Source organism: Balaenoptera ricei, chromosome 11 (genome assembly GCF_028023285.1).
Source record: "Balaenoptera ricei isolate mBalRic1 chromosome 11, mBalRic1.hap2, whole genome shotgun sequence".
NCBI lineage: Eukaryota > Metazoa > Chordata > Mammalia > Artiodactyla > Balaenopteridae > Balaenoptera > Balaenoptera ricei.
Window position 1 is genome coordinate 38,061,187 of NC_082649.1, and position 60,948 is coordinate 38,122,134.

The 60,948-nt window shown below is 48.6% G+C and overlaps 1 protein-coding gene across 1 annotated transcript; it reads right to left on the reverse strand.

Annotated features, from left to right (window-relative positions):
• Positions 1 to 19,210: 19,210 nt before the first annotated feature.
• Positions 19,211 to 60,693, reverse strand: FGD2 (FYVE, RhoGEF and PH domain containing 2). The gene is made up of 17 exons (XM_059940568.1): positions 60,641 to 60,693; positions 60,150 to 60,311; positions 46,077 to 46,308; positions 44,423 to 44,503; positions 43,581 to 43,729; positions 42,207 to 42,363; positions 41,880 to 42,018; positions 41,315 to 41,373; positions 40,925 to 41,071; positions 40,107 to 40,199; positions 32,100 to 32,179; positions 31,984 to 32,014; positions 31,454 to 31,546; positions 24,489 to 24,620; positions 21,499 to 21,645; positions 20,161 to 20,307; positions 19,211 to 19,813 (listed from the first exon to the last, which is right to left on the reverse strand). Exons 1-17 carry the CDS (start codon positions 60,691 to 60,693, stop codon positions 19,598 to 19,600), a joined length of 2,118 nt encoding a protein of 705 aa, XP_059796551.1. The 3' UTR covers positions 19,211 to 19,597.
• Between the last annotated feature and the right edge of the window lie 255 nt (positions 60,694 to 60,948).

Genomic DNA, 60,948 nt, shown 5'->3' on the forward strand with positions numbered 1-60,948 from the left:
CCCAGTTTCCCAATCTCCGTGCAGCAGACTCCCATGCCCTGCCTCAAGTTCCTTCTTCCCCTCACGTGTTCGTTTTTATGACAAACACTACACGGGTGCTTGGCATGTGCTGGGCGCTGTCCATAAGCTGGCGACTTAGAGGTGGCAAGGTAGGGTCTAGAGGAGAAACCACACACATACCCAGATGCTGAAATCTTTCATTCAGTTCTCCATTCAACAGGTCCACTGAACACCTACTGTGCATCAGGTGCTGGGGATACAGCAGTGAACAAAATAGGCAAAGAGGACTGCCCTCGTGGAGGTTTTCTTCCAGTAGGAAAGCAGACAATCAAGTAAGTGGGCAGTGCCCTGAAGGAGCATCACACAGGGTAAAGGAACGAACACAGTGGTCAGGGAGGGAGGGCTTTTCCAGAATAAGTCATATTAGCTTGTGGTTGTTTCTGAGATGACATTTGAGTGGAGGAGGCCTGTGGATAGCCGACGAAGTGTGCTAGGCAGAGGGAACAGCAGTGCAAAGGCCCTGAGGCAGGAGTGTGCTTGGGTGTTTTGAGGAGCATCAGGGAGCTGAGTAGGTAAGGGGGGGAGTGGTAGGAAGTGAGGTCAGGGAGGTAATGGGAGTGGGGGAGGCAAAGATCCTAAAGGCTTATAGGTCATACTGAGGTCTTTGCTTTTAACCCTGAGTGAGGTGGGAGCCATTGGAGGGTTTTGAGCTGAAGGGTGACCTGGTTAGACTTAGGTTTTAAAAGGATCTTTCTGGCTGCTATGGAGACAGCCTGTAATGGGACAAGGGATGGAAGAGGACAGGGAGACAATGGGGGGCTGCTGAGACCATCCAGGCAGAGATGGGCTAGGTTGGTGGTGGTGGAGTGGGAAGAAGTGGTCACCTTCGGGATGTTCTGAAACTAGTCCCAACAGCATTTGCAGACTGGACAGGAGGTATGCAAGAAAGTGACAAGGTCAAGAGCGACCCTGGCTCCAGGAGCAGGAGGGCAGCTCTGCCCAGGCTAGGTCCAACCAAAGATGGCACATCCTTCGCCTGGAGCATGGCATGGGGTGTGGCACTGCCCGGTAGGACGTTGAGGCTGGACAGTGCTGGGCCCTTCTTCCCTCCCACCTTGCGGCTGCATGGCCTCCTCATTTCATTTCAAACGTTGTGAATTGGGCCCAGCAGCTGCCACTCCCCTCCTACCCTGGATGGGACCACCAACCTGCACAATGTTTCTGGAAAGCATTTTGTCCATATGTATCAAGAGTCTTAAAACTTGTCATGCCCTTGGACCCAGTGAGTCCCTTTCTAGGAGGTTCCCCTGGAGAAGTCACCTGAAACGCTGGCAGCAGTTAATGCATCAAGAGCTTCACTTAGGCTCTCGTGCTGCCCTTAAATTCATGTTTCCTAAGGGTTTTAATGTCAAAGGACAACATTTATGCTACAATGTCAAGTGGATACAATATTGTGCATGAGACACATATACAAGGAAGGATATAGACAGTGATTACCTCTGAGTGACTGGAACTTCGATCGCTATTTTCATTTCCTTCTTTACACTTTTCTGCTTTGTACTGATGTTCTAAAATGGACATGCTTTGCCTTCATGATAATTTGATTAAAAAGCACTATTCAAAAAAGAAAGGGAAAGGAAGTGTGAGTTCCCAGAAGCTGAGGAAGCACAGCAGAGGCCAAGCCAGGAGAGAAAACCAACTGACCCATCCCTTTCAGGGAAAGGCAGCAGCCACGTGGAGCAAGGCAGGCCTGGTGCCCCGCCAGCCGGACAGCCGGCCCCTGGGCTCACTTCCTCCAGCATAACTGCCCAGAGGCTGAGCTGAGAATAGTGGCGGGAGAGAGCAGAGCCAGGTCCAGAGGCCACTCTTCCTCCTCTTCCTACTGCTCAGGCCACAGGGGTACGTCCCTTTTCCTTGGGCCCCTATAGCCCTTGAAGTTTGCCCCTCCATCTCCTCTGCTTCCATTATATCTCACCAGAAACCTGCTGCTTTTGTGTTGTGTTTATAACCTTGTGTCTCGACTGACTATGAGTATCCTGTATCCAGGGGCTCTCAAAATGTGGTCCTCAGACTAGCAGCGTCAGCACCACCCAGGAACTCGTTAGATGTGCAAATTCACAGGTCCCACCCCAGACCCACTGAATCTGAAACTCTGGTGGTAGAGCCCAGCAATCTGTGTTTTAACAAGCCCTTCAGGGCTACAGTTTGAGAGTCACTGCCTTATGATACAGCCCCACTGTGGTCCTTGTTTTACATCGATTATTTCATTTTACACATTGCCATGATTTCCACTTAACAAAAAAAACAAGCTCAGAGAGGTTAAGGGACTTGGCCAAGGTCACACAGCCAGTCAGAGGCAGAGCTGGGACTCTGAGCCCATACTTTTATTTTAACCTTTGTGCTCTGCAGCTTCCTGGACTTCAGGCTCCCTTGTGGGGCTTGGCTCTGGGCATACAGAGTGCCACGGACATGGGTTGAAAGGGAGTTTGCACACTGCGGCATCAGAGCCCTGGCTGCTCAGTCGGAAGACCAGAGTGATTCCGCATGAGACCCAGTCAGCCCGGCCCCCTGTGGTCTGAGGGAGGCAGGCTCTGTGTGCCTGCTGAGGCCCCTCCAGTGAGGACAGCCAGTGGCAGTCAGGATGGACAGACACCTCAGTAGAGAGGCGCAGTGCCACCTGCTGGCCCGTAGCACATCATCAGCGATGCTGGCTGATAAACGCAGGGACCCACACACACTCAGGGACACTGTGACAAGCAAACACGTGTCTCCTCCCACTGCACTTGGATGGACACATCCACACATGATGTCTGGACCTGTGGGCACGTGGGGCTCTCAGCCACACGGCCTGGCAGATAGCATTAAATTCACTCATTTATTCATTTCTTCCCTCACCAAATGTTCGTTGAGATATGCCAAGCCCACAGCTCTGGCTGGTTGATGATCAAGAGACTAGGCAATCACTAGGTGATGTGGATAAAGGTCCTGGGAGGGATGTGCCCGATGAGGTCACAGAGGCAGCCCCTAACCCATCTAGACTGGAGTTAGGGGCAGGGACAACTTCCCCAGGAAATCCACGCCCTGCTAGGTTTGAGCATGTGAGCAGGAGATGGCTGGGTGGGTGAAGAAAACAGAGGCTCAACAGAGCAAAGCCCAGGGGAGGAGCTGGAGAGGAGAGTTGGGAGCCCCGGCAAAGGGCCTTACACACGGGCCACAGAGTCTGGACTCTGTCCCCGCAGGCAGTGAGGAGCCATGGAAAGTTTTCAGCAGGGGAACGGCATGGCCAGATTCTGGTGCCAAACCTACTGACACATTTGTACTAACACTTAGGCCCTGAGGGTCTCTTAACCCCTTTTGTGGCTGGGCCTTGCATGTGATTTGTCCCTGTGTACTGTTTCCTCCTGCTGCAGCAGCTGCCCTTGGATGAATCTGGGAAGGGGAGAGGCGCCCCCCCAGCCCCCAGAGGGAAGCTTGTGTCCAGTCTAGAAATGAATGAAGCAAACGACAGCCACCGTTAAGGCAGGCATCCCTGTGTGCCCAGTATATGCCCTTTTTTCAACTCACCAGGCCATCCGAGACAGCTCAGAGGGTGTGACCTATTCCAAAACTAGCTCCCTGTGCCCACTAGGTCCCCCAGTTCCTCCTACTAGAGGGTCGGTGCCTGTCTGCGGGATGGATGAGTCATGATGGGTGGTGAATACAGTAGGGGAGGCTGGACCACTGACACAAGCACAGTCCGGGTTAGAGCCCTGCAGGACAGCGGGGAGGGGACCCTGGGTGGCTGAGAGAGAGGGGAGCAGCATGAGGACTCCCCAAAGAGGAGGTGGCAGGTGGAGCTGAAGAGAAAACCTTGGCAGCTTCCCAGTTCAACTTGGCCGTGACTTTGTCAATGGCCAGCTCTCCACCAGCCTGGCCCCTGGCCTGGCCCGCGGCCTGCGGTTTTCCTCAGTAGAGCAGCGGTGGCAGCTTCCGAGAAGCCCCACCAAGACTTTCCTGTCAGGGCAACTCCAAGTTCCTCTTAAGGAAGGGGAAGTGGTGGAGTTTCTCCTAAGGGCTTTCAGTTTCTTTCTAAGAAGCCGGAGTGTCCCAACCCCAGGGCCCTGTGCAGAGCCAGGTGTTAAAAGGAGAGAGGTTCCACGTCGGGGGCTTTCCCACCTCAGTTCCAAGAGAAGCTCATTTGTTGGGGCCCCGGGGTGGACATTGCAGAAGAGGAAACAAGACCTGTGTTTTGCAGGTCCTTTCCCACGCCCCTTCCTTTCTTCCTCCTCCAGGGACACACCCCCTGCACTCCCTCCCTGCCCCCACCAACAGGGCACGTGCACAAAATGCGGCCTGCCCTCCCTCAGGGACATCCCAGGTGGAAACTTATTTCCTCAACCCTCAAAGCCAACCTCTTCTGAGTCCTGCTTCCTCCGGGCTCTGCTGGGCCACTGAACATCTAACCTAAACCAAGAGCCAACAGGTGACATCAGCTTCTCGCTGACTCTGGGCCAGGAAATGTGCCCATTTTGGATACCCAAAGCTTCTTGAGGACACATTGTGGGAACCCCAAGAACTGAGAGCCCACCTTTTTAAGAAGACCTGGCTTGGCGGTAAAGCAAAAGTCCTGATGTGATTATAACAATAGCCGTCATTGAGGTTAAGCACTTACCGTGTGCCAGCATTTTACATTAATTTCCTCCTATAACCCAATCCCCCCGGCGATCCCATGACGAGGACACAATCATTATCCCTGAAGTCAAGCAACCTGCCCAACTCACACAGCCCACAAACCCATTCTTCCCAGTAGACCTCTTCTCAGAAAGGCGGGGAAGAAAGGCTATCAGGCCTTCAAAGTAGCTGGCTGGGAAGGTGTGATCTCCAATATCACCAAGATTCTCAAAGTAAGCTCTGAGAGGTGAAGAGCAAGCCATCTAGTTAAAGCCTGCTTGCAGCACTGCCATGGCTGGGGTTCTCCCCAGTGCCTTACACACTCCTGTTGACTCTTCTATTTTCCTCCCATTAGCACTGTTTTAGGGTTTCTGCATTATGTCCACATGCGTTATGGGACAATGGGGGGATTCCCCCAAACCGTGATGCTGTTCCGTTCAAAAACATTTGCCTAGAGGTCCACAGCTGTGTGACTCATGCTGCTGAGGTGGCAAGAAAACTCACAGCTGCAGGGTGTAGGGTGGGCTGTTTAGTTAATAAAAATACAGGACACCCAGTTAAATCTGAATTTCAGATCAACAGCAATATTTGGGATGCCCTGATACTAAAAAAAAAAAAAAAAAAAACAACAGTGTTGTTTATCTGAAATTCAAATGTAACTGGGCATCCTGTTTTGTACTTGGCAACCCAAGACACTCAGCACCTGGGGCAAAGCTCCAGCCTTCCCCAAGGTTCGGCAGGGAGCTGTCAAGAGTAACAGGCAAGCAAAACTGGGAGAAAACCACTCACCTGGGATGAAAACAAACTTAGGAGTTTGGTCAGAGAAAGATGGAAACACTGCTTCAAGGGTTCCTCCTGAGCAATCTCAAAATCTCACTCTCAACCCAGGGCAGAGTTCCGAGTGCAAATTCTGAAAAAATGCATGGTGTTCCTGAAGAAGACCTTCCTGGTCCTGGGTCTCAGTTTTCTCATCTCTGTCATGCGTAGGAGGTTTGGACTCTATGATGGCTAAGGACCTCCTAGCCCTTGGCTTTTCTGGCCTCACTGAAAATCTGCTAGAAGCAAGAGAAGGCGGGAGGTAGCCAAGGAGCAGAGAAGGAAGAGACAGCTCTGCTTGAAAAAGTGCCATCCCTCCTACCCTACAGCACCCAAAGGGGATTGGGGCACTGCGACTGGACCCTGGTTACTTGGAGGACTCCTCTGGGGTCAAGCCATCCAGCTTTTCAAACATCCATGGAAACACCTGAGCCACAGCTGGGATCATTGCTAGCTCCAAAATTAGAAAAGTATATTGTAAGGACGAAATGGCTTAAATGGCTACAAAATGTTAACTAGACGATTGTAACTCAGCTCCTGTAGTTTACGTAACTTATATGTGCTGTGGCACATGGGTCCATCTGAATACCTTTGAGGGATGTGGCCTCTGAGAGTAAGATGCCCAGGGCTTTGAAGCCCCACAAAGAGCGGTCCCATAGATGTGCAGACAGTGAATTCCTCCAGACCACCAACCGTATTCCACAGTCTGATGGCGGTGTGGAGGTGAATCTCTGGAGATAGAGATGAGGGAAGGGCGGGTCTGGGAGTCAGGAAAGGCCCCTCTGAGAGGGTCCCAAGTGGTCCCTGGAGGGGGACTGGTGAAACCCAGCAGGGGCCTCAGGGCCAGGCTCCACATAGGGCTGCAGTCTTGACAGAGAACTAGAGCCACATCGCAAGGCAAACCCCGGGTTCTTCTCAGGCTGGATGGGTGCTGGGATTACTTCCCAAGCTTCGCCTGCTACAAAGGCCAGGGACGTTCACATGTAGGCTGCAGTGGTGGCACCTAAAGCACTGGGGGTGCCCAGGGCCCCCATGGTCACCATCAGCTCCATACCTCAGAGTCACCACCAGAAGGTAACAGTCTTTGCTGTGGACAGTGCACATTTTCTCAATCTTGCGTAAAACTGCATCTTTAGGAAACTTGGTGAATTAGTTTGCTCAGGGGTGTTGGCAGAGTTGATTTCTTCTGAGGCCCCTCTTCTCCTCTTTGTCTTCATGTGGCCTTCCCCTGTGCCTAGGTCCTAATCTCCTCTTTTTATAAGGACACCAGTCATATCAGATTAGGGCTCACCTGTTGACCTCATTTTACCTTAATTACCTCTTTAAAGACCCTATCTCCAAATACAGTCATATTCTGAGGTACTAGGGGATTAGAACTTCAACATATAAAATTAGGGGAGGACACAAGTCAGCCAATAACACTTGGTGATTTTTAACCTAAAATTGGAGATGAAAACAGCATGCTGGCTTTGGAAATGCAGGTTGAAGACTGGTCTCAAGACCACTCCTCAGAGATGACCACCTTTCTTTAGACATTGTAGAGCCTCCCCTGCCTACCAGTTTTGATCAGGGGTAGTTTGGGGATGCAGCCTCTGTACGTGGCCCCCACTGGCCAGTGGGCTGGGAGGGGGTCAATATTGTGACCAAAATGCTGGGACGTAGAATAGGGTGGGCAGCTCTCTCTACCCAGTGATAAAGTCTGGTAATCTTTGTGCTTGAAAAAATGTGGTCTTTAAAAACAAAGTGTCAAATTATCTACTGGGAGCTGCTATTTATAGGATCATTTATGAGTCTCTAAAAAAAGAGAGACAAACTTTCAGCATTTGTGTTTTTACAAAAGTAGTACATGTTTATCATTGAAAACACAGATGAAAAAGAAGAAAAATTAACGATAATCAGTAATTAGACCTCCCAGAGATAATCACCATTAACATTTGGGTTTCTATATCTATTTGTATCTATCGATGTGTCTTAATCTCTATCGTCATCTACATTTATATAGTTGAATTTACTTTAAAGATAAGATTAATCTTACCATTTCATAACTTCATATCCATTACTATATCATGATCACTTCACTGGGCATTGAATTGTTTTCTATGATGCCACTTTCGATGGTGGCAGATATGCACCATAAGCTACTCAACAAATTTCCTACTGTTGAATAATTGGGTTGTTTTACCATTTTTATGATACTAAATGGAGCTGTGACAGCATCTTCATAGTTAAATCTTTGCCATGATTATTTACTAAGGGTAAATTACTAGAGGTGAAATTTCTGAGCTAAAGAGAAAGCACTATTTAAAATTTTTAAACTTTATTTTTGAATAGATAGTATATTCACGAGGTTCAAAATTTAAAAGGCATCTCCCCACCTCTGTTCTGAAGTCAGCTAGTTCCCCTCCCCAGAGGCAATTGCTGTTACCAATGTCTTATTTTCTTCACAGAGATATTTTATGTACGTATATAATATATAAATGTACATAGTATGTGTGTATGTATATATACACACATATAAAATATATGCATATGTACATACATATCTCTCTATATATGTATATACATAATTTTTTTCACAAATGATAGTATCCTCTATATACTATTTTCTTTTTTTTAATAAATTTATGTATTTATTTGTTTATTTTTGGCTGTGTTGGGTCTTCGTTGCTGTGTGCGGGCTTTCTCTAGTTGCAATGAGCGGGGGCTACTCTTCGTTGCGGTGCGTGGGCTTCTCATTGTCGTGGCTTCTCTTGTTGCGGAGCACGGGCTCTAGGCACACAGGCTTCAGTAGTTGTGGCATGTGGGCTCAGTAGTTGTGGCTTGCGGGCTCTAGAGCTCAGGCTCAGTAGTTGTGGCGCACGGGCTTAGTTGCTCCACGGCATGTGGGAACTTCCCGGGCCAGGGCTCGAACCTGTGTCCCTTGCGTTGGCAGGCAGATTCTTAACCACTGTGCCACCAGGGAAGCCCAAATTTTTTTATTTTTAATTTATTTTTAGACTGCATCACGCAGCTTGCGGGATCTTAGTTCCCTGACCAGGGATCGAACCTGTACCCCCTGCAGTGGAAGCACAGAGTCCTATCCACTGCACCGCCAGGGAATTCCCCTCTATATACTATTTTTGCACTTTGCATTTTTCACTTAAATCATCTTGGAGGGCTGTCCATGTCAGTACATAAAGAACTTCCTCATTTTTCTTTAAGCAGCTGCATGGTATTTCATTATATGTATGTACTGTAATATACTTGAATAGTTCTCTGTTGATGGACATAGAGGTTGTTTACTAATTATATATGACTATATAACAAATTACCCCAAAATATAGTGACAAAAACCACAATAATTTATTTTCTCTTATGATTTCTCTTGGTCAGAAATTTGAGAAGGAGACTTCCCTGTTGGTGCAGTGATTAAGAATCTGCCTGCCAATGCAGGGGACATGGGTTTGAGCCCTAGTCCTGGAATATCCCACATGCCGCGGAGCAACTAAGCCCGTGCACCACGACTGAGCCTGTGCTCTAGAGCCCGCGAGCCACAACTACTGAGCCCTTGCACCTAGAGCCTGTGCTCCGCAACAAGAGAAGCCACCGCAATGAGAAGCCCACGTATCGCAGCGAAGAGTAGCCCCTGCTGGCCACAACTAGAGAAAGCCTGTGCACAGCAACAAAGACCCAACACAACCAAAAAATAAAAATAAAAAAAAAAGAAATTTGAGAAGGACCCAGCTGGGCAGTTCTCACTTGGGTCTGTCCTGAGGCTACAGTCAGATGTTGGCTGAGGCCGCAGTCATCTGAAGGCTCAACTGGGGCTGGAGGATCATTTCTAAGGTTACTCACTCACATAGCTGGCGAGTTGGTGCTGTCTGTAGGCTGAGTGCCCCAGTCCTTTCCACATGGAGCTCTCCACAGAGCTGCCAGAACATCACCTCTGCCATATTTTATGGGTCGAAGCAAGTCACCAGGTCAACCCAGATTCAAGAGGAGGTGAAATTGGGAATTCCCTGGTGGGCCAGTGGTTAAGACTCAAGCTTCCACAGCAGGGGGCATGGGTTCAATCCCTGGTTGGGGAACTAAGATCCTGCAAGCCAAAAAAAAAAAAAAAGGAGGTGAAATAATTCCACCTTGTGGTAGTAGAAGCAGCAAAATCACGTTGCAAAGAGGCATGAACACAGGGGTGGGGGTAATTCTCTCCAGGGCCATTATTGTAACAATACTCCATAGGGATGGTGCACAAAGTTCCTACACTGGGCCAGCATGCACCCAGAGACCGATGAACTTTAGCCTCACTCTTGACAACAACCTGGCGCCTCCCAGCTTGTTCCTAACTCCCTTCTCAGCCAGTCCGGCTCAGAAGATCTGCCCATTGGCTGTGCCTCCAGTTTGGGGCCCTGTTTATGCCCTTTGGCCTTGCTGATGCGTGTGAGGACTTTGATTCAGATTACCTGCCGGTCTTCCCGCTCTTGGGTGGCCCCTACTCTGCTTCCTGGAACTCACAGCCCCACCCCCTCAGCTGCCCTCTGGCAGGGCCTGGTCTGCCCTCCCCCTGGGAGAGTTCATACAACACCAGTGGATTCTTCTTGACCAATTTCTCAGGAAAACTTCCTAATACATCTGAAAGTACAATATATGTCTTTCCCCTTTTATTCACCCCAAACTAATAAGCTCCAGTAATTCAGACCTTTGAGAAATTCTACAATTTATGCTCCAAATTTTAGTCCTCTCCCTTTTTTCTTGGTCTGTCATACATGTCCTTTAGAACTCATGAGTTATTGAGAATATAAACCAATGACATTGTTATTTGATAAGAGCTATAAAAGGAAAAGATAATACCAATAAGATAGAATCTCATACAATGGTTTATTGGGTGGGCCAAAAAGTTAACATGAATCACATTTTCCTAACTGAATCGTATTTTTTGATGTAGTAGCTTGCTGCCTAAGGACCCTCAGAAGGCCATAAGGCAGAGCACAGAATTATTTAGTAATAAAATTTTAGATTTTTTTATAAACCAAATTTTTTGTAAGGGGAAGCCTTTTGGTAAAGATATTAATTTGCTAATTATTAAAATAATTCTAGTGTTTTAAGATGTATTGTTAAGTAAAAAACAATAACAAAAAAACCAAGGTGTACAACAATTGCACAGTCAAGTACCTTTAGGGTGAAAATGGGAGAATCTATACAACATAACAAAACATAAAACATAACACAATATAATATGTGTGTGTGTCTATGTATCTCCTTTCTTTGGAAATATCTATAAGAAACCAGTAATATTGAGACTTCCCTGGCAGTCCAGTGGTTAAGGCTCCACGCTTCCACTGCAGGGGGTACGAGTTTGATCCCTGGTCGGGGAACTAAGATCCCACATGCCGCTAGGCCAAAAAGGAAAAAAAAAAAGAAACCAGTAATATTGACTCCTAGGAGAAAAAAATCAGTGTCTGACAACAGGGTGGGAGGAAGATTTGTCAGTTTATCCTTTGTTCCTTTTGAATTTTGTACCAAAATAAATCAAAATTGTGGGAACAGGTATCACCTGGGAGGGGCATGAGGGAGTTCTCCAGGGTGCTGGAAATGTTCTGGGCCTTGGTCTGAGTGATGGTTAAGTGGGTGAATACATGTGAAAAGTTATCATTCCACACACTTAAAATCTATGCACTTTATTATAAGTTATACTTCCAAGAAAGTGGTGACTTTCAATGAAAAAATTAAATATATTAAAAATAATTTTTTATTTTGTTGGTTTTTGTTGTTTTTAGGGGGGCGGAGGGGTGCCGTATGGCATGTGGGATCTTAGTTCCCTGACCAGGGATCAAACCTGTGCCCCCTACAGTGGAAACATGGAGTCTTAACCACTGGACTGCCAGGGAAGTCCCAAAAATAATATTTTAAGAAGAAAAATAACGTCAGACTAGGCAGGCTGCCAAAAAATAAAGTCAGACCTTGCCTTGCTCCACAAAAGTAGATGTGTTTCTGAAAAGTTTACTTAAGCCCATTTCTATAAAGCGAAGCATAGTTTCCAGTTGGCTTCCATGATAATGTCTAAGAAGTGGTTGTGGACTTCATCCAGTGCTGGTCTTGATCTGAGCATTGGAACCCTGCTGGGGTGAACCCTCCCACCCTCTGAGTCTGGGCTTGATGATAGTGAGAGAGGGGAAAGGTGATGAGTCTCCCTGAAAGGCCTGAGAAGTAGGAGCCCAGCAGAGAACAGAGGAAAATAAGTTATTTACTGAGCGCCTCTGTGTCTGGGCCCTGCACACACTGGCACAACCAAGGCAGACAAAGAACCCTTCTGAGAGGCAAGAGAGAAAATAAAAATTGGAAAACAGAACCATATGCGATTAATCCACTCATATGCTCAACATTTTAACATTTTCAAAGCCCTTTTACACCCATTAGTTCATTTGACCCCAAAACAATCCCATGAATGGACAGGGCACGTGTTGTTCATCCCATTTCATGAATGAGGAAGGAAGCTGAGGCACAGAGAGCGAAGTCACACGGAGGTAACAGAGTCAGAACTCAAACCCGTGTTTTAAAATTCTAAGTCCGATGTGATTATTGCTGCTTCCCAGAAAGGTCACAGAGCATCCGGAGTCAGTTCTGGCTTCCCCATTTACCAGCAGTGTGATTTGTGGTGAGTTGCTGAATCTCTCTCTGCCTCCCTATTCCCATCTGTACAATGGAGCTGGTTTGTAGATTAAATGCACCGATACACTGAAAGCACACAGTAAGTATTCATTAAAAGTTAGCTCTTGGGACTTCCCTGGCGGTCCAGTGGTTAAGACTCTGCACTTCCAATGCAGGGGCCACAGGTTTGATCCCCGGTCGGGGAACTAAGATCCCACATGCTGTGGTGCGTGGCCAAAAAAAAAAAAAAAGTTATCTCTTGTTTTTATTCCCAGAGGTAAAGGGAGACACAGTTAGAATGCCAAAGATGAGAAATGAGAGAATCATGGAGAGAAGAGGGTAAGGAGAAGAAATCAGACGCAGAAATGGCTCCAGCATGTCAGTGGCTCAGGGAGTTTGAACAAGAAGGATGTGACCAGGTAGAGGCCAGGGTCAGGTCAGGAGCACCAGTAGGAAGGTGCCCTCACCTCCACCTTGGCCTTTGACTTGCAGAAGCTCACTGTGTATAGGCCGAAGGCCAGCTAACAACTGGCCCAGGACAGAGCCTGAAGCCAGGCAGAGGAGAGAAGAGATGGAAAAGGCACCTGGGTCACCTTGAGGGTTGCAAGCTCAAGACGTGGACAGGTGAGCAAGGTGGCTTTACTCAGTTACCTCAGGATGCCAGACTTCGTGGACGGTGTCGTGCTGGCAAAAAGTAACAACCAGACCTCTGTTGGGGGATGAGGGATAAGAGGGGGGCTGATTTGCCAATTTCCATGGTAGGAACACTCCCACCATGGCCAATTTCAAGAAGAAGCAGGGCCCTGGGGTCCAGTCATGGGGCAGAGACAGGCAGCCAGAAGGAAAAGGCAAAGGTATGAGGCCGCAGTCATTGTCAGGAGACCCTTGTCCTGGTCCCTGAGAGAGTCCACAGAAGTGCCATATGACCCTGCACACATCATTCGCATCTCTCTGACCTCCAGTCACCTCAGTGGAAGAGAAATAATGCCTGCCATGTTGGTGGCCTGACAGCGCTAGTGTGAATCCAGGCCAGAAGGTGTTTTTCGAGCACTTACTATGTGCTAAGTTCTGGGATACAGAGATGAATAAACGAGCTCTGAGAGGCAGCCAGGGGCCAGATCACAGAAAGCCTGGTGGACTGTAGGAGGAAGGCATCAGATGGACTTCTTACCGCGATGCCACAGGAGGGTTGGGACCAGGACCCTGGATGGGAGTTTCAGATGGAAAAGAACTCCTGTGTCTGATGTTTGGAGTACGACCACCAGGGGGCGAGTGTATGAGTGCAGGAGTTGGGGAGCAGCTCTTGCAATCAATCACCTGAGAGAGGGCATGGGGGCCTGGACCAGAGAGGTGGCTGTGTGAGAGGTGTGGGGTGTGAGAAGGCTCCATTTGGAATATATCCTGAAGGCAGAAGCAACTAGACTTGCGGCTGGAACAAATTATCCCAGGAATGTTGCTACATAAAGAGCGTAGCTAATAACAACTCCCAGCTGTTGAGCCCCTCCTGTGGGCCAGGAGCTTTCCTTGCATTATTTCCTTTGGTTTTCACACCAAGCATGCAAGGGGGCATTGCTCAATCTATTTACAATAAATAAATGGAGGCTCAGAGACACTGAGTGATGTGCCCAATGTCCCACAGCAAGCCCACCACAGAGTTGGGATTTGAGCCTTTTAGACTGTCATGGGTGCCCTTCCCATCATACCAGCTGCCCCTAGGATTTTGGAAGGATTAGGATACTGTCTGGCACATAATAGGGCCTTAAATGATTATGTTTGCAAAATATTTACTATTACAGGCCCTTATTTCATTACATTCATAAACTTGCGCCAGCTTTTTTGAGGTATAATTGACAATTAAAAATTGTATAGATTAAAGATGTACAACATGGTGTTTTTGATACATTCATAAACTTAAAAAGTTGTAAGCACTACACACCCACCAGAATGGCTAAAATTTAAAGCAAACAGGGACTTCCCTGTTGGTCCAGTGGCTAAGACTCCATGCTCCCAATGCAGGGGGCCCGGGTTCGATCCCTGGACAGGGAACTAGATCCTACACGCTGCAACTAAGAGTGCACATGCCTCAACTAAAGATCCCGTGTGCCGCAGCTAAGACCTGGGGCAGCCAATTAAATAAATAAATAAATAAATATTTAAACAAACAAACAAAAACCCCTGCCTGTGCCAAATGCTGGCAAAGATGCGAGCAATGGGAAATTCTCATCGCTGATGATGGGAATGCAAAATGGTACAGTCACCCTGGAAGACAGCTTGGCAGTTTCTGAGAGAGGTAATCATACACTTACCATATGACCCAGTGATCCAATTTTAGGTATTTACCTTAGAGAAATGAAAATGTATGACCACAAAAAAAACCTGAACATGAATGTTTATAGTTCATAGCAGCACTATTCATAATAGCCCCAAACCACAAATAACCCAAAGGTCCTTCAGCTGGTAAAGGGTAAACAAACCACGATATACCCACCTAGGGGATACTACTCAGCAATGGAAAGGAACGAAGTACTGGTCCATGAACAACGTGGACGAGTCTCAAATACATGAGGCTGAGTAAAAGAAGCCAGACCCAAAAGTCTCCGTACTGTATGATCCCAAATATATGACATTCTGGAAGAGACAAAACTATAGGTCAGAGAACAGAGCAGTGGTTGCCAAGGACCAGAGGGTGAGGGGAGAGGGTGACTACAAAGGGGCAGCACAGGGAAACTTCTTGGGGGTGATAGAGCTGTTCTATGTCTTGATTGTGGTAGTGGTTGCGTGACTGTACCTTTTGCCAAAACTCATAGAACTATTTTATAAAGGGTGGATTTTATTGTATGTAAATTATACATCAATAAATCCTAACTCATTTAGTGCCATAGTAAGGCCACTTCCCCCATTCCCCACTCAGACTAACCATTGGTAGGGAACCCTTGGGGACCAGAGCCAGGGCTCCCAAGCTCAAGAACTGGTCCTGCCCTTTCTGAAGGGACTGTTCATCAGAACCACTGGTGAGCTTTAAAATGCTGATGTCACAGCCCAGCCAAATGAGGGGTTCTGATTTAATGGCCTTGGGGTGCAGCCTGAGCATTGGGAGTCTTTCAAAAGCTTCCCAGGTGATTTAAATGACCTAGACACTGAGCTCCCTAAGAGCAGGGACTATAATTTACTCCACTTTGTATCCCAGATACTCCATAAATAGGTGCATTGCGGTGCATTGCATTGCATAGAGGCAGACAGGACAGAGTGAAACGGTGAACACCTGTAATAATCACGTGTGGCCACCACTGCTCTGAGTGCTGGACCCCCCTCCCCCGCAGTCCTCAGGGAGGTAGGACCATGGTTAACCCCCTTTACCAGGTGAGGAAACCCCAGCCCAAAGTAATGAAGTCTCACCCAAGACAATATAGCCAGTAAGTGGCAGAGCTGTGTGGAGGCCTGGACCCACTAACCACTGGGGATACTGCCCCCCAGTGCTGGCTACGGGCGGACTTTGGAATAAGACGAGCCAGGGTTTGAGTCTGGGTTCATTACTTACAGCCTGGTTGACCATGGACGAGTTATTTAGCCTTGACTGGTTTTACCTTCCTCATCTGTATGTAAAACGTGGGCAGTCGAACCGATGCCAAAAGGCTGTTACTGAATGAATGAGATGACGTGTGCCGAGTGCTGACTGCATAGTAAATACTCAATAATTCTAGCAATAATGAATGCGGGAAGAAATGAGTGAATGAATGAGTGAATGCCATTCCCAGAGCCCCAGGACCAGGAGGGAAGGCAGGGAGAGGCAAGGTCTTAGGCTGACTCGGGGTCCACGAGGCCCTCCAGAGATGCCCCCACCCTGGCAAATGCCAGCCTTCCCTCCCCCCTCCCCAAGCTCCCCTTCCAGGGTCAGGGCACGTGGGCACCAGAGCCACCAGACTGCTAGGGGGAGCCTCCAGCCTTTTTGAAGTAAGGAGCTTCAGGAGTGAAAATTTGAACCCCTTAGAGTCTTCCCTTCCTGATGTAGACCACGAGCCTGGGACAAATAGGGTCATTGTGTGAGCGAAGCCAGGGTGAGATGCAGCCAGGGAAGGTCAGGGACTCCCCCAGGTCACACAGGCCTCTTTGAGCTCCCAGGAGAGGAGCCTTGAGTATGGCACCCTCTTGTGTCCGTGGCTTTCTGGTGGGACCCTGAGTTCTGCCAGGTCCAGGCTCTGCTCTACCCTCTGGTCACTGCACGTTTCCACATCTTCACACTCATTCGTGGAATAAGCACTCCATTCCGGCCGGTGCTTCCAGGTTGCGTTTCCCAGCGGCCGCTGGGGTACCTAGCCTCTTGGTTCTGGCACTGATGCCTAATGATCCCACGTGGTGGCAGGTCAGGTCCCCGGGAAGGAGGGCAGGGCGGGTGAGTTTTCCTTTGGTCCTTCTTTTATTGTTCCCTTAACACAGGAAAGGCACTTTTGTTCTTGTGATTATAGAATAATACCTCATATTGAAAAGAAATTCAAATACCACAAGCACATAAAGAAGAAAGCAAAACAACCACTTGTAAAATGCGTTGTGTACCCCTTTAGTTGGTGCAGATGTAAAATATCTTCATCCACAGCCCAGTGGTTTGGAATGCTACCTCTTCTACCCCATGTTATGTGACCACAAGCAAGTTTTACTCAACCATCGTTGCTTCGGTTTCCTCATCTGTAAAATGAGGATTTGGTATAGTGTCTACTTCTAATGTTATTATGAATTAAGTGCAATAATCTCCACCAAGGCCTTAATTCAGTGCTTGACACACAGTGAGTGTTTTAAAATGTTAGCTCCTTCTGTAGTTATTGCCCACTTAACACCTCACAGGCGTCTTCCTAGGTGAGTTCATTAAGATTGAAGCCTTCTCATTGAACAGCAGCAGGGTTCTCCACTGTGTGTACGCAGCAGTTTGCCACAAGTTCCCTCTCCATGGGCATAAGTTTATTTGATGAGTCTCCTTTGGATGGATATTTACGTAGTTTCCAGTTTGGGGGACTATTGTAAATAATGTGCGTGAGTCTTGTCACACTGATTTGTCTCCTTGGGGTAAATTCTCAGAATTGTAACTGCAGGTCAAAGTGTTAGACTGTTGGAGTGTGTGCAGTTAGAATGTCAGGGTGCTAACGCCTAGAATTTGGGCATGTGCACAGTTCAAATGTTGGGGTGCACAGGGCTCGGTCCTTGGACCCCTTCCTTCTGTTTCACACACATGCTTTAAACCCCATCTCTGGATGACAGCTCTCATGTTTACAGCCCCAGCCTAGACCTGGTGACTGAGCTCAGATACCTGACTACTGGCCAAGGCCGTGAGTGGGCACCTCAGCTATAACTTGTCCACGTGAGAGCTCCTGGTGTGTTGCTATCCCCCAAACTGCCCCTTCCACGGTCTCCTCATTTCAGTTAGTGGCAGCTGCACCCCACCACCTTGTTCTCAGGTCAGAGGTCTTAGAGTCACCTTTGGCTCCCTCCTTCTCTCCCACCATATTCACTGTAGAGGGGAGTCTCCTCCACTCTATCTTCAAAATACACCCAGAATCCTAGACCTTCTCACCACCTTTACTGCTCCAACCCTGATATAAGCCCCCTCCTCTCTCACTTGATGGTAGTGGCAGCCTCTCAACTGCTTCTACCTTCATTCCTTTCAGTCCATTTCAACAAGCGGCAGGAGGGAGTCTGTTAAAACAAATCAGATTCCCCCCAAGACTCCCCATCTCATTCAGCCCTGCCTCCACTGACCCCCACCCTTAGTTTAGTGATGATCTGATGTCTTCTCCTCTGATCTCCGTCCTGCCCACTCCATTTCAGCTACACTGACCTCCTCACTGTTCTTTGCATGTACCAGGCAGGCTCCCACCTCAGGACATTTGCACATGCTGTTCCCTCCACCTGGAATGCTCTTCCCCCAGATATCTGTGTGTTTCCCTCCCTTTCTTCTTTCCTTGAGGTTGTTTTTCAAACATGTGTGTTTTTCACACACACATCCTATTCTCACTCTGCTCCCTTTCTTGCTTTTTTTTCTTCCACTAGAGTGATGAACCATCCTGGTTTGCCTGGAACTGAGGGGTTTCTTGAGACTTAAGACTTTTACTTTGAAAACTAGGAAAGTCTGGATGGTTTGTCACTCTATTTGAGCACTCATCACATCTGATATGTTCTATCTTTTATGCATTTATTTTGTTGGATGAGAATATAAACTCCATGAAGGCAGAAATGTTGTCTGTCTCCTTCACTGCTGTACCCCCAGTATAGGTATTGCATTTGGCTCAAAGAAGATGCTCAACAAATATTTGTTGAATGAAGGAATGAACTTATGGCCAGGCCAGCCTCGTCCCCAGAGAGATCGTGCCAATTAGGTTTTCTTGGGCTTTAAAAAATACCCTACAGAAGGGAGGTGGCCTCAGGTTAGGGGGTGGGGGTAGGCAAACTGCTGGGCCTAGAAGGGGACAAAGATCTATGACTGGTCTGCCTCACCTTCTTCAGGGGCAGAGCCCAGTGGCAGCTGGGCCTAATGGAAGTGGCTTCGGGTGTCAGGGCCCCAGCTGGGGTCCCTGGATGTGGCCTGCTGGTCATTGCCACCCCCTGGTGGTCTCTTATGAAAAAGCAGCCTCACCCACCAGCCAGGGGGCCAGAGATGCTCCTGCCCTCTCCTCCTGCTCCTACCTTCCCCCTCCTGCCTTTCCCCATTTTCTTCCCTCTTTCCTCTCCTTTTCTGCTCAGCCAATTGCTCTGCTACCTGATGGACAGAGCCTTCACCTTAGTGCACTAGGTTAAAACCTGGCTCTGGCATCCACCAGCTGTGTGACCTTGAGCCAATGACTAAACCTCTCTAAGACTCAGTGTCCTCATCTGGAAAATGGGGATTATAAGTCCTGAAGGTAAAATGAGATAATCCATGTAAAACACTTAGAACAGTGCCTGCCTCAGTAGATGTTTGATATTTGTTATTATTATTAATCTCATGCCTAGCAAGCACTTGGTAGTTTGCTTGCTTTGTTCTTCATCCGGATAACCTAGGCTGCACATCAGACTCATGTGGGTACTCCTAAAGCATACCCATGCCTCCCCATCCCAGACCAGTCAAATCAGAAATCTTTGGTGATGGATCCAGGCATTGTATTTTTTTGAATTTTTAGTTTATTTTTCTATTTATTTGTTGGTATCTTTTAAAGCTTCCCAGGTGATACATATGTGCAGCCAGGCTGTGAACCACATTGGTGACCAACAGTCCTGGGTTACCAGGGACTTTCCTCGTTTTAGCACTGAAAGTCCCATGTTCCAGGAACCCCCTCGGCCCTGGGCAAACTGGGATGCTTCGTCATCCCCTCCCCAAAGGAATGAACCCATGTTTTCTGAATCTCAAATCAGGACACACGGTCTGAACACAGACGACTGGAAATCGATTCTTTGAAAGCTCAGCTTGGGGTGGTGGGTCAGCTGAAGTGTCAGCCTGTGTGTGCGTGGCAGGAGCAGGGCTCTGAGGGGGAGGGGCGGCTGTGGCTCAGTCCGACAGGTCCCTGTCGTTGGGCTCCCCGGGAATCCAGCCGCTGGCCGCCCGCTCCATGGCCTTCACCCAGCGGTCCTTCAGCTCCTCGGTTTCGGCCTTGAAGGTGTAGAGCTGGCCTGACTGTTGCAGCTGGAAGACCCGGGGGTCCGCCTGGGGCCCAGTGGTCACCTGGTATCCCAGCAGGGGGATGGAGGTGTGGGCCCGCATGTCCTGGGAGGGGAGGGGAGAGCTGTGGGCCGCTGTCCTCCCATTCGGCGCCACTGCCTCAGACGGCTGTTTGGAAGGTACCAGGCACACACCTGCCTCTTGCCCCGCAAAAACCCATGAAGTGGGGTGGGGTGGCAGGAGGGCGTTGAGGAAGAGGACTGGTCGCCCCCTGATGGCAAAGCAGTCGCGACCTGGAGTCTGGGCCCAGCTCTGAAAGCCACTAACCCTGTGACTTGAGGGAACCAGGTCCTCATTGAGCCTCATCTGACTTATGGGGCCAACAGTACTCACCCCCACCGCCACCCCTGACACGCACACACACTGTGAGGAGGGGCGGGGTGTGGCATTACCTGAGGGGCAGCGTAGACGTAGAGCACGAGGGGGTCATCCCGGGGGATCACGCACCAGCCCCGGGACCCGCTCTTGCCCCACTTGTCCCCGAGGAGCTGTAGGAAGCTGCACATTAGGCTCTGCTCGGACCCCGCTGCAGCTCCTTTCTGAAACCAGAGAGAGGAACTGTCAGGGAACAGAGCACCCACTACCTGACAGATGTTGGTCATTAGAAATCACCCTTTCCAAACCTTACGGCAACCCTGCAAGGAGGTGTTATTTGCCCCTGAGGCTCAGAGAGGTCCCATCAAGGACTTGCAGTCACAGAGCTGGCCAGTGGCAGAGCTGCAGTCAAACCTCAGCCAGCCTGACCTCTGCACAGGTGCTGGGAGGGCTTATCCCCTGAGAGTTGCCCCAGGGGACAGAATTGGAGCCTGAAAAGGGGCAGACCATTCCCTCTCTCCAGGAGCAAAAGCTGTATGGTGTGGCCTAGTGATTGGGGAGGGCGTGGGCAGGGCCGGGGCCTAAAAGAATGAGGGAGGATTGGAAAGTGGGCAGATGTCAGTGGAAAGGAATCAACTTGAACCTGGGAGCTGAGTTCAGCTGGAATAGGCTGGAGTCTTCTCCCACCTCCCAAGGACAGTGGGATGTCAACCTGGCTTTAATGAGGGAGTGGCAGAGGGATGCGGTAACCAGTGTCTGGGCTGGGTGCTAGTGCCCCAGAGGTGCTGACCAGCAGTGGGAGCAGCCTGGGAGCGCCTGGGGGGGTGGGGAGTGGCTCAGCCCTAAGGACAGCAGAGAATATCTGTGGTAGAGACCAGAGAGCTGGTTCCTAACTCGCTGTGTGACCTTGGATGAGTCACTTCTCTGGGCCTGGGTCTCCAACCAGCTGGTCCCTGAAGTCCCTTCCAATTACAATGGAGCCTCCAGGCTGCCTCTTCCCTGCAGTGGGACCCTGACCTGCAGCCTCAGTATCCCCATCTGTAAAATGGAATCAGCCGCACCAGCTCTCTTCACCTCCTGGGACTGCTGGGGCAGGGCATGGGGATGTGAACAGGAGTGGTCCAGAGTGGCCGTGCGATTATCGGATGAGGATGCAGAAGAAAGGTGGAGAGCCTGGGCCACAGCCTGGAGCCAAAAGTTGCTTCCATTTGGTGACAGGCCCAGCTCTGTTTTATTTGGCCAGGGCCGGGCCAGGGGTGGGGGTGTTCCGTGGGGGGCCGGGGGCGCTGTCTGTGGGCAGAGAGAGAAGGACGGGGAGTGTGACCACGGCAGGCTTGTTCCTCAGCACCGAGGACAGTGCCAGCACTTGGTGAGGCCGTGCACACATTTGCCTAGTAGAGGAAACCGGCCCTCACCTCCAGGATGCCGCGCCTCTTGTCCTCCTTGTCCTCGGGGAGCATGTTTCCGGTGAGGAACGCGTAGCAGTCTAAGCAGACTCGGTTGGGCCTGTTGTCATCGTATTTGAGCTCAGCCCGGTAGTCGGAGCACCTGGCACACACCACCTGGGGGAGGACAGGCAGGAGGGGCTTGGGGGCTGAGGTGAGGCATGGAGATCCCCGTTCGTGCCTTGGCCCAGGAGGTGGGGACGTGAGAGCAGCCGGAGACCGGAGGAAGAAAAAGAAAGCTTCAGGAGAGGGATGGAGGCAGAGCCGGGCATCCCCTGCGCTGGCAGAGGCCCAGCCGCCTGGAGACTGCAGTGCGGGGGGAGAGTGCCCTCAGCTGGGGGCTTGAGGCCTGGCCCCCACTGCAGGAGCTCAACCTCTCTCCCTTCACGTTCCCCGTTGTGAGGGCAGCTACCGATCCCGGGGGCTTGACCTGCGCACACCCCTTGCATCTGATCACTTCTCTGAGTGCTCTCTCTCCCCTCTGCCATCTCACCTGACTCCCAGCAACCCCACCAGGTGACCAGCCCTGGGACTTTTACTCTCACCTGCAACGAGGGGACAGTGACTTGACGAAGGCCACAGAGCTCTCTGGCAGCAACCGGCCCTCCTCAAACAGAAGGTGTCTTTACAGTTCTACAGTTTAGCATTAAGAGTCATGCAGATTTTGCAGTCCACCCAATCCTAGAGTCAAACGTGTTTGATACAAAAATCACGGGCTGGCTGTTTTTGCCAGGAAGACCCGCCACGTGGAGGCTGTGGAGTGGCGCCCGTCCCCCAGCCCACCACGGAGACGTCCCCAGGAAGGCCGTCACAGATCAGGCTGGGGAGATCGGGTGAAAGAGGCATGAGAAAACCTGGGGAGAAACACAGGCACTGCAGGATGTGACTTCCAGGAAGACTGGGGTGTCACAGTGAGTCCAGGATGTGGGATTGGAAATGGGGGCAAGAGGTAGAGACTTGGACGAAGGGTTACTCATCAGGGAGCCGGTCTGTGTGCCCAGCACAGCACGTGGCCTGGGAGGGAGCCACCGGGGAAGGCCTGGGCTTGTCCCACCGTCACCAGGATTCCCGTCTGGCAGGCGGGGAGGCAGAAACTGGGCACCCAACCACAGAAAGGATGACTCACAGAGTACAAAGGTTCACACGGGCAGGAGAAACCCCAGAATCGGGTGCCTCACACAGCCCCACACACAGGGCTTCAGCTACCTTGGGAATATTTTATTTTGTTTTTTATTGAGATTCAAATTTTTAAAATACAATTAGCACGTATTTATTTTCTCCTCTCTCCTCTACCAACTTTTTATTTTGAAAAATTTCAAACCTGAAGATAAGTTGAAAGAATAGTACAGTGATACCCCCACCACCAAATTCACGAATTGTGAACATTTTTGCCACTTACGATTTCTCCCTCTCTCTTTCTCTCTCTCTCTATATATACATATATACACACGCACACATACATATATATATTTTTTCTGAACCATTTGAGTTTAAATTACACTCATCATGTCACACCACCCTTAAATATGTAGCTGGTGTCTCCTAAGAGCAACGGCATTCTCCTCCCTACCCACGATGTCATGATCACACACAGGAAATTTAACATCGATACAATATTGTTACCTATACATGCTTCATAATCAAATTTCCCCCAATAGTCCCAGTAATGACTTCTGTTTCTGGTTCTATTTTTCCCATCCAGGATTCGATCAAGGATCATACATTTCATTTAGTTCTCAGAATATTTTATTTCTTTTTTGTACCTGGAAGGCAGGTACACGGGTGTTGTTATGTTGTTCTTTGTGCCTCTTTGTGTTTCTTAACTATTTAAAATAATTTTTTAGAAACTACTTACAAAGTTACAAGTGTGAGTAGACTCAACTCTTATTTACTGATGTGACTCACCGAAAATGGGAGCTAATCCCCAGATCCTTTCTATTTGGCTCTGGTATGAAACTCACTTACACCTGAACATAGGTGTGTCCCAGTCCTAGAAATTTACTTTGTGTCCTGATTGCAGTTTAACACATTTGGGGACGCCTTGCTGACTGGCCCCAACCTGCCCAGCTGGTCTCCTCCTGTCCCCCGAGGTCATTAAAGACAGAGGTCATTAAAGGGCTTCTCTGTTTGCAGAGTAAATGGAGAGGGTTGTAATGTCAACAGAGAACAGCTCAAGTACAGCAAGTGCTTAAAAAGCAAAGCAAGATCTGCCTCTGATAACTGGGCCCGAGCTGACAAGAGGGAGGAGTGGCTCCTTCCTCAATCAGCTGGTGGCTGTTGCTCTGAGTGAGGCTGCCCAAGTGATTGAGGAGGGGGAAGGAAAGGGGGACAAGGAGAGGGAAGGGGGTGAACCTTCTTTTGTTGAGTCCTCACTACCACCCTGGAGGCAGGTGTTACTAATCCCCATTGTACAGGTGAGGAAGCTGAGGCTTGAACCTGGCGGGCAGAGTTAGTTAGCAGCAGAACCGAGCAGGTGCTGGAGTGCCGAGGATTTGCCAAGAAGAGGAGGGGACAGTTAGCTGAGGTCGGTCAAGAAAAGAGGACGGTGAGGGGTGGGTGAGTAACAGGCGTGGGGCTGATGAGGTGGTGGATGAAAGGTCCGACAGGGGCTGAAGGATTCGGGTGCCCCCACCCTGGAACTGGAGACCATTTCCTGGTGCTGGGCCCTGGGGGTCTTGGGAAATGGTGGTAAGGAAGCAGATGAATGAATAGGGTCAGCTTTCAGGAGTGTCTTGAGCAGGTCGCTTAACCTGTCTGAGCCTCGCGTCCTACCTGCAGAATGGGGCGAACAGCAGACCTGCTTCACACGTGGGCACCATGATGTCCAAACCAGGTAACTCACACACCTGGCACAGCTAGCGCCCAGCACTTCTGGCTGTACCGGTTGAAGCGGGCAGGGTTGGCAGGGATGGGAGGGCAGGGCCTGAGCTGGGAAGGCAGAGGCCGAGGTGGGTACTCACATAGCCGCAGGCCCGGCAGTGGTGGCGGCGGCGCATCAGGGCGTTGAAGGGCTCCTGGCAGCGCATACACATGGTCACCATCTTGTCACGGACCCACTGTGGTGCCCGGAGGCCCAGCTCCTCGGACTGCAGCTGTGGGGCGGCAGGGTGGGCACTTCAGGACCCCCTGTACCCACCTGCTTGTGGCAGAGATTATGTGTGCTATGCTTCCCAGTGGCTTCCACATGAAGCAGACTGGACGGATGAAGACCACGTATAGGGGAGGTCAGTTACTATGAGTCTTATTTTACAGTGAGGAAACTGAGGCCCAGAGAGGTCAAGGGACTCAGCAAAGACACCCAGCAGGCCAGAGTTCAGAGCTCAGATCTGAAATCAAGTCACAGACACTCTCCATAACTACCACCCCACCTGCCTTCCACCTTCCCTTGGTCTCACATTTTTCAGGGACTTTCAAAACCCAAATCTAGACGTGCGCTCACTCCCTCTTGGGAGAACACTGGAATCACGACTAACTGCTGAACAATCATCGACAGGAAGACAATGGAACTCACCAAAAAAGATACCCCACATCCAAAGACAAAGGAGAAGCACAATGAGATGGTAGGAGGGGTGCAATCACAATAAAATCAAATCCCATAACTGCTGGGTGGTGACTCACAAACTGGAGAACACTTATACCACAGAAGCCCACCCACTGGAGTGAAGGTTCTGAGCCCCATGTGAGGCTTCCCAACCTGGGGGTCCGGCAACAGGAGGAGGAATTCCTAGAGAATCAGACTTTGAAGGCTAGCGGGATTTGATTGCAGGACTTCAACAGGACTGGGGGAAACAGAGACTCCACTCTTGGAGAGCACACACAAAGTAGTGTACTCATCAGGATCCAGGAGAAGGAGCAGTGACCCCATAGGAGACCGAACCAGACCTAACTGGTAGTGTTGGAGGGTCTCCTGCAGAGGCGGGGGGTGGCTGTAGCTCACTGTGAGGACAAGGACACTGGCAGCAGAAGTTCTGGGAAGCACTCCTTGGCATGAGCCCTCCCAGGGTCCGCCATTAGCCCCACCAAAGAGCCAGGTAGGCTCCAGTGTTGGGTCGCCTCAGGCCAAACATCCAACAGGGAGGGAACACAGCCCCACCCATCAGTAGACAAGTGAATTAAAGTTTTACTGAGCTCTGCCCACCAGAGCAATACCTAGTTCTACCCACCACCCGTCCTTCCCATCAGGAAGCTTGCACAAGCCTCTTAGAAAGCTTCATCCACCAGAGGGCAGACAGCAAAAGCAAGAAGAACTACAATTCTGCAGCCTGTGGAAGGAAAACCACATTCACAGAAAGATAGACAAAATGAAAAGGCAGAGGACTTTGTACCAGATGAAGAAACAAAATAAAACCCCAGACAAACAACTAAATGAAGTGCAGATAGGCAACCTTCCAGAAAAAGAATTCAGAATAATGATAGTGAAGATAATCCAGGACCTTGGAAAAAGAACGGAGGCAAAGATCGAGAAGATGCAAGAAATGTTTAACAAAGACCTAGAAGATTTAAAGAACAAACACCTAGAAGAATTAAAGAACAAACAAACAGAGATGAACAATACAATAACTGAAATGAACACTACACTAGAAGGAATCAATAGCAGAATAACTGAGGCAGAAGAACGGATAAGTGACCTGGAAGACAGAATGGTTGAATTCACTGCCATGCAACAGAATAAAGAAAAAAGAATGAAAAGAAATGAAGACAGCCTAAGAGACCTCTGGGACAACATTAAATGGAACAACATTTGCATTATAGAGGTCCCAGAAGGAGAAGAGAGAGAGAAAGGTCCTGAGAAAATATTTGAAGAGATTATAGTCAAAAACTTCCCTAACATGGGAAAGGAAATAGCCACCCAAGTCCAGGAAGCACAGAGAGTCCCAGGCAGGAAAAACCCAAGCAGAAACACGCCAAGACACCTAGTAATCAAACTGACAAAAATTAAAGACAAAGAAAAATTATTGAAAGCAACAAGGGAAAAATGACAAATAACATACAAGGGAACTCCCATAATGTTAATAGCTGATTTCTCAGCAGAAACTCTACAAGCCAGAAGGGAGTGGCACGATACATTTAAAGTGATGAAAGGGAAGAACCTACAACCAAGATTACTCTACCTGGCAAGGATCTCATTCAGATTCAGCAGAGAAATCAAAAGCTTTACAGACAAGCAAAAGCTAAGAGAATTCAGCACCACCAAACCAGCTCTACAACAAATGCTAAAGGAACTTCTCTAAGTGGGAAACACAAGAGAAGAAAAGGGCCTACAAAAACAAACCCAAAACAATTAAGAAAATGGTAATAGGAACATACATATCAATAATTACCTTAAACGTGAATGGATTAAATGCTCCAACCAAAAGACACAGGCTCGCTGAATGGATACAAAAACAAGACCCATATATATCTTGTCTACAAGAGACCCACTTCAGACCTAGGGACACATACAAACTGAAAGTGAGGGGATGGAAAAAGATATTCCATGCAAATGGAAATCAAAAGAAAGCTGGAGTAGCAATACTCATATCAGATAAAATAGACTTTAAAATAAAGAATGTTACAAGAGACATGGAAGGATACTACATAATGATCAAGGGATCAATCCAAGAAGAAGCTATAGCAATTATAAATATATATGCACCCAACATAGGAGCACCTCAATACATAAAGCAACTGCTAACAGCTATAAAAGAGGAAATCAACAGTAACACAATAATAGTGGGGGACTTTAACACCTCACTTATACCAGTGGACAGATCATCCAGACAGAAAATTAATAAGGAAACACAAGCTTTAAATGACACAATAGACCAGATAGATTTAATTGATATTTATAGGACATTCCATCCAAAAACAGCAGATTACACTTTCTTCTCAAGTGCACATGGAACATTCTCCAGGATAGATCACATCTTGGGTCACAAATCAAGCCTCAGTAAATTTAAGAAAATTGAAATCATATCAAGCATCTTTTCTGACCACAATGCTATGAGACTAGAAAGCAATTACAGGGAAAAAACCATAAAAAAACACAAACACATGGAGGCTAAACAATACGTTACTAAATAACCAAGAGATCACTGAAGAAATCAAAGAGGAAATCAAAAAATACCTAGAGACATATTACAACGAAAACACGACAATCCAAAACCTATGGGATGCAGCAAAAGCAGTTCTAAGAGGGAAGTTTATAGCAATACAAGTCTACCTCAAGAAACAAGAAAAATCTCAAATAAACAATCTAACCTTACATCTAAAGGAACTAGAGAAATAAGAACAAACAAAACCCAAAGTTAGCAGAAGGAAAGAAATCATAAAGATCAGAGCAGAAATAAATGAAATAGAAACAAAGAAAACAATAGCAAAGATCAATAAAACTAAAAGCTGGTTCTTTGAGGAGATGAAAAAAATCGATAAACCTTTATCCAGACTCATCAAGAAAAAGAGGGAGAGGACTCAAATCAATAAAATTAGAAATGAAAAAGGAGAAGTTACAACGGACACCACAGAAATACAAAAGCATCATAAGAGACCACTACAAGCAACTCTATGCCAATAAAATGGGCAACCTGGAAGAAATGGACAAATTCTTAGAAAGGTATAACCTTCCAAGACCGAACCAGGAAGAAATAGAAAATATGAACAGACCAATCACAAGTAATGAAATTGAAACTGTGATTAAAAATCTTCCAACACACAAAAGTCCAGGACCAGATGGCTTCACAGGTGAATTCTATCAAACATTTAGAGAAGAGCTAACACACATCCTTCTCAAACTCTTCCAAAATATTGCAGAGGAAGGAACACTCCCAAACTCATTCTATGAGGCCACTGTCACGCTGATACCAAAACCAGACAAAGATACTACAAAAAAAGAAAATTACAGACCAATATCACTGATGAATATAGATGCAAAAATCCTCAACAAAATACTAGCAAATAGAATCCAACAACACATTAAAAGGATCATATACCATGATAAAGTGGGATTTATCCCAGGGATGCAAGGATTCTTCAGTATATGCAAATCAAACAATGTGATACACCATATTAACAAACTGAAGAAGAAAAAACATATGATCATCTCAATAGGTGCAGAAAAAGCTTTTGACAAAATTCAACACCCATTTATGATAAAAACTCCAAAAAGTGGTCATAGAGGGAAACTACCTCAACATAATAAAGGCCATATATGACAAACCCAGAGCAAACATCATTCTCAATGGTGAAAAACTGAAAGCATTTCCTCTAATATCAGGAACAAGACAAGGATGTCTACTCTCGCTACTGTTATTCAACATAGTTTTGGAAGTCCTAGCCATGGCAATCAGAGAAGAAAAAGAAAGAAAAGGAATATAAATTGGAAAAGAAGAAGTAAATCTGTCACTGTTTGCAGATGACATGATACTATACATAGAGAATCCTAAAGATGCCAACAGAAAACTACTAGAGCTAATCAATGAATCTAGTAAAATTGCAGGATACAAAATTAATGCACAGAAATCTCTTGCATTCCTATATACTAACAACGAGAGATCAGAAAGAGAAATTAAGGAAACAATCCCATTCACCACTGCAACAAAAGTAATAAAATACCTAGGAATAAACCTACTTAAGGAGGTAAAAGACCTGTACTCAGAAAACTATAAGACACTGATGAAAGAAATCAAAGATGACACAAACAGATGGAGAGATATACCATGTTCTTGGATTGGAAGAATCAACATTGTGAAAGTGACTACACTACCCAAAGCAATCTACAGATTCAATGCAATTCCTATCAAATTACCAGTGGCATTTTTTACAGAACTAGAACAAAATTAAAATTTGTATGGAGACATAGAAGACCCCGAATAGCCAAAGCAGTCTTGAGGGAAAAAAATGGAGCTGGAGAAATCAGACTCCCTGACTTCAGACTATACTACAAAGCTACAGTAATCAAGACAATATGGCACTGGCACAAAAACAGAAATACAGATCAATGGAACAGGATAGAAAGCCCAGAGATAGACCCACACACCTATGGTCAACTAATCTATGACAAAGGAGGCAAGGATATACAGTGGAGAAAAGACAGTCTCTTCAATAAGTGGTGCTGGGAAAACTGGACAGCTACATGTAAAAGAATGAAATTAGAACACTCCCTAACACCATACACAAAAATAAACTCAAAATGGATTAGAGACCTAAATGTAAGACTGGACACTATAAAACTCTTAGAGGAAAACATAGGAAGAACACTCTTTGACATAAATCACAGCAAGATCTTTTTGATCCATCTCCTAGAGTAATGGAAATAAAAACAAAAATAAACAAATGGGACCTAATGAAACTTAAAAGCTTTTGCAAAGCAAAGGAAACTACAAGCAAGACGAAAAGACAACCCTCAGAATGGGAGAAAATATTTGCAAACGAATCAATGGACAAAGGATTAATCTCCAAAATACATAAACAGCTCATGCCGTTCAATATTAAAAAAACAAACAACCCAATCAAAAAATGGGCAGAAGACCTAAATAGACATTTCTCCAAAGAAGACATACAGATGGCCAAGGAGCACATGAAAAGCTGCTCAACATCACTAATTATTAGAGAAATGCAAATCAAAACTACAATGAGGTATCACCTCACTCCTGTTAGAATGGGTATCATCAGAAAATCTGCAAACAGCAAATTCTGGAGAGGGTGTGGAGAAAAGGGAACCCTCTTGCACTGTTGGTGGGAATGTAAATTGATACAGCCACTATGGAGAACGTATGAAGGCTCCTTAAAAAACTAAAAATAGACCTATCATATGACCCAGCAATCCCACTACTGGGCATATACCCAGAGAAAACCATAATTCAAAAAGACACATGCACCCCAATGTTCATTGCAGCATTATTTACAATAGCCAGGTCATGGAAGCAACCTAAATGCCCACTGACGGACGAATGGATAAAGAAGATGTGGTACATATATACAATGGAATAGTACTCAGCCGTAAAAAGGAACGAAATTGGGTCATTTGTAGAGACGTGGATGGATCTAGAGACTGTCATACAGAGTGAAGTAAGTCAGAAAGAGAAAAACAAGTATCGTATATTAATGCATATCTGTGGAACCTAGAAAAATGGTACAGATGAACCAGTTTGCAGGGCAGAAATAGAGACACAGATGTAGAGAACAAACGTATGGATACCAAGGGGGGAAAGTGGTGGGGGTGGGGGGGTGGTGGTGGGATGAACTGGGAGATTGGGATTGAAGTGTATACACTAATATGTATAAAATAGATTAATAAGAACCTGCTGTCTAAAAAATAAATATAATTAAATTTTAAAATTCAAAAACAAAATGATAAATGTTGGGAGACAGTTCTCCTAGGGTCTCTTGTGTTTCCTTTTTTCTGGACTGTCTTTTCAAGAATCTTCCTATAGCAATCAGCCTTGAAAATAGATGTTGTCTCTCTAGAGCATAGGGCAGACATGCTCACTGCACATTATAAAAGATTCAGAGACTGATTTGCTTTTATTTGCTGACATAGTCAATTCTGATTCTTTCAAACCGAGGACCAGTCCCTGCCCTTGGAGCATGAATTAATAGAGATAAATAAAGAACTCTTGGAAGATAGCAAAAAAAAAAAAAGAAAAACCCAAACCTGCACACACACACCACCCCCACAGACCGAGTTATACATATAGATGTAAAATCCTTCCTAGGGGTAGTTGCATATAAAGCCTCCCAAAGGAATTTTTTGCTAATGGGGGAATCTTTGGCATTGAGTTTCTGAGTAGGGTGATGTTGGCGTGTGTGAGCTTCCCCTGATCCCTTCAAATCATTCATGGTGGGTGACACTCTCCAGCCCTCCAAACTGGCCTAGGTAGAACAAAGAGAGGGGATCATTCCTGTGTAAGGCTGGCGGCTCCAGGAGGGATACAGAGCCTTCATTTACCTCCTGCTCCTGGGTGTCTCCCTCAGGGCTCTGGACCGCAGCTTTGAAGGTTTCATTCCGCTTCTCGATTTGGTCAATGGCGGCTTGGCAGGCCTGGGGCAGGGGGAGGGGCACAGGGAGGTGGTTAGTGGGGGCGGCAGGAAGGGCTCGCTCATCTGTGAATCCATCTACACATTCCACAAACATTGCTAAAAGCCTACTGGGTGCTAGGCGCTATATTCTAAGTGTACATTGCCTGATTTAAGGGAGGAGAAAATATTAGCCCCAGATTACAGATGTGAAAACGGAGGCTCAGAGACATTAAGTGACTTGCCCCAGGCCACCCAGCTAAGCAGTGAGAGGCAGCAAGATTTGAACCCAGGTCTGACTCCAACTACTACAGAGCAACTTTGAGGAAGAACAGGGAGCAAGCAGGCGGGTGTGCACTCACACACACACACACACACACACACACACACACAGCATCCCTCCCTCCCCCACAGCCTGGGTAGGGAGGTCAGAATCCTAGGGGCCCTGGAACATTCTGATACCTGCAACCAGGAGATCATTTCCTCCTGGGACCTGCTTGGAAAGTGAACACAGGTGTTGAGGAGAGCAGCCCCTCCCAGTTTTCCCATCTTGCCCGGCCCTCAGCCTGCCTGCCTACCGGGCCCGCAGCTCCAGGGTGCGCTGCTTCCCGGACACCAGGAAGGAGTGGGGGAACTCGGCGTCAGTCAGCTCCCGCACCTGCTCGGAATGGGAGGGAGAGACTGTTCAGACTTGCCCACCCGCCCCCCAGGCACTGTGGCAGGGAGGTAGGTGAACTGTGCCCCAAGGACAATTCAAATTAGAGACAAGAATAGGGAGCTTGTTCAATTGCTCCCTAACCCCATCAAGCCAAGCAAATACGCCTGCAACCTGGCCTCGCTCTGTACAGCAAATGGGACTTAGGGCTCCTGGAACTTTAGCAGATAAGTTGGCCCAGTGTGAGGTAGGGATGACAGTTCCTGACAAAGGAGTCACCCAAAATGGAAACTGGGTCACAAATTGGGTTTGGGGACACAGCTTTTTCAAGACCAGACGTATGGCCTAGAACAAGACCCTTTTACCCCAGAGTGAATGAAGGAATTGACCACCCAATTCACAGATCCAACAGACCCCCCCACTTCCTGTCTTTTACCATCCTTGTCCCAGAACTCCACAGGTCCCGAATCCGTTATGAAAGCCACCCGTCACAGAGCACCTACTATGTGACAGCCACTGAGCACCCCACACATGCTCTCATTTAATCAGCACAACTGCTGAACCCACTAATCAACTCTAATGCTTAATGGCCATCATGTGCCCCTGAGGGCAATGCCTGTCAACAGCTACAGTCCCTTGGCACAGCTGAGTCTATGGTTACCTAGCAGTTTACAAGAAATATGGGGGACCGAGGGACATGCTGAATGACACTACAGGGGTGCGGTCAGCAAAATCCAGACTGTGAGAAACTCTACCAGAGCAATGATCTGATTTCTTCAACTAATAAATGAGAGAAAAACTAGGAGAGGGAGGTATAATGGATAAAAAGGGATGTAAGAAGCATATTACAAATGATTCAAACAGATCAGCTGTGAGAAGACAATTATGAGACAGTCAAGGAAAACCAAGGGATCTTAATGTTATTAAATAATTACCATTAATTTGTTAGATGTAATAATGGTACTGTTGGCAACTTTTTTTTTTTTTTATTAGGCATCAATTTTATACACATCAGTGTATACATGTCAATCCCAATCACCCAATTCAGCACACCACCATCCCCACCCCACAGCAGTTTTCCCCCCTTGGTGTCCATATGTCCATTCTCTACATCTGTGTCTCAACTTCTGCCCTGCAAACCGGCTCATCTGTACCATTTTTCTAGGTTCCACATACATGCATTAATATACGATATTTGTTTTTCTCCTTCTGACTTACTTCACTCTGTATGACAGTCTCTAGATCCATCCACGTCTCAACAAATGACTCAATTTCGTTCCTTTTTATGGCTGAGTAATATTCCATTGTATATATGTACCACATCTTCTTTATCCATTCGTCTGTTGATGGGCATTTAGGTTGCTTCCATGACCTGGCTATTGTAAATAGTGCTGCAATGAACATTCGGGTACATGTGTCTTTTTGAATTACGGTTTTCTCTGGGTATATGCCCAGTAGTGGGATTGCTGGGTCATATGGTAATTCTATTTTTAGTTTTTTAAGGAACCTCCATATTGTTCTCCATAGTGGCTGTATCAATTTACATTCCCACCAACAGTGCAAGAGGGTTCCCTTTTCTCCACACCCTCTCCAGCATTTGTTGTTTGTAGATTTTCTGATGATGCCCATTCTAACAGGAGTGAGGTGATACCTCATTGTAGTTTTGATTTGCATTTCTCTAATAATTAGTGATGTTGAGCATCTTTCCATGTGCTTCGTGGCCGTCTGTATGTCTTCTTTGGAGAAATGTCTATTTAGGTCTTCTGCCCATTTTTGGATTGGGGTGTTTGTTTCTTTAATATTGAGCTGAATGAGCTGTTTATATATTTTGGAGATTAATCCTTTGTCCGTTGATTCGTTTGCAAATATTTTCTCCCATTCTGAGGGTTGTCTTTTCGTCTTGTTTATGGTTTCCTTTGCTGTGCAAAAGCTTTGAAGTTTCATTAGGTCCCATTTGTTTATTTTTGTTTTTATTTCCATTACTCTAGGAGGTGGATCAAAAAAGATCTTGCTGTGATTTATGTCAAAGAGTGTTCTTCCTATGTTTTCCCCTAAGAGTTTTATAGTGTCCAGTCTTATATTTAGGTCTCTAATCCATTTTGAGTTTATTTTTGTGTATGGTGTTAGGGAGTATTCTAATTTCATTCTTTTACATGTAGCTGTCCAGTTTTCCCAGCACCACTTATTGAAGAGACTGTCTTTTCTCCATTGTATATCTTTGCCTCCTTTGTCATAGATTAGTTGACCATAGGTGCGTGAGTTAATCTCTGGGCTTTCTATCTTGTTCCATTGATCTATCTTTCTGTTTTTGTGCCAGTACCATATTGTCTTGATTACTGTAGCTTTGTAGTATAGTCTGAAGTCAGGGAGTCTGATTCCTCCAGCTCCATTTTTTTCCCTCAAGACGGCTTTGGCTATTCGGGGTGTTTTGTGACTCCATACAAATTTTAAGATGATTTGTTCTAGCTCCGTAAAAAATGCCATTGGTAATTTGATAGGGATTGCATTGAATCTGTATATTGCTTTGGGTAGTATACTCATTTTCACAATGTTGATTCTTCCAATCCAAGAACATGGTATATCTCTCCATCTGTTGGTATCATCTTTAATTTCTTTCATCAGCGTCTTATACTTTTCTGCATACAGGTCTTTTGTCTCCCTAGGTAGGTTTATTCCTAGGTATTTTATTCTTTTTGTTGCAATGGTAAATGGGAGTGTTTCCATAATTTCTCTTTCAGATTTTTCATCATTAGTGTATAGGAATGCAAGAGATTTCTGTGCATTAATTTTGTATCCTGCAACTTTACCATATTCATTAATTAGCTCTAGCAGTTTTCTGGTGGCAGTTTTAGGATTCTCTATGTATAGTATCATGTCATCCGCAAACAGTGACAGTTTTACTTCTTCTTTTCCAATTTGTATTCCTTTTATTTCTTTTTCTTCTCTGACTGCCGTGGCTAGGACTTCCAGAACTATGTTGAATAATAGTGGTAAGAGTGGACATCCTTGTCTCGTTCCTGATCTTAGAGGAAATGCTTTCAGTTTTTCACCATTGAGAATGATGTTTGCTCTGGGTTTGTCATATATGGCCTTTATTATGTTGAGGTAGTTTCCCTCTATGCCCACTTTTTGGAGTTTTTATCATAAATGGGTGTTGAATTTTGTCAAAAGCTTTTTCTGCATCTATTGAGATGATCATATGTTTTTTCTTCTTCAGTTTGTTAATATGGTGTATCACATTGTTTGATTTGCATATACTGAAGAATCCTTGCATCCCTGGGATAAATCCCACTTTATCATGGTGTATGATCCTTTTAATGTGTTGTTGGATTCTGTTTGCTAGTATTTTGTTGAGGATTTTTGCATCTATATTCATGAGTGATATTGGTCTGTAATTTTCTTTTTTTGTAGTATCTTTGTCTGGTTTTGGTATTACCATTAATTTGTTAGATGAAATAATGGTACTGTTGGCAACTTTTAGGGCAAAAAAAAGAGTTCTTATTTCTTAAAGAGACATACTGAAGTATTTATAGGTGAAATGATTATGTGTCTGAGATTTGCTCTTATATAATCCATTGGAAAAGGGGATTAAGAGGGGGACTGCTGAGGAAACCAGTTTTAGCCAGGTGATGAGTATATGGGGGTTCATTGTACCATTTTCTCAGCTTAAAAGTGTCCAGAATAAAAAGTTAAAGAAAATCTTCACAGCAGTCTGGACAGGTAGATATTATCACCCTCATTTGGGAGATGAGAAAATGAAGATCAGAGAGGGCAAGAGACCTGCTTGAGGTCACACAGCACCTAAAGAGCATAATGAAGATTCAAATTCAGGTTTTTGGTCCCCAAGGGTAAAGCAGACCCCACTCCCAGAGCCTAGTAAGCACAGACCTCTCCCAGGCAATGTGGAGACAGTCACAAAGAGAAGCTAAGATACAGACCTAGAGCCCAAGGGCCTAGCATGGAGGAACTTTGTTGTCACTGAATCCACCTGACGTTTGGGCCCCTCTGCTGGCTCCCTGCCACGAGGTGACCAGGCCTTGGCACACTTTCAGGCGGCCCACCACACCCCAGAGAGCATGACTCTGGGCACATCCTTCCTCGTGTTAGGCCTAGTCTACCTCTCGGGCCCACAGAACCAGTCCGTTCCCTCTAGAAGGGGCCTGATGTGATTTGCACTTGATACCCTTGACGATGGGGAGGCTCTAAGGGTTTATAAATGGAGAAGCTCATGTGGAGAGAGGTGTCTGGGAAAGCCACTCCAGCAGCTATGTATAAGGGTCGAAGGGCTGGGGAAAATGGGACAAACCAGCAGCCCAGAGGCCAGTTAGGGAGGGATACCCTGAATTGTCCATGCCTGCCTGGAGAGAGAAAAGGTTTCTACCTGGGGAACAGTATCAGGAATCTGGCAAGACTCCATGCCTGATTGGGTGAAGGAGAGGGGAGAGAGGTAAGAAGGGAGAAATCTAAGGTCTGGAGGCCACGGCCAGGAAGAAACATGATGCTTTTAATAGAAAAAGGGGAACTGGGAAGAGCCCCTGACCTGAGGGACCACCTCTGAAGAGGGGCAGGATGAAGGTTTCTAGAGGACAATTCCCCGAGCCCCGCCATACCCAGGCTCAACCACCAGACTTGGCCGGTTCAGGACCCTGCCAGCCCACACAGTGCCTTTGTGCTAATTAGAGAAAGACACCCCTTCCTTAAAACACTTTACTGACATCTGTTGGCAAACTGGCGTAATATTCAGTCAAGTGTCTGGTTTGTTGAACCAGACACTTGACTGCCATCTGCCGGACAGTGAGAACTGTAAATATGCAATCTATGCTGTCGTCTGTGGATGAGGTGTGCTCATCTTAATTGACGTGTGCTCGCACAGTGCACAACCTGCACAGGTGTCCATGGAGACGCTGAGTACATATGTACCCTCACCCTCTCCTTCTTCCTAGGCTGGCCCTGTACAGGATGGTACAACGATAGGACCAAGTCAGGCCCTGGGGGGCGAATCAGCTGCTGAGAACTAGGCCTCCTTGACACTCAGGAAGGAGGAGGCCAGGGGGTCGTGGCCAGTGGGAGCCATCATGTTGGTCAAAGTTCAGACCCGCCTCCAAACCTTAGACTCAGGAAATGATTGCTGCACAAACGCGGGTAGGTGGACAGCTCTGCTCCTGCCAGGCTCGTGCCATCCAGGAGTGGGCGCTGTGCGGCCACCAGAGCACCAGACACACCCTGTAGGGAATATGTTCACTGGGACTGGAGACGCCGGGAACTCAGCACACACTGGGCCCGGGAGCCCTCGGCACATACCCTGAGCATCTGACACTGTCAGGCCCATTTCTATGTATTTTCTCTTTACAATAGTCTGTTGTGGTCTCCATATTTCTTGGCTTTTCTATCTGTCAATCTCTGCCTCTCTTTTTCTATGCCTGGGTCTCTGCCAGTCCTAAGACAGGGCTGCCTGTCTCCATTTCTCTGTCTGTAACTCTCCATAACCTGCCTTTCCCAGTCTCACTCACCAAGGCTCCCAGACGTACAAGCTTGCACACACCCTGGCCTCTGGGACATTCTGGCCACTTCAGTTAGGAAAGCTGGACGACGCAGGGTGGGGGGGCTGCATTCCTAGAGGACCTCAGTCAGCTGAGGTATGGGGGATGGGCTGTGAAGCCCCAGAAGGTGCCCAAGTCCCTCCATCAGCCCTCATCACCTGCAGGCTACACCCCAACCCCAAGCCCTTGATTCAGCCCCAAATGCCAGGCAAGCCCAGTCAGCAGCAGGGGCAAGGCCCTCCTGCTGGGGGCTCTCAGAGGCTCAGGGGTTCTCCAGAGGCGGAAGTGTCCTGGTTCGAGTTCTGCCTGCAGCAGATCCTGGGAGATGGGTGGGGGGAGGGGGAGTCAATAGGGATAGGGAAGGGGGAGATGGAAGGGTACCAAGATAGGCCAGATCTGACCTCTGCTTCTTCCAGCCCCAGCCACCAGGACTCAGGAGCGATCAGAGAGGGGCTGTCAAGAAGTTTCCCCTCCCATTTCCTCCACTATGCCTGCAATTCCGCCCTATGCTTTATCTTTCCAGGTTGAAGCCTTAGTAGGAGATTGTATAGTATGCTGGTTAGGTACAGAGGCTCTGGACTCTGTTATACCTGAGTTTGATCATGCAAACCAGGATTTGCTGTGTGACCCCCAAGCAAGTTACTTAACCTTTCTGGGCCTTGGTTTTTTTTAATTTTTAAAAAGACTTTTTTTTAAAGATCAGTTTTAGGTTCACAGCATAATTGAGAGGAAGGTACAGAGATTTCCCATATACTCCCTGAGCCCACATATGCACAGCCTCCTCCATGAATAACATTCCCCCAGAATGTTACAGAATGGTACATTTGTTAGAATCAATGAATCTACACTGACACATCATTATTAGCCAAGGTTCATAGTTTACATCAGGGTTCACTCTTGGTGTTGTACATTCTGTGGGTTTGGATAAATGTGTAATGCCTGTTATCTACCATTATAGTACCATACAAAATAGTTTTACTGCCCTTAAAATCCTCCAGGTTCATCCCTCTCTTCCCCCAACCACTGATAACCACTGATCCTCTTGCTGTCTCCATAGTTTTGTCTTTTCCAGAATGTCGTATCATTGGAATCACATAGTATTGTACATAGTATGTATGTATATATGTAGCCTTTTCAGATAGGCGTCTTTCACTTAGTGATATGCATTTAAGTTTCCTCCATGTTTCTTCATGGCTTAATAGCTCATTTCTTTTTATCACTGAATAATATTCCATTGTCTGGATGTACCGCTTTATTTCCTTATTTTTAAAAGTGGGATTAACTACAGATATACTTAGACACAGGCATACTGTACACAGTTATTCACTGCAGTCTCATTTGCAGACACTGACAACTGAGAACAATCTAAATGTCTGTCAGTAGAGGATTGGCTGAACAAATTACGGTACATCCACATGCCGGGATGCTGTGCAGCTACGCAAAAGGATGAGGAAGCTCCTAACGAACTGACTTCCAAGCATCTCCAGAATTAGTAGTTAGTTAAAAAAGTCAAGCGCAGAATAGTGAATGTGAAAAACAGTCTCACTGTTTATGTGAAACAAAAGTAAGGAAGCCATAATGAATATGTTATTAGTTTGTGTATGCAAAGACTACCTCTGGAAGGCCTCACAAGAAGCAAAGGCTGCCTCCAGGAAGGGGAACTAGGGGATGGGGTGCATATATATGCAACATATATTGCATATATTTTTGATATAGTTTGATTTTGGAATGTGTATTATCTATATTTTTAGGTAATAAAGTTATTATTTTTAAAAGATTTTTAAAAACCAAAAAAATGCAGGGGATAATAACAGCCCCTATATCACGGGGCTGTGAAGAGGATCCAGTGGGATGATTTAGGGCCCAACCCAACCCGCAGTGACCGCCCAGTCGATGGGCACTACTATGGACTGCTGTGCTCTCTCCGCTCATTTGTGGCCATCTCTGGATGGGGACACACTCAAGTCAGCAGCTGAGCTGAAAGTGGAGACCCTTCCTACTCAAAGTGTGGCCTGGGGAGCTGCAGTACTGGCATCACCCGGGAGCTGGTTAGAAATGCAGAATCTCCAGCCCCTCTCCAGACCTCCTGAATCAGAACCCACATTTTAACAAGACTCCCAGGGGATTCATGCACGTATTAAAGTTTTCAAAATACTGATGTAGATGGTAGGGAAAGCAGAGCAAAGCTGGGAGCTGGGAAGGGCCCTGGACAGGAAGGCTGGGAGGCCAGGTGGGAGAGATCTAACCCCAAAACTTTTCCACCTTCATGTTGCCCCGGACCTGACACACCTGGGTTCCTGGACTGAGACCCAGGTTGGTCCCTCCTGCTACTCCCCATACTCGGCCCCACCCTTGGGGTAAAGCCCGAAGGTGGTTGGAGTGCCTCTTACCTTCATGCTGGCCACGTCGATACGGGTCCTGACATGGAATTGGGCGCCCACCTGGATGACCCTGGGCATACAGTAGAGCAGCATGTTGTTGAACTGCAGGAGACACAAGCATGAGTGTGTGCACAGTGGCAAGGGCAGGAAGGACAATCAGGCAGGCTTCCCTGGGCGTGGGCTGAGCCCCACTGGGTCTCCCTCCCCTCTCGCCACCCGCTGGGCCAGCTCACAGGACCTCACAGGTGTGATGAGGAAGTGGTTGTCTAGCCCCAATCCAACAGGTAGGTCACTGAAGGGCTGCCCTACCTGTGAGCATCAAGGGACCTCATCAGACCTCAGAAACCTATGAGGCCTTTCTCACAGGGGCCAAGGGTGGCAGGGGCTTATGAGAGATTGTAGCTCCCTCCCCAAAACCTTCAGGTGGGACCAGTTTCCAGATCTCCAGGAGATACCCTGGCTTCTTCAGTGCAAACCAGGGCAATTCTTCCTAGCAGCCAAGCTAATTCCCTCCTGCTGTACACTCTGTAGAGCACAGATTGATACCACAGGCTTTGGAGCCAAACAGACTGGGTTCAAATTCTGACTCTGTTGCTTCCCAGGGCATGTCTGGGAACCCCCTCACTTAGAAATTTCTGAGGCCTGGAGGTAGCACGTGACTTGTCCCAAGTCACCTGGGTGCCAAAGCAGAGAAGGATAGAGAAGCAGGCTCGTCCCTGTTCGTCCTGCAGTGCCAGCTGGGTAGATGCCAGGCAGACAGAACCTGGGGCAGAGGGCCCGTGGACTTCCCTCCCCAGTGTGGGGCAGGCCCCCCAGCATTCCCCTACCAAGAAAAGGTAGCGCTCCATGGGGCCGATGCGGCGGAAGGAGATCTTGAGGACAGGGCCCTCGCGCAGCAGGGTGTTGGAGGGGTCTACTATGTCGTCCTCCAGGCCCAGACGCTGGTACACTTCCCACAGTTCCTGCAGCCGCTCCTGGGGACAGGAGGTGCACCTTCAGCCGAGGCCAGGCAGGGCCTGCCTGCTTCTGGAAGGTTTGCCTTGTGTGGACAGGGACAGGGTGTGAGGGGGAGGTGGGCCAGGTGTCGTGAGGAAGGATCAGGGGATGAGGAGATACAGAGACCTGGGTGGGTTGGGGGAGGCTGAGAGCTGCAGGGAGGAGGTGACAGGGCCCCTGGGGATGCCCACTGCTCCTACTCCGAGGCCTGGGATGCTCACCATCTCAGTGATGGCTGCGTTGGAGTGCTGAGCGGCTGAGAAGATCATGTCAAGGGCTTCTGAAATGGGGGCAGGGCCAGAGTTACCCCTTGAAAATATGGGGCTTGTGGCTGAGGCAGGAGGTCCTTGAGGCTTAACCAAGTGGCCTCAGGGCCTGCCATGAGCACCCCCAGGAGCAGCCTTCCCCTGTAGCCTGGCACATGAGGTATTTGGATGATGAGGGCCATTTCCCACCCAGAGTGGAGAGACTAGAAGCCACCAAAAGACAGGGCTTAGGCCGTTGGCTTCTGTGACTTTCAATGCCCCCCAGATCCAGAGGGTGAAGGCATGGTTTCAAATCCCAGCTCTGTTCCTTTTTGGCTGTGTGACCTTGAGCAAGTCACTTAACCTCTCTGGGCCTTAATGTCTATAAAAAAGTGGCTGATGCTATAGACAATGTCTACGAAGTACCAGCGGTCAATGTTGATGGCTGATGGTCATAATAACCATTTTAGTAGGTGCTCCATAAATTATGGAAGCGGCTCGAACCTCCCCAACCCCCTGGATTCCCTGGGGGTGTCCTCACTCTGGGCATCAGCCAGGTCTGGGGCCTGGGCTGGCAGCTTCTGGACATACTCCTTGAGCAGCAGCTCATAGCGTGGTATTCTCTGCACAGGTTCCAGCATGTGGTGCTGCAGGGTCAGGCTGCCCGAGGCCTCGCTGCTCTTGGGGAGGGAGGGGGGAGGGAGAGCGTGGGGGTGAGAGGGGGAAGGGGTGGGTCAGACTGCCCCTGAGGGTCGGGGGAGTGCGCAGCAACTGAGCCAGGGAGGTACCCAAAATCACTGGGGAACCTGAGCCACTGCACACTGGGGGTGGCAGTGCAGGCTCTGCCCCGCCCCCGCCCCAACCTCACCTGAATGCGGGTGATAACCTCCTGGAAGGGTGGAGATTTGTCAGTCCAGGTGGCCAGCAGCTCGGCAGCTCGCTCAAAGTTCTTGACATACTCACTGTACATCTTCAGGAAGGGGGCCAGCTTCTGGATCACGTCGCCAATGCGGGGGGTGGTCGTCCTGCAGGAGGGGCACAAGGTACTGCCCTCAGTCTGGGGACCTCTTCTCTTGACTCCAGACAGGGTCAGGTTAGGTGAGGTTCCCCTCACCCCCACAACACAGCCTTTATGCGGCACTTCTGGGTGCAGGTATAGGGGGGCGTGTCATCCTCACACATGTGTGTGGTTCACTCCCCCTTAGACTGTGAGACCCCCTGAGGGCAGATGCTGTTCTCTCCCACGGATTGGATTCCTCCAAAAGCCCAGTACAGTGTCAGGCCCACAACAGGTGTTCAATAACCACCGGATGCTTGTTCATGTAACAATAACAAGGGCCACATGCCAAGCACTGCCCAAGATTCGGTGCATGTCTCATCTCATTTAATTCTCACAACCCTGCGTGGGGGAGGAGGGACAGTCAGTGGCCCATCTTAGAGAGGAGGAAATCCAGGCTCAGAGAGGTAAGAAAAGGTCATTCGACCCAGGAACTGTTACAGCAGAGCGGTAAGGACTGACCATCTGGACCTGGCCTGCCTGAGTTTGATTTCCAACTGCACCACTTACTCTAGCTGTGTGTTCTTGGGCCAGTCACCTAGCCTCTCTATTCCTTAATTTTCCCATCTGAAAAAACTGGGCATGATGGTAGGCAACCTCACAGGGTTGTCTTTTTTAAAAAAAATTATTGCAAAAAATTTTAAGCAATCATAAAATAAAAAGAATAACGAACCCCTATATATGCGTCCCTGGACTTTACAATTACTAAGATTCTTTTTTAACAAAGAATTTTAAAGGACATCCCAGACATCATGGCATTTCTTTGGCAAGATACTAATTTCAGCACTAAATACTTTAGTGGTCATCTCTGAAAACAGAGAGGGGTTCCTGCATAACCACAATGCCATCATCACACAGCAGGCTGATGTGAAGATTAAGCGAGTTAATAGGTGTAAAGCCCAAGGCAAGGCAAGTAGGAAACCCTCAGTTAGTGCCGGTTATTTCCACTGCCTCCTAAGTCATTCAGCCTAGTGAGGACCTGATCCATCCCCTTCTCCAGGACACACACACACATGCCTCGTCCAAGCCCCTCACTGTGCAGACAGAGCAAGCCCAGAGGAGGAGAGTCATGGCCACACAGCAAGGGCAGGGGCATAATAGGCCAAATCCAGTTCCCTGGGGGCTGCAACCGGACCTGACCAGGGCTGTGGTCAGGGGGCCTCAGGGGCTCCTGCTGGACCTCACCAGTCGTCCAGCCGCCGCTGCAGCTCTGGGAGGAAGAATTGCGCATGGAACTGGTAGATGGAGGAGGTGTTAGAGAAGATGAGCCTGACCACATCCTCGGGGAAGGCCTTGCTGCTGCGGGCCTCCTTCAGCAGCTCCTGGAAGAACACCTACAGCCGCCGCTGGGTTACTGGGCCTGTGGCAGAGAAGGACCTCCACCCCCAACACCAGCCCAGGGGGAGACAAGCACAGTCCCAGGGGCTTTGGGGTCCCTCCCCAGCTTGCTGAATGCTTCCACCTCCTTAATCTCCCATCAACCTCACAAAAACCCTGGGAAGAGAGAGAAGCAGGGAAGATTGTATTCTGGCCACTTCACAGATGGGCAAACCAAGGCCTAGAGACACAGGGACTTGGCCAAAGGCTGGCAGCTGATGAATGTCAGAAATGGGCCTATCTCGTGTCTGTCAAGTCTTGGACTTTGCCAGGCTCAAGATCCCACTGCTGATGTTCAGTGATTTAACCCTCTCGCCTTAGGGCTCCTTAAGAAAGTGTGAAGGGCTAACAATGGTGAGGATGTTGGGACTTGGAATGACAGATGAGGATGCTCTGTGGGGCCTGGAAGTGTTCTCTGCTCCTGTGAGACCAGCCCAGGCACCAACGGTGGAACCAGGAGTGGCGCTAATGAGCTAAATCCCGATTTCTGCCTGAACTCCGGCCAATGGAGTTAAAAGACTAAGGCTTCCCAGAAATAAACCCCGAGGTCCTAACTCTCAGCTCTTGTGAGGTGGGTCAGAAGGGAGAGCAGGGGTGGGGTGAGGACACCCAGGTGCTGGGGCTCAGGAGGGGGCGTCCTGGCCACTGGCCTGGTCTAGCAGGTGGAGGCGTGCCACATAGGCCTGCTCTGTCTCCAGCAGCTCCTGGACGATCCTCTTCTCCTCAGGCTCCTGCAGGGGAGTTGGGAGGAGAAGGAGAAGCAGAGCTTTGGTCTCCTCTGATGGGAGCAGTATCCAAAGATGCCCCAGTGAAACATACCTCCCGGGATTCATGCACTCCTGCAACTCATCTGGGCTGGCGCTGGGATCGATTTAACTGAGAGAATGGGGCAGAGTGAGGCTGAGCCAGTTCTGGGCTTAAGCCTTAAGAGGCCTGGAAGCTTCCACTTGTGCCCCCTTGGGAGCCATGAACTACCACATCTGGAGGTCTAGCTGCCCTGATGGAGAGGCCACATGGAGAGGAGAGGCCCTGGGACTACAGTGAGAGGGAGCCAGGGGTCCAGCCGTGCCAGCATCCCAGCTGAGCACAGGTTTCCAGCTGTCCCTGCCCAGGCACCAGGCTTGGGAGATGAGCTATCTCGGGCATTCCCACCCCAGCCAACATCTGACTGCAGCCACGTGAGAGACCCTGTTATGGACTGAATTGTGTCCCCAAATCAATACATTGAAGCCCTAACCTCCAATGTGACTATATTTTGGAAATAGGGCCTTTAGTAATTAAGTTAATTGAGATAGAAGGGTAGAGCCTAATCCATTAAGACTGGTGTCCTTATAAGAGGGAGGGACTCCAGGAGAGCATGTGAACAGAGAAAAGGTCGTGTGAGGACATAGTGAGAAGATGGCCATCTACAAGCCAGGAAGGGAGCCTCACCAGAAACCAACCCTGCCAGCACCTTGATCTTGGATGTCCAGTCTGCAGAGCTGTGAGAAAATGCATTTCTGCTGCTTAAGTCACCTAGTCTGTGGTATTTTGCTATGGCATCCCGAGATGACTAAGACAAACTCCAAGTGAGACCAACAGAAAAACCATCCAATAGCATTCCAATCAACCCACAAAACTGTCAGAAATAATAAACTATTTGGCCTCTACATTTTGGCGTAGTTTGTTATGCAGCAACTGATAACCAGTGTACATAGTATGTACTACTATGATCACCATCCCCATCTTATAAATGAGGAAACAAGCACAAAGGGGTTAAAGAGACTTGCCCAAGGTCACATAGTAAGCAGAAGAGCTGGGACGTGTACCCTGGTAGTCCGGCTCCAGGGTGCAGCGCCTCGTGCAGCCGAGCCCTTAAATTCCACAGACAAGAAAACTGACACCCAGAGAAGGGAGGTGACCTGCCCAGGATGAGTCTAAGGGCAGGAATTAGCGCTGACCTCTATGTCTAGTTGGCACTGTTGCCCCCTTCAGTGGGTGAACAGAGGCCGCCCCTGGGAAAGGTACTAGGTTCCAAGCTGTGTGGCCTTGGACAAGTTCCTTAAGCTGTCTGAGTTTCAATTTCCATGCCTAAAAGACTCCTATAGTGAGGGGTATGAGAAATAATGCCAGCAGCAGGGTGCATAGTAGACACTTAATCAAAGGCCGTTAAGGGTGGGGTGAGTGTGAATCTAGCTTTCAGCTGATCTCTGGTCACACAAGACCCCACCTGGGGAAGTGCTGGCTCTGGCTGGGAGAGAATGTGTGGGAAGGAGGTCAGTGGAGGGGCCCCCACCCAGCTCCTCACTTCTACCCCTTGGGCACCTGTGTCGCTGGGCCGGGGCAGGTCCTAGCCTGGCAAGATTTCCTCCAGTCCCTGCTGGACAGCTTGTTCTTCAGGGAGCTCAGATACCTCCTGCTGACCGTCCTGGGCCCGGACTCCACGGCCTCCTCCACGGTGGGCTTATCCCATGGCCCTGTGGGCGAAGGAGGCCTGCACCCAGGGTGGTGATGCCCGGCCTCCAGGCCGTGGACTCTGGATACTGCTCCCGGGGTCCTGAGGAGAAGACAGCAGACCTGAGGGTTTCCAGCCTGTAGAGTAGGGAGAAGAATAGCACCTCTCTGGTGGGGATTTTGAGGCAATTAATGCAAATCACAGATGTTCACTGGCCTCTGAGTACCTCGTGCACAGGAGAACTGACTGAGACTTCTACTTCCCTCCCCAACACCTTTCTTGGAGGGAACTCCAGTCTTCAAAATGAGTCAGCGTAGACTGTGTCTTGTTTTCTGGGGAACAACACACTTCCCTGTTTAAAATGCAGCTAGGAACCCTTCTTTTTGCACATAGAGGGTTTTAAGTGCCCTCCCAGATCACCTCGCCTGTGGACCTCATCCCTGGTTTTAAGTCTCTGTAAGCAGGAAATCCCCTAAAACCCCAGTAACTGATATATCGAGGGAAGGTGGGAGCCATGGAACACTCTAAAGGGAGGGCAGAGCTGATAAAGCTGGGGCTTTTCAGTGTGAGCTACGCCCTCCACACCTCTAGTGGTGGGAAAAGCCAGCCTGGGATCAGTTTCCCTCTCCCTCCAGGGATGAGCTTTCGTAGTGTGGCTTTGTTATCGTACCTATTGGATTTGTAGGCCAGTTAAATTCTTTAGATAACAGAGGCCACCCTCAAGGAATATATCCAACGACTTGGGTTGGGACCCATTCCCTTTGGTGTGGAAAGGCTTGTGGTGACAGCACAGGGTGGGCATCCTTATGAGAAAGGCAGGCTGGGAAATGGAGGACCAGACAGGTACAAAATCTTCAAAACTCTGTGAGAAAGATTCTCATTACCCCTATTCTGCAGCTAGGAAAAGAGACGATCTTGCAGCAAGAGGGGGTCAGAGGTGGAATTCAGATCAGGCAGGCTGGCTCCCGAGCCTGAGCCTTAAACTGCCCCTCCGCATGTGAGTCAAGGAGAAACAGGTGCAGAGAGTCAACGTGACCTGCCCCACGTCACACCCTGGTTGGTGGCAGAGACAGGATTGGGACCCAGTCCCCCATGGCTCCTCACTGGCTCTTCCACGCCTCTCTGGCACTCCAGTGCACCACGGTTCCTCAGCCCACTGGTCTGCAGCTCGTGGAATTAGCTGAGTCTCAGGCTTTCCGTTCTACATTTGGTTTCAGCTTCTGCATTTCTGTCCAAGTGCCCAGGCCAGCTTCTGTTTCCTCTTCACCCCTCAGTTTCAGATCAGTTAAGGCACTGAAAGGAAGTGCCTCACAAGAAAGCCCAGGCCAAGGCAGCTGGCATGGGGCCCCTCACACAGTAAGGGGTGACTCCCACCCTCCCGACAAGACCTCCTCTGAGCCCATCTGGTCTGAGGGCTGCCTCCTCCTGCTAGGAGTGCTGCCTCGGCAGAGCACACATGCTGAGGGTCTCCACTGGGCATGCCTGGCGTGTTGAGTGGGGTGGTGGTCCAGAGAGGTGCTGCCTAGAGCTGTCCTCGGTGCTGAACAGAACGTGCCCGGCAAAGCCCTCTGGGAGAGGCAGGGTCAGGTCACCCGCTCAGGAAGCTGAACTGCCCTTCTAGGTCCACGTCTATGCTGCCTCCACCATGAAGCCCACAGGAGGCTTTGCCTGCTCTGAGTACACTTAGCAGAGCGTTAAGGCCTCTCCCAGGATATCTACTGTCCATGACCCGGCATCATGGTCATTCCATGAGCTTAGCACCAAAGACAGAAGTCCTCCGGGCAGGGATCATTCTTTAGGCTCCTGCATCCGATACAGTTCCTGTGCGATGCTGTGCTGTGCCACCCACACCCCCTCAGCACTGAGGCACTCTTCCCCTAGCTGCTGGTGGTATGGTGGCTGACAGGTTATTGACTGAGTCCCTCCCCGGGAATTGCCCTCTCTGGAAGAGAGCTACCTCATCTAAGGTCAAGTCCACATCCAATGACTAGTCCATGTGGGGGTACAAAGACCTAGCCCTTTGCCTCATCTGGAACAGCCTGAGAGGCCTCCAGCTCCAGAGCTCTCTGGGACAGGCTGCAGCCTCTGTGGCAAGTGCTCGGCAGTTCAACCTCTCCCTGTGCCCAAAGCTGCCTCCTTCACCCGCACAGGTGTTGTTCCCAAAAGCCTCCCCAGTAAATTTCCTGAAGCAAATCTCTACCCCGGAGTCTATTTCCAGAGAACCCTACCTACAACAGTCACAATCCCTAACACAGTCCTGGGCTTAAGAAATGCCTGCAGAATGGATTAATGTCACATACAGACACACAATGACCTCCACACATCCGGTCCAGCCTTCTCCCTTCAGATGGAAGCCCCTGCATTGCTCCTTGCCCATAAACTTAAAGCACTTAAAGCCTCCCCACCTCTCCGTGCCTCCCCTTTCTCATCTGTAAGATGGGTATAGAGGTGGAACCTACCCCCAATAGGCTGTTAGATGATTAAATGAAATAAGTAGCAAACGCACTTAGAACAGTGCCCTATAGGTAGGCTGACCACACATCCTGGTTTGCCTGTGACAGTCTCAACCTTTCCTATTGTCCCCTCCCTCCCACCAAAAAAATTTAATGGCATTCACTTTCAGTTTACATTGTGTCCTGGTCTAAATGATAAATTGTATGGTTATCCTACTCATAGGGAGTAAGCACTTGATAAGTATTAGCTATTATTTCTGCTGGAGAGTATTAGCTATTATTTCTGCTGGAGTTCTGCAGCCCAAACACGGCATCTGGTCCACCCACGCTCACTCATAATTACACACACGTCTGGACTCTCCCCAACACATCAACACACACGCTCTCACCCCTGCCCAGGCCTGGTGCCCCAACAACACTCTCCCATGCTCCAAGGAACCCATGGCCGAGGGACGTGGACACTGCCCAGACAGGAGGAGGTGTGCAGGACAGGGCCCAGAGAGAGAAATGCTCACTGTGAGGGTCCAAGGTGGCCCCAGCCCTGCTCCTTAGCCTAGAGACTGGGAGGCTCTGGGCTGCCCAAGGGCCCAGGGGTGGGCAGAGGAGCTCGAGGGAGACTGCCAGTTGGCCATGGTGACCCTTCCCACCTCCACTACCCCGTACCTGCTATTCTCAAACACAGTCACCAGATTGGACACAGATGACAGCTTCTCCTTACTCGCCCCCTCCATCCTGCAGGCCTCCAGGGTGGCCCTCAGCTACCCCTGAAGCAGGGAGAGAGGTCTCCAACCAGCACACTTCAGCCACCCCCACCTGGGGTCATAGGTGTGCTAAGGCATCCTGGAGTCCCATTTTTCCTGAGGCCTCAGCAGGCCTGCTCCCTGCTTCAGAGTGAGGAAAGAGGAAGTGGTCCCAGAGCCACAGCCTTGAAGGGGGAAGGCCGGTGCTCCCCACAGTGGGAGGAGCCTGCTTGGGCCCCACCCCACCCCCACGGGGCCTGACCTTTCACTCCTGTAGACCCCCTGTTCCAGAAGCCACCCGAAGAGGGCAACGGGGGCCTAGAGGGAGTTTCTGGAACTGGGCTCTTGGCCTGAGACACTCACCACTCTGGCCAACCACACTTTCTCACAAGGTCCAGTGGATTTTATTTAGTCTTTTCTCTACAACTTCTTTTCTGCATCTGACCCTGCTCACCACTGTAAGAAAACAGCTTTTTTAATTAAAAATAAATCACCAACCTATTAGGGGCTGGCAGAGAAGAGTAATATGATGTTCCCACCTCCCCACTGGGGTTCTCTCATTTTAATAACTGATGTCTCCACCTTCTTGCCCCAAGGGAAGGCAACTTCCTCCCTGAAACTCCGATGATAATAATAACTAACACAAACTCTTTTCAGTGGTTTACAAATATTTTCTCATTTAATACCACAGCAACGTTATGGGGTGGGCCCTATTATGATCCCCATTTTACAGAAGAAAAAACTGAGGATCAGAGGGTTTAAGTAACTTGCCCAAAGTCACCCAGTAAGAACACAAAAAGAAGTCAGATTTCTAAAGCGAAGGTCAGTTTCCTACAATTCCAGCCAAGATTTGGTTGGGAGCCTGGATGATCACATTCTTGCTGCTCCATCCTCAGGCTTCCCTATTCCTAGCACACTGGGTGGTCTCTGCCTGATGCCTCCTTTTACCACTTGGTCTCCCAGCACTTCCAGAACAATGACAACTGCTTCTGTTCCCCTTATTCAAGCTTCACAGGCCCTTCAGGGCTCCCCTACTGGGTTCTGGTCTCGCTTGCCCTGAGCCAGGGCCCTCCATTGAGACTGGTCTTTGTCCTGGAAGGTAGGGACTGAGCCTCAGTCATCTTGGTACCCGAAGCGCCTGGCACAGCTTCACGCTCCAGCGCCTGTGAAACACTGGGGCCTCACACACCCAAAAGCCTCACTCCCTCAGAGCTTTGCCTGAGCAATTTCTTCTAGCAGATGCCTGGCTTCTCCCCCCAACCCTAAATCTCAATAATCCTCCTCACTTTTTGTTTTTACTTTTTGTTATGTTTTACATATGCAAAAGTAGACAGAATAATATGATGCACCCCCATGAACTCATAACCCAGGCCCAACAAACAACCATCAACTCATGGTCAGCCTGGCTTCATCTATAGCCACACTCACTTCCTCTTCCCAGACCATTTTGAAGCAAATCAGATGATTTCACCCACAAATATTTTGGTACATATCTAAAAAATAAGGAGGCTTCCCTCGTGGCGCAGTGGTTAAGAATCCTCCTGCCAATGCAGGGGACACAGGTTGGAGCCCTGGTCCAGGAAGATCCCACACGCCGCGGAGCAACTAAGTCCGTGCGCCACAACTACTGAGCCTGTGCTCTAGAGCCCACGAGCCACAACTACTGAAGCCCGCATGCCTAGAGCCCGTGCTCTGCAACAAGAGAAGTCACCGCAATGAGAAGCCCGCACACCGCAACGAAGAGTAGCTCCCGCTCACTGCGACTAAAGAAAGCCCACGCGCAGCAACAAAGACCCAACACAGCCAAAAATAAAATTAATTAATTAAAAAAAAATTTTAAATGCACATGCACTTTGATCCAGCATTCTCATTTCTTCCTGTTGCCTATACAAATATATTTATTCCTGTGTGCATAAATGTTAGGTCTACAAAGTATTCAGTGTAGCCTTGGTTATGATAGCACATAAATTGGCAGCAACTTAAATGTTACATGAATTTACGGTACGTTTATACAGTAGAGCCATTACACAGTATGAAATTTTATGTACTAATCTGACATGATTTTAAAAATAAAGTAGAAAAAAGAAACAAGATGCAGAACAACATTATACGCTACCATTTATATTTTACAGAAAAAACAGGTAGTTTTGCACGTACATTTGTGTGTCGTGTATAGAATATCTCCAAAAGGATATGATAGGAGCTAGGAAAAAGGACTGCCCTCTTGAGTGTAAACTGGAGGCTGGGATGGAAAGGAGACCCAGTGCAGCCAAAAATAAATAAATAAATAAATAAATAAAAAATAAGGAAATATATATACTCCTGTGTGCAAAAATGTACACATAATGTATGTATAATGTACTGTATACATATCACAGTACATATAATGCCAATATTATTCTATACATGCATACATATATATATTTTATACATGTTATATACATGTATGTGTATGTATATGAAACACTGTTACCATTATAATACCCCAAGAGATATTTAGCAGTAATTCCTCAATATAATCAAATACCCAGTCAGCAAAGTGCCAGTGCTTCATAAATGTCATCTGCTATGAACTGAATTGTGTCCCCCCAAATTCACATATTGAAGCCCTAATCTCCATTGTGGCTGAATTTGGAAAGAGGGCCTTTAGGAGGTAATTAAGGCTAAATGTGGTCATAAGAGTGAGGCCCTAATCTGATAGGGTTGGTGGCCTTATAAGACAGGGAAGAGATCTCTCTCTCCACACCACCCCCCCACACACCATTGCACACTCCGAGGAAAGGCCACCTGAGACTAAGTGGCCGTCTACAAGCTAGGAAGAGAGTCCTCACCAGAAACAGAACCCTGCCAGACCTTGATCAGGGACTTCAAGCCTCCAGAACTGTGAGAAATAAATTTCTGTTGTTTTTAAGCTTCCCAGTCTATGGTATTTTGTTATGGCAGCCTGAGCAGACTAACCGATCACCACTTTTTTAAAAAAATCAGGATCCAAATAAGGTCCACATGTTACAACGGGCTGTTCTGTCTATTAAGTCTCTTTTCATCCACAGGTTCACCTTGTTCTTTCTGTTTTCCCACACAATATGGCTATGAGGACATTGGGTTCCTGGTCCTACAGGTCCCACAGTCTGCTGACTGCAGAACTGGTCCCTGGATTTCCTGTCGATGTGATTAGACTAGGGGCTTGATCGGATTCGTCTTTAAATGCCACTTCTTCCTGGATTCCTCCCAAGTCTGGGGAGGCCTCCCTCCTTCGTGCTCCTCTCTCCTCCACTGCAGGGCCCAGTTTCCTCCTCTGCCTCCCACCAGACTGTACGCTAGCTCCCTGCTTGCAGGGCCCAGGTGCCCATGCTTCCTGGCTGGTCCCCAGCCAAGCCCAGTGTCCTGCACACAGTGGGGCCTCAGAAGGCATGCAGGATGGACAAACATCACACCCTGAGCCCAGAGGCTTATCTCACCCCTCAGCTGCCAGCGCCTTGGGCTTCCAGAGCAGCATCTGGACCTGCCCCTCACAGAGGTGGGGGAGAGTAGGTAGGGGCACCAGCAGGAGGCCACACTAAATGCCCAACTCCAAACATGGCACAGGCACCATCAGAGCTGCATCTGCCCAAGAAGGAGGGCCAAGATGCCTACACCCAAAAAAAGTCTTCCAGGGCTCTGCTTCCCTGGTCCTCCCACCTCCCTGACCTCGGCCCTCACAGTTCTGCCAGCCTTTCTGCCTGCCTTGCTTCTCGCCGGTAGGCACCACCCAAGGCTCAGCTTCTGGTTCCCTCATTCACACACAGCCTCTTCCACCCAATTCAGAATCTATCCCAGGGTTCCACAGGCATCTCTTCCTGTCTCCCACCCCAACCTGAATATGCCCTCCTTCAGGACATCACCAGGGGCACGTCCCACCTTCGCTTCCAACTCAACACACAGTCTCGAAAATCAGCACTGTTATCCCACAGAAGGAATCCCAAATTCCTTGGAGTGCTGCCAAGACCCCCTGGTTTGGTTCCGATCAACTTCCCAGCCATTTCTTCCTTATACACATACAGGTCTGGGTTGGGACCTTGAGTGGTAGCTCTGGGCTGTGTCAGCTGAGCTAAGCTGAACCACAGTTTCAGAATTCCCTTTCCTGCAAGCTGACCATGGTGGCAGGAGGGGACACAGCAGCTGTGCTTGCTCCTGCGGTGCTGCAGTTCACACGTGTTGATGCAGATCTGTGGGTTCTCTACCGACCTCCTTCAGCTTGTCTAGTCCTAGGCTGGGTGTGTGTTCAGCTCCAGGACAAAGGGTGCCAGCTTCTTCTGCAGGTCACCTGTGTCACCGAAGTTGTCTCGGTGTGGCTGCCTGTTCATCCTCCAGAGTCCCAGCCCTTCCTCACTGGTTCAGTTCCTTCTTGTTCTCCCCAATTTCACATCCATCTTCCCTTCCTCACTGCCTGCCATGAGGATTTTAGACTCAGAAGCATCAATTCTTTAAGTAGCTGCCCCACTGTATAAGGTCAAATCCCATATTCTGTACCACTTCTGGTTGTTCTGCTTCTCTCATCAAATCTGACCTAAACTCCTTGGGCCAGTAACTGAACTTCACTTTCTTCATCAGTGAAATGGGGATAATTACAGTGCCAATCTCCTATGGTTGTTCTGAAGATTAAATAATACCATGTGTAAGGGTTTAGAGTAAGGCCTGGTACAGAGAAGGTGCTCAGTGAATGTTATTCCTGACAGAAGACCTTTTCTATGGCTCCCCTGCTCCCCCCACCCCCGACCAATCAGTTCCTTTTGCCTGGAATGTCTCCACCCTGTCAACAGCTTATTTACTTCCTCCAGGAAGCCTTCCTTGATATCTACTGCTGGCATTCCTTTCCCTCCTCAGAGACCTGGTGTTCTTCTCTGTTTACTTGGCTCTCTTCTGCCCCATTCATTAACTCATGCATTCAGTTGGCAAGTATTTCTTGAGCATCTACTATGTGTCAGCCCTATGGTAGAGGTTATGGATTAAACACTGTCCCCTGCCCCTTAGCTCATAGTCTAAGGAGGAAGATGGGCCTGTTAACCACTGAAATACAATGTGGGAAATGCTTTGAACAGGGAAGCTGTGAACACCCAAAGAAGGGGCACTGAAGTCTGCAGAGAGCAGAGGGTGCTATCAAGGAAGGCTTCCTAGCAGAGGCAGCCTGAGGATGAAGGATGAGTAAACTCTCCAGGTTGAGAAGGCGGGAAAAGGCATTCAAAACAGAAGGAAGTGGTGTGGGCTTGAGAGACCAGGGAGAGACTAGGAATAAGGGCAGGGAGTCCAGCACATTGGAGTGTCTAGGGACTGGGGAATGGCAGGACATGGGCTGAGGGGGCCCAAGGAGCCTGGCCCTGGCAGGCTTTGTCTGCTGAGCTGAGGTGCTTTCACATGAACTGAATTTTATTTATGCAGAGTAGGCCCTGATTCAATGGTCGTGAACACATCTCTCTCTGAGTGGGGCGTCCGTTTCAGGGCTCTTGGGGTTCTTGACATAGATAAGCCTCATGCTTTCTCTTCTCTTAGTTCTGCTTTCAAGCCTTAAGGAGGATGGAAGAGCTCAGTTTCTGCAGCCCAGACAAAGGGAAAGAGGGAGGGATGTCCAAGCAGGAACTGTAGGGCTGGGCAGTCACACGGCAGACAAGCTGGCTGGCTGGCAAGAAAGCTCTGCCCTGGGATGCAGATGCGGCTTCGTGCGCATACTAGGGGCACCCAAAGGGCCTCTCACTGGCAGCGCTGGGGCAGCAGAGGGCATTTGGGGGCTGCCAGGGAGGAAATGTCAACATTTGGGACCTGGATGTTGTGTGTGTGTGTGTGTGTGTGAGAGAGAGAGAGAGAGAAAGGGAGAGAGGGGGAGAGAGAGAGAGAGAGAGAGAGAGAGACACATGTGTGATCTCCAGGGGTTTGTGAGGGTGTGGCTTTTTCAGGGGAGACTGAGGACTCCCCACAGGAGCACGTATCCCCAGTGAGCCAAGGCCCAGAGAGGACAGGCTGGCATGTTCCCTGGGACCCCCTTGCCCCCAACCTGGCCTACAGCAGCTGCCAAGATCTTAATGGCCTGTGACAGACAGGCCTGTGAGTGAGGGATGACGCGGATCCAGGGGAGATGCTGGCAGCTGGCTGAAACCTGCGCCGGTGTCTGGTGCAGCCCTTGCCGCTCCTCCCCTCGCAGCCTCTCCCTCCCCCTCCGTCTTCTAGCCCCTACGAGGCTCCGGGAGGCCCTGATGGGGTTGGGGGTGTGGGCTGTCTGGGTAGTCATGTGATGAGCAGAGGCCACACCACCAGTGCCAGTGGAGGGGTGGGCTTTCCTCAGCAGTCCCTGGCTTGGAGGAGGAGGGATGAAAAAAGCTCGCCTTCCTCATAGACCAGTCTCCTCTGTCCCCTCCTCCAAACAGCCAGGATTTTCCCGTTCAGTCCCTCCGGCATTTATCTTCCTATCTTCTGGGAGAGCTTGGTGCTGCCGGCTGCCCATCAGCAGGCCTGGGTGCCAGGCTCAGGCAGCCCTGCTGCCTGCTGTTCACCTTCCCAGGAAGCTTCCCATATTTCCCCTTCTGTGTGCCCCCTGCCCCTTTGTGCTCTGGGTGTTCCTAATTCGTACTGTCAGTCCGTGGGGTGTGATTATTCAGAGCCCATTAGCACTTTGAGGAACACAGGGCAGCAAAATCAACCTCCCTCCACGTGAGCCAGGGGAGGGTCCGTTCTAGGGGTGCAGAGTCCTGAAAGACAAGACAGCAAATGTGTCAGTCCTGCCGTGGGTGGCCGGGAGGATGTCAGTGAAGAACATAAACGCTCTTTCTTCTTCTTCGGCGTGTGAATGATCTAGTTTCAGACTTGGTACTCTCAGGGATTGGGCCAGCCTTGTGCCAGGCCCCAGCCCCGCCCTGCTATTCAAGAAGGCCTCAAGGTCACCAGAGACTGGCCTCAGGTGGGACCTAGGGTGGCGTCCTGGGAAAGCCGGAATGAGGAGGCAGGGCCAGCCGGGTGGGTGAAGCAGCAGCAGGGCTGGCCTAACAGGGAACATGCAGGAGGCCGAGCTACGCCCACACCCCCGGAACAGGGTCCGGGCAGGGAGGTGCCAGATGGGAGCCAGCAAGGCAAGGCCCAAGCCCAGGAATGGTGCTAGGCAGCGGCTTCTCAGGCGCCCAGAGGGCGAGCGCACGGCCAGCAGGTGGGGCCTCACACCCTAGATCAGGCTCTTTTTATCTTCAAACAGCTGTGGGCCTTTCTTGAGGCCTGCTGGAGAAACATGAGCAGCTTGGAGAGAATCGACAGGTTTCGAGTGGAGAAAGAACAGATTGTTTCCGCGCAGCCAGTTGCCCTGCCCGCTGATGACCTTCTTCCCCACCTGAGCTACTGCTGCCCATCTCCCCACACGCCAGCAGGACTTATTATCCACCCGCCCGAGATCCACCATCAGCGCATCTTCTCTGTCACAAAGCTCCTCTTTTGCATACTTCTGGGAGAACTGTTACATAACGAACCACTAAAATCCATTTCTCCCATCAAAGAGCTGCATGATTCCTTCTTTCTTCCCACCAGGATTCTCTCTTCCTTCTTTCCTTTCGGCAAATAGCCCCAGTGCTAGGAATGTGGGGAAATGTGACAAATGACACTCTTAAAATCTTGCCAGAGGCTGTAGTCTTTACAAGACCCTGAGGGGACAAGACCTTGGCTTATGTGTCTCTGTGTCCCCAGAAGTTAGCACAGTGTCTGCCACATAGCAGGCCCTCCACAAATCTTTCCTGAATAGGGAGTAGGACACTCTGAGCATGTAGGAAGGGGTCATGGAAGAGTGTAGGGTTCTCTTTCCTCCATCGTCTGCCCTCCGCCTTGACCAGGTTCCAACAAGCCCCAGCCCTGTCCTGCCTCCTCCCCCAGGCCCCGGCCCCTCAGGGTGACACATACATACACCCTGCAGTTTTCCACCCATCTCAGGGTTCAGTGACCCCCCCATCACAGTCCCAGGCCCCTATAGGGCAAATCAGAAAGAAAGCTGACTGAATGTCCGTGACTCTAGCCTCAGTTTCCCCACACTTTTCAAGGGCCACCTTTGTCTGGTCTACATTAGGGATCTCTCCAATTTATGTGTCATTGGGTGTCATAGCCAAGTCCACCGACAATGGCCTACAAGGCCAAACTCCCTGACCTCATTTCTACCACTATCCCTCCCTCACTCTGCTCTAGAGACTTGACCTCCTCTCTGCCCTCCAACCTGCCAGACAAACTCCCACCTCAGGGTCTTTGCATGTGCCATTCCTTCGATCTAGAACTCTCTTCTGCCATATACTCGCCTGGCTCACCCTCTCGCCTCCTTTAAATGTTTGCTTAAGTGTTACCTTCTCACCAAGGGCTTTCCTCACCCCCACATACTCCCCAAATTGTTATACCACTACATATTCCCAGTCCCCCTCCTCTGCTTTATTTTTCTCACTTATCTCTTTCTGATATACTGATTTCTTTATTATGTTTATTGTCTCCCCCATTAGAATGCCAGCTCCATGAAGCAGGCATTTTTGTCTATTTTGCTTACTGCTATATCCCCAGTAACTGCAACAGTGCTTGGCACATAGTAGGTGCTCAATAAATATTGGTTGAAGGACTCAAGGGGCATTTTTACTTTCTGTCCCTTCTGAACTCTCACAGGGCACCCAGCTTCATTGCGAGCCAAAGTTCATTCTGCCTCTAGTGCCTGCTGGAACCCCGGCCCTAGTCTTCTGAACGAGATGCAACTTCTACCTGGTCCCCAGCAGCGGTGGGGGGAAGCAAGCCACACCTCTCTCACTGTCCTGCCCCTTTCTTAGAGGAAGGACTGGGAACTACAACCTGAGGAGGAAAGAGAACTTAAGCTGGATGCTACATGTGACTCTTCCTTTGGTCCAAGGAAAAAGCACCTTTAAGTGGTGCCTTCATTAAAAAAAAACAAACAAAAACAAAAAAACCCAAAAAAACATATTGGGATCATCTGTAGAGCTTCCCTAAAACATTTTAATTTCCAGACTCTATCCCGAGAGATTCTTAGTCAACTGTTTAGGCTGAGGCCTGAGGTTTTGTTTTTTTTTTAAACTCCTTTAATGATTCTCATGTTCAGCGAGAACTGGGAATCAGGGGTCCAGGCAATGCCCTGGCCAGGTTCTGTTGTCCGTTGGTGTCTCAAGGGCACCCAGAGTGAACGTGAGTACCCTAAGATGCCAAGTCTGGTTCCTCCAATTGGGAGGATTGTAGCTGTGCATGGATATTCTTCAGCTCACCCAGCAGGTAACAGTCTATACACACACACACACACACACACACACACACATACCGTTCTACCAGAAACCAAACTAATTCTTAGAGACTGCACAATCTAAACCAGGATTAGAAACTCAGATTCCAACTAGAGCCATGTAGGCAAACCCCCGGTTGCAGCAGGTGTGTTGCTGAGATGCAGAGATGGGTGGAGAATCCATGCCCTTCTCACGGGGGCAGCTTTTATCCTGTTATGACCTGTTCTTGTCAGGAGGGAGTGCAGGCCCTCTGGTACTGGATTTTGCTCTTTGTTCTCCCCAAGAGAACTCAGGAATTTTAAGTGAAATAACCCATATTTTCACTTGAAAATCCAAAAGCTGCCAGCAGATTGCTAACCCCAGTTATACAGCTGCCGAACTGCCATATCTTGCAAGGCTGACCCCTCTTACAACGGGGCTGTATTTACACGACCACTTGAGAGCAGTGTCCCTTCCTTCCTGCCATCCTTCACGTTCAAGCTAACAGGAAATGGGTGCTCACCCCAGAGCCTCACACCGCTTAACGGCTGCTCCCTCAGCTCCGCCAAGACCCCCCGGAAGCTTTGCAATAAAGGCTTGCCGCAGGGGTGTGCTGGAGCTGGCTCCTACTGGCTTGCGAAAGTCAACTGTACCCATTTCTTCCCAAGTCTGTGCTCAGTGACATCTCACTAGCAGCATGAAATCAGCCATGGTGAGAATATTTACACTACGTGAATCAGCAAGTGCTACGAATCAGGGCTTTTCTTTTCCTAGAGGGCCAGTTATTAAAACACTTACCAGCACACCACTGCACATAAGGATTCAGGCTCTGCCACAGGCTGATAGGGAAGCAGTGGAGAAGGGAATAGTTTTGTTTTTCTAGTTATGTAAGAATTCACATGCGTGTGTGCAATAGACATTTTGACCCTTTAAAGCCCTTAGATACTCACTAAAAGGAAACAACAAGAATCTTAGTCCTGAAGTATTTCTTCCTTAATTAAGGAATAATGGTCTTACACGAAAATACCCAGATTTTAAGAGTACAGTTTGGTGAGCTTTTACTAGTGTACCTACTCACATAACTACCACCCCAGTCAAGATGAAGAATGCTTTTATTCCCCCCAGAAAGTTCCTCATGCCTCTTTCCAGTCATTCTTCCATAGGTAACCACTGTTCTGAGTTTTATCCCCACAGATTAATTTTGCCTGTTTTACAACTTCATATAAATGGAATCATACAACATGTGCTCTTTTGTGTCTGGATTATTTCACTTGGAATAATGTTTTTGAGACTCACCCATGTCATTGCCCATATCAGTAGTTCATGCCTTTTCAGTGCTAAATATTCTTCCACTGAATGAAAAGTCTTGATATCGTCTAAATCTCCAAACTCACCCAGACTCGGGGCAATGGCCCATTAATGTTTGATTTTTACTGCAGGAGAAGAAAACTTCTTCCCACCTCTCAGGATAAACAGACATTGGGCACAAGAGATTTAAATGGACTTACCTTTCTCCACCAAGAGGAGGATGATAGAGCAGAATACCAACCAGGCACTTGATCCTTTCTGACCCTGGGCTGAGTACTGTGCTCACCGTGACACACCATGTCTCCCCAGGGTGTAGAGGCCCTATTTCCCCATCTTCACTCTTGTAGGCTTCATCCCAAGGCCTTGGGACCTATTAGTCCCTTAGTTGTCTTCCATGTTTCTCCCAGAAGGCTTAGTGATCTCGCATGCCAATACATCTGGTGACCTGCATGATATGCCAGAATTCCTGAGATGATGACAGTTATAATGTACCTTCTTTTAGCCTAATTAGGACAAGAGGTGATTCCTGAGCTAAGGTGAGTATGGGACCCCAGGAATTCAATACAGACAGAAGGCCAGTGCTCCCCACCCCTACCCCAGGCAAGCAGGTGAACAGAGGCAGCAGCCAGAACGTTCTTGCTCAGAACTAGTAAACAGGGAGCCTGCATCCAGCCAAACCCATCTTCTTTACACCAGGATAAATTCTGACACCTGCGCTTCCCCAGGTGAGGCCTGAACTCTCATGCTGGGCTTGGCATCACCTCAAGTTCCTTCCTGACCTGGTTAGTGTGATGTCAACTTAGTTGCAATAATGTGTACTTACTATTTTGTATTCTCTCTTTTCATTGTTAACAGTAGTTCCCCCACAGGATCCCGGGGACTGGTGATCTATATACCTGGCAATTCTCAACAGTATTCTTTTTTTCTTTTTTTTTTTTTTTCTTTTTTCCTGGCTGCATCGCGAGGCTTGCAGGATCTTAGTTCCCCGACCAGGGACTG

What these genes read in the sequence shown, in the direction of transcription:
- FGD2 (XM_059940568.1), bottom strand. Translation starts at nt 60,693, where the DNA reads ATGAGAGTTCAGGCCTCACCTGGGGAAGCGCAGGTGTCAGAATTTATC. An exon ending in CAGCGGCGGCTGGACGACTG is followed by an intron (nt 42,364 to 43,580) that starts GTGAGGTCCAGC and finishes CCCCTCCTGCAG; the next exon opens with GACGACCACCCCCCGCATTG. An exon ending in AGACCTGGCTGATGCCCAGA is followed by an intron (nt 41,374 to 41,879) that starts GTGAGGACACCC and finishes CCCCCATTTCAG; the next exon opens with AAGCCCTTGACATGATCTTC.